Genomic DNA, 71,450 nt, shown 5'->3' with positions numbered 1-71,450 from the left:
TCCCTTGACAAACACACACACACACACGCATGCACGTACGCACGCAGTACAGTACGTTCGCTCGGGAAGTATCCAATAGCAGGGTTGACTTCGGCAGCGGCCTGGTGGATGGGCGTTCCCCTCTCTGGAGATTTAAAGTTCTCTTGTGATTTATAAATGAGGTACAGCTCTGGGGCAGTGGCAGCATGTAATAGCAATATCCAACACAGCCCACAGCGCTCCATCAGCAAAATGAGATCAGCCTCTTTTCTCAAGAAGAGCTGCTTGCTGCTCACAGCTGGAAAAACAATGGATGTAATTGTTTTGTAAGATCTGATACTGGACATGTTACTGTTACTGACAGGTCATTGGGATGATCAGAAATAATATATTTTGGTCATGATACAAGCTGATGTGACATGATGCTTTTGTACATATGCATGTGTGGATACACAGTGGCATTAAATAATAATAATACTTATAATAATAATATATATATTTTTAAATAATCCTTTAGTAATTATTGAGGTTAAGGATCAACACAACTGTTTCTTTTGGACTTCTTTTGGACAGTGTTGAATTACAGGCAAGCAAAAGGTTCGTGAGTTATTAAATTAGTGATGTATTTGTCATTCTCCTTTTAATGTAACTCACAGACTAATTCTAATTGACTGCAGAATAACATTTTGTGTTTGTTTTTTGTTAACAAAATGGAAATAAAGGAAAAACTATTTCTTGTTTCTGGACTTTATATAGTGTGTACTGGTAGGTTTATATTTACTCATACACTGAATTGAAATAACAAATATATTAGAGCTCACAGAGCATGCATATTTTGTGCTTGTGATGGGGTTTTTGTAGCATATTTTATCATCATACTCTTTCTTAATAATCTTCTCTGAAAGTCATTGCAGATGTAGGCTTATTTTCCATAGTGATTCTATTAATGTGTCCAATATATCATGCACACTGAAATTCATTCAAAGCCAGAGAGAATAGATAAACAAATCCCGGGCAGTCATGTGTGCCTGTGTAATGTTCCTGTCCTGTGTATCTATATTTCCTGTTTATTTACAAGAATGGACATGATAACTGTGTGTGTGGATGAGAATCACAGTTGTGTTTCAAGTGTATCACAGTTAGGTTTGGTTATATGCATGTTCAATTAAGCTTTGTAATGTGGATAACTGCATGTGGCTATAAAACCATGCAATGCTAAAACAATTCTTAAAGCTATTACAGTGGGTGAAGCACGCAGCTACTGTACCACATGCACAATATAGTGGACACACTGCCACCATCTGGCGTAGGCGACATGTTCAGGGGCCTAATCAAGAGGCAGGTTTGCTGAGTTATCTGGATTACCCTGCTGAGTAAAATATCTGTTATCCAAATAACTCAGTTAACCTGCTTCTTGGAACAGACCTTATGCCAGAAATGATTGACAGACTACAGTAAAAGAAGAATGTCCAATGACATTTCTTTAAAATTAAACAAACATATTTGTTAGGCTATAAATCTTCCCTCTGTCCTTCACTGACACTCACTGACACAGCATTTTCACTGCTAACAATGGCAGTCTCATTGCGAAAAAGGAGCCAGGAAATGTTTTTTTGGGATCAATTTTTTTTATTTTTTAGCACCATTTATCATACAGGCATACCGAATACATTCCACAATACGTGCCAGGTAATGTCAGGTGGTGCATAGAACAGATGAACACAAATTGAACAAGAACAAAAACCCTCTCCCACCCCCCACCCTCTGCGGTCTCGAGGAAAACAAAAGAAACAAACAAACAGTTCCAGTTTGTTGAGGTTGACAGAATGTACAATAGGGAGTGGGAATGGCTTTCGAGACGTATCTCTTCTGAGGAGTCCAGTATGTCCTATGGCATATGTTGAAGTGGATATACTGGTGATTTGGGTTCTTGGAACAGTGGAAATGTTGTCCCAAACTGTCTCCCAATTAATTGTGTTCCCTCAGGGCACATCTCTCGTTCTCATTTCTTTACTATTGGGAGTTCTCCTATGGATATTTGTATCAGTTTAGCATAAATCCTGGCCACTAATCCTCTCACAGGAAAATCAAACCATTTAATAACTGGGTGTGCCTCACAAAGGAGCATTTTGTTGGACATATTATGAAGCAGAGAGTCACTGTTACCATGATATATGACATCTGCTTTTATTTCAAAAGTTTAACAACACTTATACAAATATCTTGCTCTCCAGAAACTCTGTATCAGATCATAAATTCTGAAATAACAAAAGAATCTTACACATTGTCAATAACTTGGACTCTATTTATGAAGAAGGTCTGAGGACTGAAATATTGAATGTCCAACGTCATGTACAGTATATAATTCACAATGCCAAATACATGCATCTCAGGAATTATAAATCTCCAGACTGGTGAATGTTCACTGGAAGCATAACAAGAATAACCAAACAAGATATGTTTCTGCCTGGGATACACACAGTCACGGTCTTGCTGCGGTATAAACCTTCCCAAGTGGCTCCAAGGTACCATTTATCACTTTACCTTTAATCTCCAGAATCACTCCAACACAGTTACAAGAAATCTCAAAATATGATGTGACTAATGCTTTTTGGCATGGTATGTTAGACATTTGTAAAGAATCTGTCCTTCACTCTGAACAACCTTTTTGTGCTTTTGCTTTGATATTATTAAACACAGAGCTGGTTAATGTTTACCCCTGCCTCAGTACACCCATGCTAAGTGTGTATTTGAATTTGAGTTGATTGTTTGTGTAGGTTGCGGTAATTATGTTTTGGTAAATGTAATGGCATGATTTTATTTCTGAGTGCAGCTGATATTTGTGCATCCATATCTATGGGTAGTTATTATTGGCGGTTGGGGCTCTCTGGGGTTAGTGCAGCGTCCTTTGCTATTTTTGTATGCGAATGTGGAATCTATTTTCAAGGTTGCCATGGAAACCATTGTATTTTTGGTGGCAGTGATTGGTGCTGCCTGCCGAACAAGACTATTTTTGTCATGAATCAACACCTGATACACATACACACGCACACATGCACGCACGCACGCACACACACTGTTGCCAGACGTCTTACATCTTCCCCATGACAACAGTAGTAATCGCTGCCATTGCTCCCATTAAACTGGTATATATATAAGATGATTTTTTGACATTTTTGATGACTCAAACAATTGATTTTTAAAATAGTTGTACATTCATTCTTTGACACATCAACTAATCTTTGTGTTATAGCCTACATAGAGTGGTAAAATAAAATAAAAATAAAATACCTAGTTCGCAATACATAGTAACAAGTGCCTTTCTCCATTGTTCATCTGTAATTGTGTCTATGCACCTGATGCAGTAATCTCACTGATTTGTGGGCTGAAAGCAACAAGCTGTATAGTATTTCAACCAGAAGACCTGCGTTCTCACAGTGACTTAACCAATGCCATTATTATGAGGCTATTAGTAAACTATATCAATCAATCAATTAATGAGAGGTGCTGCAAATTGAAACATGCTTCTTAATGGTGAAAGAGATTAGAGAGTGATTTCCATGAAATGCAAATGTTATGTGTGTTATCATTAACCTTACAAATGCAAATGAAAAAACAAATAGGACTAAGCTGCTCCATGCTTGCTCCTTCAGAAGAGTAGCCTTTACCCATCATAGCCCAGATTTCATTGTCCTTCACTGACAATGAGATGGACTGTATATGAAAAAGATCACCGTGGCAACAAGAGCCCCAGTTAGAGAAGATGGGAAGGTGGAGACTGAGGCCTGGCCTAATCAATGCCTCCCTGTTTCAGCAAATCTTGTACTGGTGGGCGATTAAATCCATGAAATTACAACCAATCATCAACACACAACCATCAAATAATGAACCAGGAGAGGGTCAAAAATTAAGATAGACATGAGGGTGAGGTATCATGCTTTGTGCACATTCCTATTTATGAGTTAAGAGGTAACTTGGAAGACATCTCTCAAGCATTTACCCTCAAGGTAAAACAAAACTTAAAGTTACTGGCCATGCTAGCAGCCCTACTAGGCTGTAATGCACATTACACACCAGAAAATATTTTTTTGGATAGATGAAAAATTGAGAACTTTGCTATTTTTTAGATCCTTGATACTTGGGGGTAAAGAAAATCAAAATCCTCTGTAGAGTGACAGGCGTAGCTCTGTATTATTTGGCTCAGATTTAAGGTGTAGGTCTACTTACATGCAGTAGCTGTATTTTCGGCTGAGATGTCAAATTAGCAAGCTAACATGCCTGACTGTTACAGCTCTGTTAGGGTCTCATCAGCATGCTAACATGCTGATGTCAACATATGATTAGCGTGTTTGCATAACAATCACTGTATGCTTATTCTGTGTGATGATGTGAAGATTTAGTTTGTAACATGTGTAGGCCTACAGTTAGTCTCACATTGCCAGACTTTAGTTTTTGAGAGGTTTTAGACTAACTATTTTCTTTTCTCATACCACACTAAAAATCTGCTTACAATGTTAACAACTACAGCGACAACATTTCCCTACCATCATAATATTCAGTATATAATCTCAGAAGGTAATGTTTGACAATGCGGTGAGGACACTAGGACCCTGCGGAGACGGCAGCTCTGGTCCTGTTTCTTGCTGCCTCCTGCTCCATCTCTGCAGTCACTGTGTGTGAGTGGAGGGGGAAAGCAGAGAGTGAGCTGGTGTCTTTGCATGCATTTACATGAGCATCGTTTCAGAAAAACCTCTGCTGCCACAGCTCAAGTCATCCAGGGAGGAGGAGGCACAAGGCAGACCAAGGGATGGGAAGAGAAACCGGCTTGTATTGTGGGAAGTACCTCAACAGCATTTACAAGGTGCATGGATTGATGTCCACTGAGTACCTCAGCTGTGGGAGCTACACCAGGTTTTCATCCTCAGAGACCAAAAGCAGCAGACAGCTGCATCAGGAAAAACTCTGATTCTGGTACATGATGCTCTCTCTGTGTTTCTTCCCCTCACACTCCCTGATTATCACCACATTTTCTTGCTTGCTCTCACCCTCTTCTTCTAATCTGCTGATTACTGCTGAGTGCAACGATACATCTAATTTAATTGTGCTGTGATATATAAAAGGTAAGTCTTGCTTTATACAGTGGGTGTAATGCATTAATGATTAATATATAAATGAGTAGGCGGTAAGACATGACTAAACCAGGCAGGATGGTTAAACTGAATTGTGAGTACCCCAATGTGTGATTTAGAGACGTTGCTCACAGAGGGAAATCCTTCATAGGTAATGAGGGAGGTTAGAGCTCAATTTTTTCCTAATGTTGTCACTGCAGACAGGAGGCAGAACATCTTGTGCTTTTATTACATGTGTGGCAGAAAGCATTCAAGCAAATTCCTTGGATTTCCTTGATCTGACACATACTTATAGCAGCAGAAACCCATGTCTGTTGTCTGCAATAGCTGGGCATAGTCAATATGCAGGCAGCCTCTGCAACCTATGAATAGCCATTTGAACCATTAAATTCACTTATACTAAGTGGCCAGGGCTTCTTTAGTGGCAGACATGCTATTGTAATACATGTACACAAGCAAAAGCATTGAATCTTGGACCTACAAGGCCTTCCAGTAATCTGTGATTGTATTTTTTTTTTTGTATCCGTACACAATCAGTTTAGATCCTGGGTATACATATTTAACAAGAGCTCACACAGCTGGTGTAGATGTGACGGAAAAGGACTGTCACCTATTTATTAATAGGATCGGTTTTGGGGAATTAGCATGCATTCGAACATTGACAGGATGTGTGCTTGAAAAGTATTCATCACCTGCAGCTTCTCAGCAAAGGAGCAGATCTTTGACCTTTATATTAATGAAAGTGTAAAGAAGGTGGTCCAAAATCCTATTAGTATAATCATACACATGTTTTTGGGGCTTCATGATTTGGTTGCAGAATTATGAACTATAATCTGTTCAAGTGGTTCGACTATCTTGCATGATTTATGATTGTTCAAATCATTTCACTCCTTCAGTTTTCTCAGCATGTTGCTAAAAAGGTGCCAAGTGTCCCTGCCTCGAATAATGCACACTTAATTGAGTTAATTGGTTTGAGGGCTGGCTTTGGATTACCTTATCAGTAAAATTGCCTTAACGGAGATTTGAGAAGCTATGGAGGATTTATATAAAGCTTGATCCGAGTGTATTAATCTTAACGGTAGCTGGGGCAAAAGTGAAACTCAGCACGAGCAACAGATTGAAAGGATTAGATCATTTAACCCAGAAGTGCAAATAAGGGGTCACTCATTATAGGGATACGCATGCAAAATTAGGGAAACACATATTTTCATCTGTCTCTCTTGTTTTTAGGGTGGGTTGCGACTGATGGCAGACATGAAGACTGATGGACTACAAGGCAGCTTTTGACCTCATTTTCAAGCCGCTGTTTTCTGGCCGTACTTCCTGGCTTTGAAGGATGGGTGATGGGCCTGTGACTGCTCCTGCCTGCCTGCTTCATCCCAACCTTCAATGGAGCCGATGTGGAACTCCTCCCACCCACCTCCACAGCTCATGTCCAACATGTCTGCCTCCTATCTGCCTGAGGGCTGGGCTCTGTCCCAGTCGCTAGCCCTGCTGGCCATGCTGCTCATGGATCTGCTGGCTGTGGTGGGTAATGTGGCTGTCATGACGGTCATTGCTAAGGCCCCACAGCTCCACAAGTTTGCCTTTGTCTTCCACCTGTGCGTGGTGGACCTGCTGGCAGCCCTGGTGCTGATGCCCCTTGGCATGCTCTCAAGCCAAGCCTTCTTCGGGGAGGCCCTGTGCCGGAGCTACCTCTTTCTCAGCGTGTGCCTGGTGAGTGCTGCCATCCTCTCTATCTCCGTCATCAATGTGGAGCGTTATTACTACATCATACACCCAATGCGCTATGAAGTAAAGATGACTGTTGGCCTAGTAGCTTCAGTGCTGGTTGGGATATGGGTCAAAGCCCTGGCCATGTCTGCTCTGCCGCTGCTCGCTTGGTTCCTGCAAGGTGGAAGAACTCCTCTTCTGGAGAGTAGTGGGGTGGGGGGAGGAGGGGCAGTCCCATCTCCACCTGCTCAGGGTCACCGGCGCTGCTCACTACATTGGACAGGGGGAGGGTCAAACCGCTTGGCCTTCATGGCCCTGTTTACTCTAGTGTATTTCCTGTGTCCAGTATTGGTCATTCTTGTTGTGTATTGCAATATGTTCAAAGTTGCCCGGGTTGCAGCCATGCACCATGGGCCTCTGCCTACCTGGATGGACACGCCTCGTCGCCAGCGGTCAGAATCACTCAGCAGCCGTTCCACGATGGTTACCAGCTCTGGGACAGGGACTGGGACAGGCAGAGCCACTCCGCAGCGCCCCTTTGGGGGAGGAAAGGCTGCAGCAGTGTTGGCAGCAGTAGGTGGGCAATTCCTTTGTTGCTGGCTGCCATACTTTACTTTCCACCTGTATTCGGCACTGGCTGCCAGCCCTCCAGCCACACTCGCCTCTCTGGAGGAGGTGGTCACCTGGATTGGCTACTTCTGCTTCACGTCCAATCCCTTCTTTTATGGCTGTCTCAACAGACAGATCCGGGATGAGTTGGGCAAGCATCTGCCTTGTCTGTTTCGTCGAGCAGGGGTTGAGATGGAGGACAGACTGCCCAGCCGTGAAGGATCCATTGAGGAGAATTTCCTTCAGTTTCTTCAGGGCACCGGCTGCAACTTAGATCCTCAAAATTCTCACAGCACCTCCAGCCCTAAAGGGGAGGCCGGCTGCCCCTTGGCTCAGTCCCAACCACCGGAACCAGCACAGCCCATACCGATAGATTTCCGAATCCCTGGACAAATTGCAGAGGAGACTTCAGAGTTTATTGAGACTGAACAGGCTAAAAACAACCATATTTATACAGACAATTGAGTTTTAAGTTTGAAAATAAGACTAATTTTGATCATTCAGAGATAAACTTTTCAGGAGTTATTTCAGTGAAAAGACGTTCTCTATTTCTATTGAAAGCTGTCCAACAGGTAGCTCAGTTCATGATCTCCATGACTTAAATTGTATCTTTGAATCATTGCACTTTGCCTCATTAGATTTCATCCTTAAACAGTAGTTGTTTAAGATGCCTTTCTGTTGTTTATGAACAGGGATATTACTGCTAGATTTTAAAAATGGCAAAAATGGCCTTCTACACAACCGGTCAGTTCTGTACAGTAAATTACTTTAATGATTACTATTAGTGTAACTTGTTAAGCCTTTTTTAAAGATAAAAAAAATTATAATTATATGTTTGATTCTGTTAAGGTAACTAAATAGTCTTCAGAGTTAAATGTTTTTAAGAATATCCCTTTTGCTCTCAAATTAGGGAACACTTGCTGAAATACACTGGCTCATCATGGAGATGAAACGGTTCCACACACCAAGTGATACTGTATTTTTACTGTAACTGCCAAATCAATCATTTTTGAGACTCTGGAAAAGTTGATTATTTTTGAATAAGTAATGTCGAAGAAGACAGCAATAAAATACACACAATTATGAGTATTTAGGGGATCCATTGAGGGAAAAGCACTACTGTCACTTTTGATTGATGGCTGTGCTTTTATCAATGACAATGCCACTCCTAATTATGCCAATCTGATTATAATCAATTAGGAGGCGTACATATTGTGGCTTAACTCTCATGGAATTGCTACAAGTTGTTTACAAATAACCACCTGAAATTTAGTTCTCCTTTCTTTGGTGCTTGTCCAAAGACAGCTTTTTTTTGATTTCCAAAAAAGCAGATCTGTGGCGACTCAGTTTAGGATGCAGGTTGACTTTATAATTCATCCTAAGGGTCACCCAGCTTTCTGCCATGTGATGTATTTATCAGTGTATTTGGATATAGATCTTAAAAATCAGTATTCTCTTGATCCACTGCATTACGTTCAAATATGATTATATTTCATTCATTTGTTAAATGTGCTGAATTTTATGTTATGTTTAGTAAAACTGTAAGTTTGGGGTTGTGTTTAGCTCAGCATGCCCATTTTTATTTTAATTAGTGAGTGTAAGTATTTGTTATGAATTTCATTACAAGGAGGCTGATATTTTTTGACATGTATGTAGTAACTGCCTCGTTTGTTTTTCAGTTGTGGAGATTTTTATCCGGACGGAGAATACATTTAGATTTAGTTTGACCCTGTTCATCAGGGTTTTTACAGTACCTCACATGCAGGAAATAAACATTATTTTACAGTCCTGCGCAGTTCCATGTCAAGTATGACTCTTGCACACTACTCTAATGTTGCAAGGAGACTATAGCAGATGTGATTTGCTCATTTATTAGAAATGAGGGTGCATCTCAACTCTGCCTAGTTTTTGATGATGAGATGAAGTGGTATTTTATATAAAAAAAAACACTATTAGGGATATATATGATAAACTATATGTGTAAATGTTTGATTGAAAGGACTTTCTTACGTAGTGTGGATACAGGGTTTTTAAGATATTCTTTGAGTGATGATGCCAATCCAAATCAAAAGCTTGTTGAGCTTATCCTCTTTTCATCACATCTAAATATCCCAAACTGTGAATGATGTTGAACGTTTGTGTTTGTGCAGCATGTGATTCTCACATGTTCAGAGATTGTTTTTATGCTGTGATAAAAATAAAAGGATTAATTCCACTGTACTGCAATGATATGAATGTGTTTTAGAAAAAATACACACCTACAACTTGACTGAGAGATACTGTTGTAATAAAGAGTTTCTATGTTTGTAAAACATTTTGGTTTTCATCTCAGAATTTTACCAATGATGTGGGGCTGCTGAGTGATGCCAAATACATATTTTATTTTACTCAACATCTCAGTGTGTGTGGCTTAATCTCTCTGCTTTGCTTTGATATTCCATTGCAAAGAGGGAAGACACAGTTCAAACACTTTGACCTTAAAGTAACATTTAAACTTAAAAAGGCCAAAGCCATTGATATTACCTTCATAAGAAATATGATAGATAGATAGATAGACAGATAGACAGATAGATAGATAGATAGATAGATAGATAGATACATAGATAGATAGATTGATTGATTGATTGCTAGATAGATAGACAGATAGATAGATAGATAGATAGGCAGATATATATATATAGATAGATAGATAGATAGATAGATAAATAGATTGATAGATAGATAGATAGATAGATAGATTGATTGATTGATAGATATATAGATAGACAGATAGATAGATAGATAGATAGACAGATAGACAGATAGATAGCTAGATAGATAGATAGATAGATAGATAGATTGATTGATTGATACATAGATAGACAGACAGATAGATAGATAGATAGATAGATAGATAGATAGATAGATTGATAGATAGATAGATAGATAGACAGGCAGATATATATATATATATAGATAGATAGATAGATAGATAAATAGATTGATAGATAGATAGATAGATAGATAGATTGATTGATTGATAGATATATAGATAGACAGATATATAGATAGATAGACAGATAGACAGATAGATAGATAGATAGATAGATAGATATCGTCACCTTCCTAAAATAAGGGCCTACGTCATTTTTTCAGGTTTTTCAGAAAACACAAAAAACTGAACCATATATTTATTAATAATTTCACTCAAAAATGTAATGACAATAGATGACTATTGACATACTAATAACAATGTCTGTCAATTATGCAACATAAGAGGAATAAATTACTTTTTTGAACATGCCTTTGTGACTTAGGCAATTTTAAACCTTCAACTCTGTCAACAATCAGTGTGTTTACATGCACAGAAACTTCATCACTTACCAATTGGGGACGAGCCCTGAATCATGGAAATTACTTCAGTGATAGAGTGGTAGATTTTTGTTCTTCTTAAAGTGGCTGCCATTTTGAAAAGCTTGTAAAATTCATTAAAAAAAGTCATATTGTCTTTTGACTTAGGCAAAATAAAACTCTTGACATAGGCCATTATTCTAAAGGTGTAGAATCACATGACCTGTTCAACGGAAGATGTAGGCAATTTTACCAGAGGTGGCCAGCACCATGAGGAGATGATTTAGGCAAGACAATCATTTTTGTCAAAAAATGACATAGGCCATTATTTTAGGAAGGTGACGATATATAGATTGACAGATAGATTGACAGATAAATAAATGCATCCTGCCACTGTTTAATGCAGTGTTTCTGTTGGAAGATGCTGGTGCACGACAGGCCTCACACCTCAACGATGGACCTCAGTCAAACCACCCCCAGCTTCGCCAGGCTCTGCCATCCCCATGGCAATTATTACCTAGTGACATTTCTCAGTGCTGTAGTGGGCGGGAGGAGCCTGCTCTACCGGGACTCCAACAAGATTAAAACAGATACACAAGATAAATAACAGATAAATAAGAGGCACTAAAATCAGATTGACAAATTTACAGATGTCATAAATGTTAATAAATAGATGCTGCTTTTGATGTGAATAAAGTTTTTTGTAAAGTGCTGTAGCTGATAGCACCAGTTATTGACAATAAAATCAATCTAACCTGATAGTTTGGGATTAAACTATTATTGAAAATACAATTATGTTTGTGTAAAGAGTAAAGCTAACGGCAAACATGAAAAAAATAATAATACAAAAACAACACAAGCTGCAAACAAAATGTTTAATAATTTCAGGTTAGATTAGAAGGAGGAGGACAGGTATAACTGTATGTGGTGGCTAGATAATGCAAAGAAAAGGGTGTTAAGCATTAGGCAATATGTACTGACTGGAAGAGGACAAAGGGGATTTAGCCAGAGAAAGAAAATCATGAACCATGGCCCGGAAAGTGTGGGGATGCACAAGAGCCCTAAGAGGAAGTGAAAGAGGGAAGTGAGATGGGAATATCTATACGGTATATACATGTAATGCATCTGTTTATTAAGCTTAAAGCTGCAGTAATTATTTTCCTTGCCACTTGGGGAGAGTGGAACTACATGGAAATCAAAACACTGATATCATCATTTTATAATGTTGTTATGATAACTATCTCAGCAAACAGTTGTGAATTTGCATATGCAGAAAACATTGAAAACATTAGAAGGCTATTCTTTTGGAGTTGTGTCTTTGGCCACCACAAGGCTCTGTGCCATGTGAAGAGCACATCTGGTTATATGTAATGCTGTTAGTCATATTAGCAACAGTAGACAAGGCAAGATTTGGTTTGGAATACACATATTTGGGAAATTTAGAATGGCAGTCCTCCTCAATGTATTCAAATCAAATCAAATCAAATCAAATCAAGCTTTATTTGTCATTGCATGAATACAGTGTATTAACACAACGAAATTCAAGGTGCTACTCCAGATCAGTGCTTTAATAAAAATATATATATACCATTCACCATACCTAGAGATTGGCATGGTTTTATTTCAGTTAGCCTAATAGCTGGTTTGATTTGCAGTGAGAGATGATTTTATGGAAAGTACCCCATGCCAATCTCTAGGTATGGTGAAGGGTATGTGATGATGTGGGGCTATTTTAATTCCAAAGGCTAAGGGAACTTAATCAGGATGCATAGTATCCTGGATCCATGAAATAACTGGCTTTTAAAAATAAAAATCTGCCTGCCTCTATGGGAATTTAACATAGGGGTGTACTTACTTATGCCCCCTGTATTTTAAGGAAAAACATTTATTTATTTACGATACATTATTCATTCACAAAGAAAATTGGTGTCCTTAAATATTGGATTTTTCCTCATTTTTGTAATTAAGGCATTAAGATCAATTTCCAAAAGATGATTTTTTTATTCCTCTTTTTAGTCAACTTTAGCATGGATGTCCTAATTTTTTCACATGACTGTAGTCGGGGAGAGCAAGAAAGACTTCAATTTCAATGAACTTTCCAGGCACATTGTCAGCATTTCACAAAAGAGAGATACTGTTTGTAAGAGAGGAAGGGGCGGGTGTACAGTACCAGTGAATATATCAACATATTGTAACAGGATTTACAAAATTATTATACATCTATCTGTTGGTTTTAATAAGGGTCAATAGTTTTCATACATGTGAAAAGTTAGACTGCAGTCTTGGAAGTTCTGAGTCAGAACTAGAGGAGAGTGATTAGGCAAGGTGTGGTTTCTGTTTGTTTGTTTTGTTTTGTTTTCCTCGAGACGGCAGAGGGTGGGGGGTGGGAGAGGGTCTTTGGTCTTGTTCAATTTGTGTTTCTTTGTTCTGTGCGTCATCTGACATTACCTGTCAAACATTGTGGAATTTCTTTTGTATGTCTTTTTTTTTGGGATACATTTTTTATTATTTTTTAGCACTATTTATCACACAGACATACAGAATACATTCCACAATATGTGGCAGGTAATGTCAAGTGGTGCATAGAAAAGATGAACACAAATTGAACAAGAACAAAAACCCTCTCCCACCCCCCACCCTCTGCGGTCTCCAGGAAAAGAAAACAAACAAACAAATAGAAATCACACCGTGCCTAGTCGCTCTCCTCTAGTTCTTGTTGCGCTGAGGTCATTAGGTCTGATATTTGTGCTGTTGCGCTTTCCCATAGGCTGACAGTTGATGGTTTGGCTTTGTTAATCCTTGCTGTAGAGAGCTCAAGCATAACTATGTCTAGAAAATACGCTAACCACTGTTTTATACAAAGCAAGTTTTGTATGTCTGAAGGTGCTAATAAACAAAAAATTGATTGAGTCAGCCAATTCTGTATGCATTTTTACTTTACTGGCAGTCTTCCAGTTTGCTTTTGCAAATAGTCTGTCTGAGTGTTGCTTCAATGGAATACACAAACAATAGTCTATAGACCTTTTACAGCTAATCTCCTTCTTAAAAACTGGTGTATTGTGTTGAATTAACTAGTGGGATCTGGTTAGTGGTAACTTTTAGATACTTTTACTTTACCTGAGTAATTACATTTTTTGATACTTTCTTCCTCTGCTCGACTACAGCACATTACAGAGAAATCATTTTGACTCAACTACTTTTATTTGACACTACATTTATTACAGATTTTAAAAACCTTTATTAAGCATATTAAACATGATGTATTCATTTATAAACAGCTAAAATTAGCTCCACCTTGACCAACTACATTAAAATTGTGCTTACAAGTTAATGAATCAGTATAATGAACCCAATAATATATTATATGACAATACTATAATATTGACAGAGCCATTCTGTTTTCATAATAGGTAGGCCTACTTTTACTTTTGATAGTGATTAAACTTCTAGGCACTTGACACAAATTTGTATGGGACTTTTACTTGGAATAGTAGTTTTTACATTGTGGTAATGCTACTTAAATACATGTCTGAATATTTCCTCAACCACTAGCTAAGTCTGGTGACTGTCAAATAGACCAATAACTACAGTTACATTTCCCCCATTTTAAGAATGGATTGTGTTATTTAAAGTGACAGTACTTATTAAAAAAAAGGTTTTCACGGAGAAAAAACCTTTGAGAAGACATTGTGTGTGTGTGTGTGTGTGTGTGTGTGTGTGTGTGTGTGTGTGTGTGTGTGTGTGTGTGTGTGAGCGTTTAGGTTTAAGGCGACCTTTGACTCTGGAGACCTTTGACCCACTAAACACTTGAAAGCAGGCGGCTCCTTTAAAACGTTGTCCTTTTGAGGGAACTGCATTTACGTCAAAACAAAAATCCACCTAATCGAGCAAAGGTGAGAGTGCCTCTGGTAACTGTTAGTTATCTTAAATTGTTAGGCTTATATGTTATTCTGTTAATTCAGGTGTGACGAGAAGTAACGGTAACCGACGAAACAGTTAACACACGTCAGTATCTGTATCAAACGTTAAACGACCGTTAACTAGCTAGATAACTAGTTGGGTTCGTGTTGAACTGTTAACTTTAGTCAGTGAGCACGTTTCAAAATTAACTTTTTCGTCCACCAGCCAAATGGCTAGTCAATGTTAAAATTTTACCAACCACTCTATAGATTAAAGTTGTTTTTTTGGCTGGTGAGTGAAGCAAATCTACCAGCCATTTGCGTATTTTACCAGCATTTGGCTGGTGGATGGTGCTAATTGTGAACCGTGCCAGTAAGATAACGTTAGGTAGCGAAAAGCACATTTTAACCTTATCTATGTGAAGCTTGTGAAGCATCAGAACCGGTGTTGTTTCCCTACTGGTTTCCAAACTAACTGGTTTCCGTATATTGTGTTTACCTAACAGCAGCAGTGTTGCCTGCCTCTATCACCAGATTCTTCACACAATCACAAACATATTACTGGCGATTTTCAGGTCGCATCTCATATCTATTGCAGCGAATATGATGGTATGAGCACGACATCGCAGCCACATACAAAAAAAGACATTTAAGAAAATACAATAATTGCAAGTTTGTGTCGAGCTGGTTTCGAACTGTCCAGCTCTACGCTACGAGCTACTCGAACACTTTTGACTCTAATATATATTACTTAACTACGTCAGCATCCAGGTAACAGTTCGTTTTGGTTTTATCTGAAACAACTGGTTACTCCCATAGACTGTATAAAACCGTTACTCTTAGAAAATACACGATCATATTTATCATTATTCTCTTCGGCTATATTATCACTACATTACAGCCCCTACAACATTACACATATGACTATAAATACTTTTAAACAGTGACGATATATCTTGAACAATACTGTCAAAATACACAATTGCTAACAATGAGCCACATGAAAAGCTAAAACAACTTGTTACCCTGGGCTTAGGCAGTGTTTTATTTTGTCCACGAGGGGCGCACTTATTGAACCCAGAAAGAAACATATCGCCTGAGCTCAATGCTCCTTAAATCATTTAAATAACGTTATATGCTGTGTTGGAGTTTGATTAGAACCATATCATGTAAATATTAACAGACTATGATTAGAACATCGCTTACATCATGTACTTACATCGAGTACACATACTTCGTTACTGTACTCAAGTAGATTTTTCAGATAGTTTTACTTTACTATTTATTTTTGTGCCGACTTTTTACTTTTACTCCTTACATTTTTAACACGAATATCGGTACTTTATACTCCTTACATTTTACAAAATTGGCTCGTTACTTTAGTTTCAAATAATTTCAGTGCAGTTACCGTTATTATTTTTTCGATATTATACCAAATTCAATCTAATTGGATGGGAATATACGTTGCACTTGACGCACCACTACAAGACGACTCGACAGATTCGGCGGCATTCATTTGCGGCAAATCATTGCGGCTTGATGGCGGTAACGTTAGCACATAGTAGTATGGACGGTGACATGATTGAAAATGAAGAAAACTGAGATCCCAGAGATTCGGCAGACAAGCAGCAAGACATTCCCAATCATCCTTGGCCTTATCTGAGAGAGATGTTTGAATGTGCTGCGTAACTCTAAAAGTATGGGGAACTTCTAAATTAATATCTGTTTAGTAATTCACATTTTATCCTTTATTTTCTTTCCAGAAGCCATATTTGAGCACACACATACATGTAGATTCCTTTAAATGTTAAGGGGAAGCTTAAAAAGAGAAACTGGATCTGTGAATTCTCACAGAATCCCAATTGAATTCATATCTTGCTACTCAGTCAGAATCTTATTAACCTGCAGTCCCAGTCTCTGTCACAATAATCATACATGTGATGTTTTAGGCATATTGGCATGTAGGCAATGGCATATAAAGAGCCTTTTTTAACATTTGTGTGGTCGAGGTAGCTTTGCATAAAAAATGGTTGTCATTCGCAAGGCTACTTTTACTTTTATACTTTAAGTACATTTCCAAGCCTGTACTTTGTTACTTTTACTTGAGTAAAGAAGTTACATCAGTACTTCTACTTTTACCAGAGTATGTTTTAACACAAGTATCTGTACTTCTACTTGAGTACGGGAAGTGAGTACTTTTGCCATCTCTGATTGCAAGAACATTTTGCAAACACAGGTATGTTTTACTATTCAATATAGGCCTACACAAAATAAAGCTTTAGTGTAAATCATTACGCCCATGCCTTCAGAACTTGTGGGTATAATATTACCACTTGTATTCGACTTTTCCTGGCTCAGTGGCTCGCTTGACACTTGTGTAGCTACTGTAAGTTGACAGTTTTATCTGAGTTAGATCGTCACTATTTAAAATTTTAGTTTTTTACCATAGACCTGTATAGTGTCATAGGGGGCTGTAATGTAGGCTTGTGGTCAATATAGCCGTAGCCGCGAGGAAAGAAACGTGATAAATATGTTCGGGTATTTTCTAAACTAAACCCAGGTAACCAATTGTTTCAGATCAACTCAAGACAACATGTTACCTGGATGCCGACGTAGTTAATTAATAGATGACTGGAAAGCAGGATATCCATGAGCCTTGTAGCTCACAGCGTAGAGGTGCTGTTACAGGTGATACATGTTTTTATTACAGGTGATACATGTTTTTGCCCTTGTGAGATCGAAACCACCTCGACACAATCTTGCAATCATATGTTCTTAAATTTCTTTTTTGTATGTGGTTGTGATGTAGTGCTCACTTATACCATCATATTCGCTGCAGTAGATCTGGGAAGCAATCTCAAAATCGGCAGTAATGTTTGTGATTGTGTGACGAATCTGGCGAGAGAGGCAGGCAACGACTGCTGCTGTTAGGTCAACACAACATACGGAAACCAGTTAGTTTGAAAACCAGTAGGGACACAACACCGGGTCTTCCCAGGTCTCCGTGTAACCGATAGCTAATCAGCTAGCTAGCTAACTTCGTTTTATCTATTGTCACTGTGCTCTGTTGCTGTGTGTTTTCTGCAGGACAGTTCCTGTCTTATACTACTGTCTACGTCTTCTAACAGCTGGTCCTCAATGTCAGATGGTAAGTCAGCAAGCAGTGACACAGTGCAAACATCTGTCAATGCCTACTTAGTTATGGTTAAGCTTACATAAAACACACCTCAGTGTTATTTTTAAATACAGGACGTTTAACCTAAAAGGTCTAAAGGCAACTGTTAACCTCCAACAGCTTAAAACGGCTTACATATGCTTCATGTCAGTAAGTCAGAGATCTTTCTTGGGCACTCTATTGTCTTTAGTCGCCTTGCAACAACGAAAGTGGAAGTCATCTTCGTTCAGTCATCTTCGTTCAGTCAAAGTACTGAAGTCATCTTCAGTTATATAGCCCAAAATCACAAATTAACCCCAAAGGGCTTTACAATTTGTACAACATATGACACCCTCTATTCTTTTAGACCCTTCCATCGATCGCATAAGAACAAACGGATAATAACTTGGTAGAAATAGTACATGTAGTTAAAGTACTAATATTTTAAGATAAATATGTTGAAAAGTACATAAGTAACATGCAAAAGTAGTGCTTTTGGAGAATACCATGGGTTACATTTATGGTCATTATGTATGACCAAGGTGGCAACCTAATGGTAACCATCCCATGACTACACCCTATGTATCCAATTCAGTGATGTTTATCAAAGTGGTGACTGGTTTTTGTTTGTAAAATTTCACAACAACAAAGATTACAGACAGGGCAAACTGAACTGGAATAGCAATAGCAAGGCACTGCAGATCAAAACAGTTGAGTACAGAACGAGGCCTAATCAAAAATCTCTTTTATAGTGAGTTAAACAAAAACAAGCTTAAAAATAAACAAGAAATATAAAATAAAAAATAAAAAGTGCTTAGTTCAGTTAAGTTATTGCAATAGTTACTATAAGTCCTGGTGATTAGCAGAAGCATTGCTATTAATATGAATATGCCATTGCTCTGTTTTGTAAAATACTTAAACAATCCAGGGTTTCCTTTTCTCACGTACAGGTTTGGCAACCTCAACCTTTTAAAAGTCCAATATGTAATATATTTACTGTAATAAATCCAAAAATGACCCCAATGCATCATCAGATATTAAGAAAACTTTTCAAGTTGAAATACTATCTTTTCTGACAACAACGCTAATGCCAGTATTTTCTCCTTTTGAAATTTCCGTTCCGTGACGGAATGTCTGTGTTTTGGCCTGTGTGTTGTTATCAACTGCCCAGTTTGACAGCCAGGCCGGGCTGCCAGATATATTGTAAAAACGTAAACCCAGCACGCTACAGCTGTAATGTTAGTACAGCCATGAAAGTAGCACTCAAACGAACGGGATCAATGGAGATAGATTATACCCAACCTAAAAAAAAACGGCATGTTTCTAACAGTTGCGTGACCAGAGACGTAACAAACCCCGGGTAAATATTGGAGATGTATTTGAAAGATAGAGACAGCTTAGAGCCTAAAAGGATGCAGAGTTGGCTAATTTCCTCCTGAACAGGTAAGCTTTAGCTTCAGGCTAATTTATCACGGCTACAAGGGACGGGCATTTTATGTAATTTGTGTACTCACATTGAATTATATAGCTAGAGTACCCAAGTTGGTTACTCGCAAAAACAATTGAGACACAGCCAGTAAAGTGATCCCGACTGGTCCTGGCTAATGTCTCCATGCTAACCCTGCTAACTGCTAACATTACCGGAAGACCATGTCAGGCGGGCCACGGCTGTTTACAACATGTAGCCTGTTCAGCGGCCGTAGCCGACAACGGTGTTATTTTAAGCTAAGAGAGGTGGGCTGTAAATCGGGAAGAGAGGACCTTGAGTTTACAGTGTGTTTAGCGATTGTTGCTGTAATTCTAAGCCAATAAAGTGTGTTCAGTCGGGTGGAGAGGACCATAAGGTAGTCTTATTTTTAGCGGTTCATACCGTAATTCTAAAGCTGAGGAAGTGTGTCTGGCAGGTGGAGAGGACGGCGAGGTTGTTGCGTTTTTAGCGGTTCCTACCGTAATTCTAAGCCGAAAAAGTGTGTCTGTCAGTAGGGTACAGAACTCCACATGAGCACGGGCTTTTATGACTGTCAATATAGCCAGCATCTAACGTTAGCTACGTTAGCTGAAATTAAGTCTGGCTATGTGAGACGAGCGTCTAGCAACATTGTTGTGGATGCTGCGGTCTCAGCCTGGCAACCTCCGTTAACTTCGAGTCTGGGGAGGAGGGGACGGGGGAGACGACTCTCTCCAGTATTTTGAATTTGTACTGCAGTAACTATTTTAAACACTAGCTGTCAGTATTACATATTGCACCTTTAACTGCAAAGTTTTAAATGTGAAAACATTTCCTATGAAAGGCTGTACACGGAAAGAGAGAAAACTGTTTTTTGGTGTATGCTTCTGCGGACAAAATGTTGAATTCCATGAGCTTTGCTCTGAAGGAGTGGGGGAAACCTCAAGCAGCCAGTGATATGCACAGTGGTCTCATTTTTAGCAAAAGGGTGTGCAGACAGACAGCTTAACCAAACAGAAGAGGCGAAGAGAAAACCAAAGAAGGAATAACAAGAGCCATCAGGCTAACATAATTGACAGCTGTTCCAGGTAAGACTTTGAGAATGTTAGACATTTGGTTTTTAGCAACATGTGTGACATATTCATGGGGGTAGTTAAGATTTATGTTTCAGACAAAAGTAGGCCCTTGTTTTTTTCCCTTGCTGCTGCTGCTGCTGTACCAGATGGTGAGCGTCAGCTCTCTCAAAAACTGGGTCAAAAACAGAAAAAAGCTGGAGACATCCAGAAACAAGATTTTTAAGCAAAGATAAACCTTGACTTTTTCCACTTTTGTCAGTTACCCACCATAATGTATCTTTGAAAGATGTTTTTGCCAAGCTCATTTGATAGAAAGGTTACATTTTAGTTATTTGATTCTGTTCTGCACAAGTCTGTTTTCAATAGTCAGGGCATAGTTTGAACTGGTTTGTGATATTTGTTTTTAGACTTATTCCACACTGATTTGAACAAAAATAACTTGTAGATTGTGTTTCACTTTTAGAGATCAGTATGCTAGGTTTTGAGGTTTGGTCTCAGGCACAGTTGTATTGTGAAATATCTGATCCACATTTCACCAGTTTCTTAATGTTTTAATTTATTCTAAATAAAAATTAAGCATTTTATTCAGAGTTGATCAAGTTCAGTCTGGACTGTAATACCAGAGGCCAGTTTACTTGCAAAAATGTTGAACATAACCCTCTAGTTGCAACGTCAATTTAATTGTATTCTGAAGAGTTTAAGTGTAATTAGAGGACAATGGTCGAGGAAACAGCAACAGTACAGTATATTCTAAGCTGTCTCTATACCTATAAGTGCAATCCCTGAAAACTGCTCTATTCTGAGTTGAAAAAGGAGGTTATGCTTCAACAATGGAGATTCTTGGTGGAGTGCTAAACCCAAAATCCAATAGGCATGTTCCAAAAAATTGAAGAAAAGGTAGCACAGCTCAGGAAAAAATGCTACCATTGCACTTTTTAATTAGGCTCACATCACAATAAATCAAGGCTGACTCATTTCAGCACAAAGCCTTCTTCTGTGCGTTTCAAATAGTCCATAATTCCATTCAGTGTTATACATACAATGGCAGAGTCACTACAGCTGGGAGTTGGGGCCTCATTATTCAACAACCAATCAAATTATCCCGTCCCATTGTTCTAAAAATACAGTAAAGCACAGGCGATTCAAACACCATCACATAGAATCTAACACAGTTCTACAGCACAACATTTCTGGCCATTGAGACCATATGTTGGTTTACATTAAAAATACATATTTAAAAAAGACTCAGCCTATACTGTTGTATGCAGCAGGTAAAAATGATCATACTTACTAAATTATCATTATTCTGCATTCAAATAATGGCAAAGCCCCTTAAGCCCCATTTATTGTTTATGCAAGTAAAATGTTTGTGGTGTAGTGTCTATAAAATTTGATAAACTGAAGCTGCTTGAAGAGCAACTGTGTAATAAACTGCATAAACTACATAACATTTTCATACCACTAGATGGGGATCTTCACTCTTTTTTTGGAACTCTCTTTGCTCTGACTACTCTGTCAAGTAGTCTGTCTTACCAGATGCACATCCGCGCGTCGGTCCCTCCCACTCCCCTATTAGTACAACCATTTTGTGAGGAAAAAAGGGGTGAATCTCTCACAAATTGCAACATAAAATCCTCAAGCATTAAGTGTCAATAAAGCAAAGTTCTGGTAACAAAACAACAAACAGCTTTATTTGTTTTACTCTCTTAGGTTGGCTGCGTTGTGGAAGCTTGTGTGGTAACTACACTTTAAATAAAAGTGTGTAATAATAATTAATGTTTCCAAACTACAGGAACCATGTGAGAGAAAGTTGTGTGCATACCTTTTACAGTCTATGGTGCATACGGTACTTGTCACAGGTTGCATTACTACATGTAGCCTTGCTGTGCATTGGTTGTTGTCACTATTTTTATTACATCATGTCATCATTTGGCTGTCTGACTCCCCTCAGAATTTTCCAGCAGTGAAGATTGAGAGTTCACTAGTGAGCTCACACACTAAGCTGTGCTTATCCACTTAGACCAATCTGTATTTTTTTGTCACTTTCCATTCAACTGGATCTGGTTTTAATACACATTCTCATGATATCCAGTGTATCTAATTGCTATTTTTAGATAAATGGAAAAACTTTTGTCCTTCACTCACCTTGGTACTCAACTGGCAGGGTTTTTGTCGATCTCCGTGCTTGCTGGCTGTCATGCTAGCTACAAACTTTGATCTGCAATGCCCTCCTCTATGGCTGTTTTTCCCTGCATCGGCTGCAAGAAGCTCATTCCCTGGTTGCTAGGGCAACCAAGAAGGATGGCCCCCAGCAGGAGCTGGGGAAGCCTTGGGCTGCTTTTCAGCTTGTCGCTTTGCGGAACGCCTGCTGACCTGCTGCTGGCTAGAAGGAGGAGCCAACTCTGCAGAGGAGCTTCCTCCGGCCCAGTATGGGTCCTGCTGCCCTGCTGCCCCACCATGAGACAGAGCTCCAGCGTTGGTGCTAGTGCTCCTCTCTCCCTCTGCTGGCCACTGCACAGCTCTGACTCACTCAGCTCCAGTAGTAACAGGAGCACAGGCGGCAAGATGTCATCCTCTTCCTCCTCCTCCTCCTCCTCCAACAACGATGGACAAGGGAAGCCTAAACCTAAATCCCCCTTTCGCAAGAGGGGGAGCCTGCAGAGCACCACCAGCCCTGGTGAGTGTGGGTCTGACGGGTCCCATAGAATGAGTGAACTCTCTCAGCTCTTACGTTAATGTGGAGTCAGAAAATTACACAGATGCTTGTGCAGTGGCTTTTAAGAATGCATGTGGCTCAACAGTAGCAATAAGGAAGGAAAGGGAGTTTCCAGAGGTGGAAACTGTAGTCAGTGCTTAGTTTTGTTTTGTATCTCTTGTTGTTACATTGGTGTAATTTGTTTAAAGCTTTTTTTTATTTAGCATTCAGCATGCATACTGCTTTGGGTGGAACTGTGATGCAAAACTATTTTAGCCAAACTAGGGCTGCAACTGAGTTAATCTATTGGATCATTTATTTTTATTAATCATTAATCAAAATATGGACAAAAGCACATAGCATGTTCTCAGAGCTGCAAGCCCTGGTATTGGTGATGCATGGCTCAAGAAATGCTAGGCATTTCAATTACAATATGTTACATTCAAGCCATTGCAAATGAGTTGATACAAAGCTAATTAAGCTTAGCAGCTCCACAAAACTCTGTATTTCTCAGTATGCCTATGTTTACAAAATGGTGTAGTCCGGCGACATTCGTGTGTAGCAGCTCGAGTGATGCGTTTTACGTCACCGCTAAGAAAGAACAACCGCAGCGTTCAGCGTTGGAGACGAAGAGGAAATAAAAATAACAAGATAATTACCTCTTCTGAAGAGTTCATCTGTTTTTTTTAATCTTCCAAGTCCTTGATTTGACGGGATAAATGTTACTAGCAACTGCGTAGAGGAGGGGGGTGGGGGTGGTGTACGATCACCGAACACTTGCGTCATGTGGATGCGCCGAACAGTGTTGTTATTACTTAAAATTCCTAATGGGGGAGACAGAAATTACGCACTATAGCTTTAAATTGTTGTTGATTAGTTTTGTCAATCGACTCATCAATTGTTCAGCAAATCTTGTCAGCTCTAAACTAGACAATGGTTTTGACTGCTCTGTAATTGACACTCTAATGTTAGTACGTTAATAAATACCATGCAATAAATAATATTATAATACAGCTAAACCTAAAATATGGATCTGAGTCTGCTTTTACTGATTCAACTGTAATATTGTGCATGCCGAAGAAAGAACACACTATTGCGCTATAGTAACCGCCTTTTGAGTGTTTCCCATAGATAGCTGTCATGTGGGTTGCCCGCCCAAATAGATATGCACCCATTATTATGTTGATTATTTCTTCCCCAGTGTTGACCAACTAACTGAACAGTGTAAAACACTGTAACAAAGATATTATTTCTAAACATTAATTGTACTTGTTTGAATGTCGAATGTTGGAGATAAACCTTTTTAAAAGGTGGCAGTTTATGAAGGTTGAAGGTATATTTGGATAATTCTTGCACTGTAAAGGGATGCCCACCCCTTAATGGGCCCCTTTGCCCTCCCCTTGTAGCCACAACAGGTTATCATGGGTCTACTGGCTTCTCCTTATCTCATTAGCTTGGGTTAGACAGAGCAGTGGGATCGTTTTGTGTTGCAACTGCACCTCTCTCATCATCACAACAAAATATTACAAAATTTAGGAAATTAAGTTTCCTAATTCCTATTTGGGTGTCCTTTATTCAATGGTATTCTATCAATAATATATTAGTAGTATATGACATTTTAATAGGACTTTTTCACCACAGGCTTGTATCCCTGGTACATTGTGGTATTATAATTAACTGTAGTGTCAATTCACAAGGTATGCGTAGGAGTTTCATTAACTTTTTAGTGTGATGGGATACAGGCCACATGATCGTAGCTCAGTGATTACCTTTGAAGTTGATGCTAACTGGTCTCTTTGGGGAGAAACTAAAAGGTTAGATCAGCAATGTATCTATGAGGCAATTAAATGTTAAAATTGATTTAATTTGAAGCTACTTCCTCAGTGTGCCATAGCACAGAACAAATGTTGAGTGTTTGGAGGGATGCTGCAGCCGATCTCAAGCAGTAACTCACGTTGACACACACACACACACACACACACACACACATACACATACACATATACACATACACATACACATATACACACACACACACACACACACACACTCTACTGTATTTGCTGAGGAAGCCTGCCTTTGCTGCAGTAATAAATAACTTAGAGGTCTCTCCATCCATGCAGTTATTTAAGTCCTCTCAATTAGCCGCTTGGCTGAGCCCTCTGCACTCCCAGTCTGTCATAAGAGCCACATGTAGGCCACCCATTATAGCACTTCCATCTGACCACACCAGTCTGTTAGCATTCATGATGCCAAATTACTGCTGCAGAAAAAGCTGCTGCAGCTTGAGCAGTAGGTGTTCAATCCATGTCATAAACTGAAGCCTTCAGTGTTTCCTATGTTACTTCTTATAGCAACCTTTAGAAATAGCACCACTATACGGCATCTTTCCTTTTAAGAATCTTGGCAGTTAAGTTTAGTTTTTTTTAGGGCTGTCAATCGATTAAAATTTTTTTAAAAAGGGTACTAAACAACAGTTGGTGACATTAAAGAACAGCTTGTTTATTGCCAAGGCCATATGGTCAAAATTAAATGATTTAATAATAATGTATAACAATAACAATAACTTATTTCACTAGTAAATTGCTGTTGAACGACAAAAACAACAACCAGATAGGAAAAGGACATTTACAATAACTTCAAATGCACCACGAGGCTGTAGTTTACCAGTTTCATTGAACCGTCCGTGTTGTTTCTCCGACGGCAGCTGCAGATTGTTACATCCCGGTGTTGAAGCCTCTACAGTAAAACACAGTCACACTTTACACCGTTTAGCGTTAGCTGTCAGCATTTTAACCGTGTTTAATCCAGCTACTACCTAGCGGTAGGCTAACGTTAGCTGCTGTTGAGTATTGTGTCAACTAGCGTCACATGCAGCGGTGTTTGTGTTTCCTGTAACGTCTGTTTCAGAGCAGCAGAGAGAAGCGCAGACATATCAGTTCCACCAGATTTTCGTCTCTATGCAAACGTCAATATGGAATGGATTAATCTGCGTTAATTTTTTTTAACGCTTTATTTTTTCTCAGATTAATTAATCAAAATTAACGCGTTATTTTGACAGCCCTAGTTTTTTTAAGTACATTCTTATCTCCTGCACATTTAGAATGGTTATCTTATATAAGTGTTGCTGTTGATTTGCTGGTGGAAACATTGATTACTCTGTATTCTCAGTGCAGGAATCTGTCTCTGGCTGCAGGCTGCTCTCTCCCACTGGACCTTCATTGCATCACATGAAGCAGAATATGTAATGTCCTAGCTTTGTAGCCAAAGCTATATGACGTGATGTATAGAGGCTATTAGAGTATCTGGCAGAGAGGTGGAGGGAATTCCTCTCTCCAGCATGAGTCACTTCTGCGCTTTCTGTTGTCATCTGATCTCATTCAGAGGTTCTTACCTTGATCTTTACTAATTTACTGGCCTATAACTTGACACTACCCTCTGTACCTTCTATCTGTAGGCTGTCGTCTAGCTTGTCAGATTATGTTTAAATATATTTTCTTTGTTTCTTTTAAATTGTGTTGTCAACTCAACCACATTTGCAAAGTAGTCCTCCCTGCCTCATACCATAATTATTCTCTGTGGATTTCTGTGCTCTGTATGGTGCTGGATAATGTAAACAGAATGTAGAGGGTCTCTGGCATGTACATTTGGATACAAAGTCTATTAGAAAACAGCTCCACGATAGCCTGAATGCGTGCTACTTGCTATACATCTGCTCCATGCTGCAGATACTGGTTACTGTGCTCCCTCTACCACCCCAGCCTCCCCTGTTCTGGTTGATCATTTATCAGAAATACTGTTCCCCTCATGGCATGTCTCTGTGGGCTTATCTTGCATTCATGTGTGTTCTGTATCTCATGACTTGCCTAGTCATGTGGGCTCTGTTCCGTTACCCCTAGGGAGCTTTCCATACTAAATCATTATTACACTGCCTTGTTGAATACCAGGTTCTGATTGGTCAATCACGCCATTCACACAGACAACAGACAGTTGCCATGGACGGAGTTCTGATCATAGAAAATCAATAATAATAAATAATAATAATGATAATAATAATAATAAATCAATATTTGTGCGCCTATGGAGCTCATACCGCTGATCAGATCACAAAGGGAGAGAGAGGGCAGAGGAATCAGTCCAAAACAACAGTCTTGCATCACCCTGTCAGGATTCTAATTTACATATGTGGCAACAACGTGTAGATTGTTGCTCTATGGACCTTAACCTGCACAATCGGCCTGTCCACCTCACTCCACCGCCAACCCCTCTGGCCCCGCAGTAGACAGAAACTTCTGAGACCCTGCCCAGGGCCCCATAATATTTGTGTTTGTGGGTGTTAAGGAATATTGTGTTCCCTACTCCTGCTGAAGAGGTGTCTGATGTATTTCTTCACTACTGAGAGATAAAGCAGAACCTAAGTGCCACTGCACAATTTACATTTATTTATATTATTAAACTTTAAAATTTACATCAATGAGGGAACCAGTGAAGACACATTTGGGACTAAGAGCAACTGAAAGGTATGACAATTATTGACTTTTGTATCAGAAGTTAATACATTATGTGCAAACCCAGTTAGGCATATATTTTATATTGGGACTTTATTTTTGGTAAAATGTGTGAACATTTTCTGTGAACTGCTTAATAAGTACAGTTCTGCATTTTTTAATTTCACCACTAGAGGGAGTCTCTGGCACAAAAGTGCTTTGTAAAGTCAGTCCATCAGTTTTAAACAAGTGGCTGGTTGTCCGGTCTCAGGTCTTTGGCTGCTCTGCAGTGAGAGATGAGTGAGGACCACTTTGTTCTGTGTTTGCGTGGAACATTCCAGGGTTTTCTTCTGATATAAATAGCCCATTTGCTTCCCATGTAACAGAGGAAGTGTGTCAGTTCTGGAAAAGGGATTTTGGAGGACCAGGAACCAAGGCCTCAAAAATTGTAATACCAACAGGTGGGCCTATTGTTGCTTGGGGCGAGTAGATAACCAGCAGAGCCACAATATCTGTCTTTTAGTGTCACCACAACACAAACACACACAACTCAACATGCCATTGGACACACCATGTCTCACTGGGGTGATTTGCAGGCTGACAGACGATGCTTGTGTACACAAGGTTATGATGGGTTGTATTTCATTGCTGAGGTACAGTTAAGCATGCTGCTTTGGTCTGTCTCTGCCCTCAGCATGGCTTCTGATGAAGATCCGTTTTCATTTAATCCACCTCATTGATCACAGATGATCCAGTGTCAGCTGATGTTTGGTCCCTGACTGGCTTTTTATTGTCCTGTGACCTCAAAGAGTCATCGCTCGCCCACCACTTCCCTGGTCACTTAATGATCTCCACTAATGCATTGTGAAAAGATGCAAACACCCACACAGTTTCTCAACACACTGATCACAGTTCACTGATCATCAGTGAGCTCTAAGAGTAAATCACTCATTCTAGGACAGTGGGGTGAGATGTGGGCTATGAATCAATAGATAATATAAATTGTCACTTGTCAGCTTCTCAAATATGTATATCAATGTAAATGTAATATCTTTAGGTCTTAAACTGTTGGTCAGACAAAACAAGACATTTTAAGATGTCACCTTGGGCTCTGAGAAAACAATTAATCAATTACTTAACAGACTCTGTAGACTATCTAGCATCTATAGAATTCTGTGATCACAGTTTTACCAAACAAGACTGTATATCAAAGCAAGAATGATGAGTGTGATAGTCTACATCAGGGGTGTCAAACTCAACTTTACCAAAGGCCACACTGGAAAATGAGAATCGCATCAAGGGCCAGACATGTATAGTTTATTGACATGATTTTATTAAATCTAAACAGTCAAATATCTTTGACTGTATTATTGCATGTCTCATATAGCTTTCTCACTTACAGTTTGGTCGACATGAAGCCCTAAAAAAGTCATAGAATTTAGCAAAACAATGATTCCATTTTTTTTTTTTTTTTTTTTAACAACAACCTGTTTCACAGGCCTGAATATACAAACTGACCGGTTGTTTGGAAATTTCTTAAAGTCTCAATATCAGAAATCTGCCAAATTTGGCTTTGAGTGTAGCGTAATTATAGTTTGAAAACAGTTTCCCGTCTTTTTGGTTTGGCGCACAACTATGTGGGCAAAAATGTGTTGTGAACCTAAATTGATATGCGGGCTGGATCAAAATTTGCGAGGGGCTGGATTTGGCCCACGGGCCTTGAGTTGACAAGTTCTTAGAAACAGGTCGTGTAATCAGAAGCTATCTCTGTGAAGCAACACCCTTATTATTGGCTTCGGCTTTGATCCCTGACACACCTTTGGTCTCAGGAATGGGATATTAACCTCTCAATGTCCGAGCAGTACCAAGTACAGTGTGCTACATGTTGACAGTGTCAAGTGACACAGTGCTTCTCTCTTCTATATTCAGATATGGTGAGAGCTGCACTGAGAGGTGGCAAGAGGTTTGGTGACCGGACAGGGCTCTGGATAATCACAGAATTAAAGGGGTGGGAATGTGCGTGTCTGTTTATTTTGAAGTGTGTGACTGTCCGTGTGTATATGCAGCGTATGTGTGTTTGCATGTGTATACGGGAGTATACAGGCAGTGTCTTTGTGTATTTGCACATGATGGGCTGCAGGGAGGCTTTATTGTTTTGAGAAGTTTTCTGATGGACTCGGGAAAAGAGATACACAGCATCAGTCTGAATGCTGGAAAGCCATGAGTATTTTGTGGAATATTTGTCCTGTTTTATTCATGGGAATTTCTTTGCAGGGTTAGTATTAGGTTTGCTTGACAAGGGTAAAAAAAAAAAAAAAGGAGTCAGAAAAACACGCCAATCTCAGGCTGCTTTCCAGAAATATTTAAAGAAAGAAAGTGGACATGTATATTGTCTGGATTTTTGCAGCAAATCTCTCAGCTTGATCTGATTTTATTGTTGTAAGCAAGTAATGTCATCAATGGCAAAACATTTACTCCTCATCATCATTTACCCTAAACAAGGGATGCCATTTCAGTTTTCAAGCTCAGAACAGAAAGTCAAAGAAAAACAATTGCCTCAAGCTAGCACAAGTTCACAGACCTTCACGTGGAAAAATTCTTAATGATCTTTGCTCTGAGTGTTGCTTTGAAAATTCACTAAACATCCATCCATCCATCTTCATCCGCTTATCCGGGGTCGGGTCGCGGGGGTAGCAGCTCCAGCAGGGGACCCCAAACTTCCCTTTCCCGGGCCACATTAACCAGCTCCGACTGGGGGATCCCGAGGCGTTCCCAGGCCAGGTTGGAGATATAATCCCTCCACCTAGTCCTGGGTCTCCCCCGAGGCCTCCTCCCAGCTGGACGTGCCTGGAACACCTCCCTAGCTTTGAAAATTCACTAAACAGGGAATTTGAAAAAGAAGCGTTTGCAGATTTCTTGTACATGAAATGAAATACAGCAGACAGGCCTTCCCTTGTGCTGCACAGGAGTCATGTGAGAGAGAGGAAGGAAACATCCTCCTGGCATTATGTGGTCTATGCAGGGAAGCAACATGGCATGCTGCATGTAAATGAGCTCACTTGCATGTACACACAATCATATACTCATACTTGTGCTCAGTCATACGAATATCAACCTCACAAACGCAAGTAATCGTACTTCAGACATTGAATTTAAACATCTGACGATCACATAAAAATGATTAACATCATAAAAAAATGTAGTTAAGTCTATTTTGCTGCACGTTGCATGGATGCATCAACCCAGAATCATCAACAGCAAGCAGAAAAAAAACGATCCGCACATAATAACATTAAAATATTAAAGGTGCAATATGTAATACTGACAGCTAGTGTTACTAGTGTAAAATAGTTACTGCAGTACAAATTCAAAATACTGGAGAGAGTCGTCTTCCCCCGCCAACTCAGCGTCCTTTTAGGCTCTAAGCTGTCTCCATCTTTCAAATACATCTCCAATATTTACCAGGGGTTTGTAACGTCTCTGGTCATGCAACTGTTAGAAACATGCCAGGGTTTTTTAGGTCGGGTAGAATCTATCTCCGTTGATCCTGTTTGTTCATTTGTTTGCTGCTTTCATGGCCGTACTAACGTTACAGCTGTAGCGCACTGAGTTTACATTTTTACAATATATCTGGCAACCCGGCCTGGCTGTCAAACTGGGCAGTTGATAACAACACACAGGCCAAAACACAAACAGACATTCCGTCACGGAACGGAAATTTCAAAAGGAGAAAATACTGGCATTGGCATGTTTCCTTAATATCTGATGACACATTGGGGTCATTTTTGGATTTATTACAGTAAATATATTACATATTGGACCTTTTAAGTCACAGCAATAAGCCATTTAAAACCAACGACTATATTACAGTGCTGAAGTATTGGTAACTACAGGAGGCAAATTAATTAAGTGATTATATGACACATACTAAGGAATGTTGTTGCTGCACATGTGTTCATGTGCAACAGAACATGCCTTTAATGGACATGTAATAATTGTTTTATATAAATACTGGTATTCATAACATGATTTAAAGGTTTGCAGTCATGAGGTGATGGAAGTGGTGCATCATGAATAAGAGGTGGGAGGTAGAGAAGAAATGGGAGTGGCCAGAGATGCAGGGCCTCCTTCATTTTACAGCACAATAGAGGCTGAAGTGGTTCACCCCGGTCCCTCCTCTTTTCTGCCATGTGGTATGTTCTAAATCAGTATTTAAATCCGGGATCTTGGAGGCTGTTCATGCACTGAAAACCGGTGTAATCCAGGAAGCAGCTGAGAGACGGAGGCAGAGAGAGAGAATCAGAGCAAGGAAAAAAAACTTGCTTCACCAACACACTGGAGGTGGCGACAGTTAAGCTACAACAGGAGAAGTAAAGAAAAGAGAAAAGGAGGGGATTGTGTGATCCTGGTGTTAGAGCAGCTTGTGTTTAGGAAAGAGCGTATCCTGTCTCTCCCTTCTCTCTCTTTGCTGTCATTCTCTCCTCCACTGTGCCAGCGGGGGGAGGGTGCATCGGCCGTCCCAGGCCTAGTTACATGTCCCAGCATCCCAAGAGCTCAGACAAGGCCACTGCAACCGTAACGGAGACTGTGAGAACAGGACAAGACAGGGAGATAGAGGTACTGTAACCTTTGCTGCTTAATGATAAACATTATCATATACTGTAGAGCCTGTTAATGTGAATGTGAATACTGTGTTACTAGAAGTTACAGCAGTTCTGTGTGAGGCATGGTACTTATCACTCCTGAAATACTGCACAAGCAAGCTCATAATGACAGATGAGGTGTCAGTAAACACAGTTGCTGTGTACTGGAATAAGCTGAAGTAGAAAACAGTGGGAGGAAATATAGAAGTGAGGGGAGGATTTTCTTAAGGTGGAAGAGAAAAATACGTCATGCATCTGTTAGCTCGGTCTGTTGCTATTGTGCAGATATTTGGAAAGCTTGATGTGTGCCATAGTTTATTGCATAGTCTGGTTCTTGCAGATAGTGAACATTTGGGACATCTAGTCCCTGCTGCTGTTGCTGTAATAATGCCCAGTGGATTGATCACTAAGGTCCTTGTGAGTGTGCCAACATGAACAAAACATACAGCATAAGGTACACGGTCTACAAGAAAGGCAGTCGCAGCAGACATACAGTTGCTGACAAGGTGCCAGCGAAGCTGGAACAAAATAAATATCTTATTTAGAACTGCATCTTCATCAACACTGTATTCTACAGGCAGTTTGTATGAGCAGACAGATACTGTAAACTGCTGGGGTCTCAGTTTTAAAAGCATCTATTTTGTGTGTTGGTGTATGTGATGGCAATGACAAGTGACTTATCCATCTCCTCTTAAAGGCTGTTTATGTTATAGAAAGCTGCGGAGTAGCAGGTAAAGGCAGGGTTGGTTACTATTTACAATATACAGTATACTTTTTTATATATTTTTTTGAAATGGTCTTTACTCCCTGACAGCAATAAATAACGTATGGGCTCTGAAAAGATCTGTCATCTGTGGCTACTGTAATCCTGTGAAAACACCTACCGATCACTGCCTCGCGGTCCGCTTTGAAAGAACCAATGAAATGCGAGCCTGAGCTCAATGCGCGTCATTGTTGAATTGCTAACCGTAGTCATGTTTGTTCGAAACATTCAGTATGATAATATTGGGTGTTTGCTTACCGGTGAATGAGACGTGAAGTGAAATTGCGATCCTTTTTCCGCTCTGCTCTGAAGCAGCGGTGCTCATGCAGCTCTGTGGGTCGGAGCAGGGGGAGGGGTTAGACGGAGCACTAAGTAGATGCTACTTTCAAATCTTGCTAGCTTTTTAACATTACCAACCCTGCCTTTTAAGGTAAATTTCTCCTTCCACTGTACTGACAATTATCTTGGTTTTTCTGCATGCATTGAAATGTATTTTTGTCTTGTGTTTTTCTTTAAAAGAAAACACAAACTGTTTACACAGTGAATTTGTATAAGCCATGTTTGTTACCAGGGAACTTGATCCCTAGTATTGATAATATATTTTCGAGACGAAGACCTGAAGGAGTTTATCATCTGTAGTTGCTAAGGAACAAGTGTGTGTCATCACTCTTCCTCCCAGGAAATAAAGTAAAATATCTTTCTAAACATTAAAGCCACAATCGCAATAGACCAAAAAGTAAATTAAAACAATTACTTTGGGACACTGGCATATTTTTATGCCATCAACCGTTTCTCTCATTCTAAGATGCCCATCATGCATTGCTGCAACGTGACATCCCTGACTTTTAGTGCTGTACACATAGACTGTATAATAATAATAATGGACAAACTGCCCGGGCCTGAAAAGTGAAGCCAATCAGATGTCCTGCATTCTATCTAATTTCCAGCAGGGGGCGACTCCCTCGGTTGCAAAAAGAGAGACCCATGGGAGAATGACCCAGTTCTTTTTTTTTTGGGGGGGGGGGCATTTTCAGCCTTTATTTTGATATGACAGCAGAAGACATGAAAGGGAAGAGAGAGGGGGGAATGACATGCAGCAAAGGGCCGCAGGTCGGAGTCTAACCCGGGCCTGCTGCGTCAAGGAGCAAACACCCACACATGGGCGCCCGCTCCACCAACTGAGCTATCCGGGCGCCCGAATGACCCAGTTGTGACATGATTTATTATCTCAATAAACATTTTCATAATGAGTTCATGGCCCCAATCGCTACTTTCAAGCCTTCTCAAATACAGCATGATGATAATCAGTCAGGGGGGGCCCAGGGGATTTTATCAGAATACAGCATAGAAAATCTGTTTAGGAATATAGGAAATATTGGATAGGATAGAACAACACAATGTAATTTTGCTAAATTAAACACATCACATTCATTATTAATTTCACTTGTTTTTATTTTCAACAAATAAAGCATCAGGGGGGGGACGCAATCATATTTCAGGGGGCTGGGTGCCAAGTAAGGCTGGGCAATATTTAAATATTAAAGGGGTGGTTCAGAATTTTGGACATAGGACCTCATTTCAAAGTTAGCCAGTGTGTTATTTATCAGTGGAAACCGTTTTCAACACGTTTCATCCAGTCCTTCCAGTTGCAGAGTTTGCTGGTGCTAGGCTAGCACAAGTCAACAGTAACTGCTAGCCTTCCATTAAAAACAGTCTTACCCACTCCACAGTACACCCGAGGCAAATACATTATAACGCCAGACTATCGATGTAAATGTCTGTGTTGATAGAATAATGTTAGAAATAAAACTACCCTTGCATCGCAATAGTTATACTTTGTTCCCTGTAGTTGGTGGTAGGCTACAGCAGCGGCGGACTGATATTACCTAGGCTACAGAGGAAGCCGGCTTCCATGAAGAAAGAAAGCTAGAGTAGCGCAAGAAGCCGCAGTTGGTTCCTTTCTGGATCTCGCAATGGATGTGGAAACTTTGTGGTGCCCATCTGTAGCGTTTATTTTTACAATTTGTAAATGCACACTGAATCACCATGTTGCCTAGTCCTTAGTTTCCAGTCCAATGCTTCAATACCAATGTTCTAGGCTACTACTAGGTGTCCCAACTGGAGTGCGCTTCTCTGTTTACTTTTCAGCACAGTACTACTAACTGGAGCAAAGTAAAATTCCGCCGCTGCTGAGAAACTAGTCCCTCAAAATGTAATGCGATCATTGAGATTCAAGGGTAGTTTTATTTCTAACATTATTCTGTCAACACAGACATTTACATCGATAGTCTGGCGTTATAATGTATTTGCCTCGGGTGTACTGTGGAGTGGGTAAGAGCACCAGCGAACTCTGCAACTGGAAGGACTGGATGAAACGTGTTGAAAACGGTCTCCACTGATAAATAACACACTGGCTAACTTGGAAATGAGGTCCTATGTCCAAAATTCTGAACCACCCCTTTAATTGTGTATTGATTTATATCAGAATCATCACCATTAGTACCTTTATTGTTCTACAACTTTCTACTGTATTGTCAAAGCTAATCTTGTAGAGGAAACTATAATCAATAAGTATTAAAATTAGGTTTTGAAGTTGAGCTTTTGACACACATATGAAGTCTGGTGTCATGCGATGTGTAAAAGTGGAACCCAATTTGAACTGGATTTTATTGTATGTAATTTTGAATGCATTTGCCATATTGTGATATATTGTTTTTAATTGTGATAATGATATCAGCTATGTTGCCATACTTGTCGCCATATTCCGTTTTTCTTCATTTAATCCAATTTTTTTAGACCATCTTGGCTCTGGCCCAGCCTGGACCACTGGAGGCAGAGCTCCCACACCTACATTTTACTGTTGGACAGAGGGTCATGTGGGCACTTGGCTGCCTGTTGCTGCAGGAAAAAACACATATTTGCTATTAATCCACAGCATTTAATTAAAGGGCATGATACTGGTATGGATGCAGTCAAATTTCAATTTCAAGAGACTGGCACCAGTTGTGCAAAAAATCAAGTAAGAACAAAGTAAGATATTGCGGCCAGTTTGCTGTTATTAGACAGACAGTGCTAGACACGCCACTGAATTCATGGAGGTAAACAAGAAAGGAGAGGAAAACTGTCATTGTTTGTTCAGGACAATAGTTAATTTCTTCCTAGAGCTATAGTTACCTTCACTTTTGTAAAAAAAAGCACATCTGCTAAACAGTTGATGCACAATAAAATGACAATTTTCTATGAGAGTTGACTCCTTGTCACTTAATGAAGCCAACAGAGGACCAGCCCCCTAACATGTTGATATCTGAGTGAATAGGAGACCCATCAATTATCTATGTTGTCTTGCATTCTTTTTTTTGGGGGGGCATTTTTAGGCCTTTCTGACAGGACAGCTGAAGAAATGAAAGGGGAGAGAGAGGGGGAATGACATACAGCAAAGGGCCGCAGGTCAGAGTCGAACCCGGGCCCACTGCGTCGAGGAGTAAACCTGAGCTATCCGGGCGCCCGTTGTCTTGCATTCTGAACTAAATCGAGCATTGCCAGACCACAATGAAAAAAGGGAATTGTAGGCTGGCATTGTGAGGTTGCATGTAAGAAGTAGATTTAAAATAAAAGAATACTTTTCTCATTATTTCTTTGAGACATGAACTGGTTAAATTGTCCAACATGTAATTGGCTCTAGTAACATTTCGGGGCAAAGAATAGAGCAAGGAGTGCCACAACATGTTCACTGTTCCTTTGGTATTTGTATCCAGCACAGTGTGCCTAATGAGTTGAAATCTAGCCAAATGTATTCACCGAAAGGGCAGGAACCTTGGGTCTTGTTATTTTACTCAAGACGGCCTCTTTTGACATTTGAGAATAATGTAGTTGTCTAACAACCGGGTCAGATTCCAGCGCAATGTGACACAGTTTATAATTTGGTGATTTAATCAGTAAGCATACACATACAGTATATAATTACTTATACTCCTTCTCTGTAATTGATATGCTCATCAATTACAGAGTATAGAATACATGTAGAACAATGTGGGGCTTATGGAACATAGTTTGTTGCATACAAAGTAGTTTTTTATTGTCAAAATACACTTAACTTCATATACCAAATAGAAGTTGTCAAATTGATATAGATTAATCTGGTTATGGAATATTTTCAAGAACATTACTGTACAATGTTTTGTTTGACTACTTTACTATATGATGCTGACTGACTAGTCTGCTGCTACTTTTGGCCTGAGGGACTGGAAGGACTATTAATCCTTATAAAGCAGAGGCAGCTCCACATATTTCTAGATGACTGTCTTTCTGGTAGGGTTCAAAAGAACAGGTGGGTAGTAAAGAAAGCTGAGATGGAGAGCTTTATCAGTATTACTCACTGGTCTAAGACATTTACTCACAATGGCTACTTAAAGATAGAAGGATTGAAGCATTTAATTCTAACATAGATAAGACACCCTCACACAGTAAACTGTGTGTTTGAAGTGAGGCTAGGGCCTGGGTTTATTGGCCAGCCTGTGTGGCAAAACACAATTGCATGCAATTCTGTACAGTGGTTTGAAACACACAATGCAAAAGTGTGTATGTCAAGGCTTTACAAAAATACTGCCAAAAAAGGGAAATTAGTGTGTTTTGTCCAATGTTGATCCACACACTCTTTTCCAAATGAGTCACACATATTGTCAACACAGGCATCTACACAGTCTACATCTAAAGTGTTTCTTATGGTTGGACTCCATCATGGCCCAGAGATCAAAGACATTTATCTTTATTGACTGTGTTAAATTAAGTTTTAGACACACTAACACTTTGAAGACAAAATAACAGGACCCTCATTTACATGTCTAGTTGCTATTTGGACTTTTTAAATGATCCATTAACTGACTGAATCATACAGGCCTTTATGGTTTATTAATCTTTCTTGAAGTCTCCCATCATAAACTTGCTAGTGCTTCTCTTGTTTTGATCCCCTAGTGTGGTTGTGTTTACTTGTAAAGATGTGTGTAGAGGGTTTGTGCTCCCTCCAGGCAAGTCAGTTTTATTTATATAGCCCAATATCACAAATTGCATCCAATCACGATCATTTACCTCAAGGGGCTTTACAATCTGTACAACATACAACACGCTCAATCCTTAGACCCTAGACCTTTACTGCCATGATGTCACTGGTATAAATAGAGTTGGGGTGCTGGATTAAGAGTCATCTGTGGTGGACAGGCCAAGGGATTACATGGATACTATATTGGGGATGACTCTGTTTGTGTGCCTGTATATTTGAAGTCATCTGTTTGTCATGTGAAAATGGGCATGTCTTAATATGCATTCCACACATGTGTACACTCTGCATATAATCTGATAAATTGGCCAGGGTTATGTTAGTTTATCGCAGACCTATTTGCATAGATGTATATGTAGACCATGTTGATAGCAAGAAATGTCAGTACCTATATGACAAATGCATGTTAGAGGTAATTTAGAAAGTTATGTTGTGTTTATGTAATAATTTTGTAAAAACTCATTGATATCTACCTCAAAAATTCTGTATTTGTTGGGTTATGCTGTACACATGTATGTTCAAACACTCTTGTATGTCCTTAAGCAATGAGCATATGATTGTCAGCAGATCGTGGCAAGGCTGAAACTCACATCCTTTAAAACCTCTTTGTGCAATATGGACATGTTTTACATTGTCATGCTACTATTAGTATACTGGGGAGAGTTAGCTTCTGTCCATTCCAAACTCCACAGCCTTGGAGGCAGACAGCAGACTGCAAAGACTAATTGGGACAGGCCAGACACAGTACAACCAATGGCAACCAATTACAGAGGAGAGTGAACACACCACTCCCAAAGCCATAGACTTATTATGAGTGAGTGAATTACTGTGTGTGCACATAACTATGGTAATCTTCAAAGTATGGTTCTCTTTAAGTGAATGGCTTGGCTATATTTAGAACGTACACAAGAATCAGTGAATTTGCTGTTCCTCTGTGTCCCTCAGTCTTTGGAGACAAAGGTTTTTTTGTCTTTTGGTAGTTTTCCCCTCTTGACTTTGGTTTAGTCTGGAGTGGAGCAGGCGTCATCTGTTTTCAGCAGGTCTAGAGTGGGAAAGGCCCCTCTGTGTCATTCTCAGATGTGTGTATGCTTGTGTCAGTGTGTACAGGTGGGTTAGGGTAGTTCTTTTTCAAGTGTGTGTGCATACCCGTGTGGGATTGAAGTGACACAGTATATATTGGTACAGCTGTCTTTCCTTAAACTGGCTTCTGTTCTTGAACATAATACAAGGATTTTCATGCTGTCACTGTCACCGGAGCTTCATAGGTAAACATGGTTATGCCCTATTTGCATTTGTTTAACTTCTGGCTGACTGTTTGCAACTGATGTTTTTTCTTTCTTTAGTGTGTATATAAAAGAAAAAACTGGCTAATGTGTCCATGTAGCCGAAGGAAGGAAACAAAGGAAGTTCTTGGCCAAAGATTTCTCAATCTTGAAACCACTTGATAACCTATCTTTGGTTGTGTCCTGTGAGATCAGTTAATGTGTTACAGCAACTTCTGTAATAACTGGTGTATATTGACTGATTTTCTAGTTTTAGCAGTTGTTTGTATTAGCTGTTTGTCCAAAGTCTAGGTAAATCCTTTTCTGTCAGAGCTGTTTCAGTAGTAAACATGTACATCGTAAACTACAGCCCTTATCAATCCAACAATCAATCTTCAGCACACACAACAGTATTTTGTTAGCCTGTACTAACCTGGTAACATTCATATGGCTCTTTTCCCTAGACAATATGCTTCGTAGTGGAAATATTGCATTAGTCAACTGGAGGTACTGTTACTTTACTCATATTTTACATAAGCAAATATATCTGGGTGATTACCTTAATAAAAGAAACATAGCTTAGTAAAAGTTGCTGTGTTACTTTACAGAAAAGAGACAACATTGTTGCATGTGATCTTTCAGAGTTCAAGATGGATTTTTTAAATTCATTGTGTGGCTCCAGATGCAGAAAACTAAACCATGTAACTATCTCTGGTCAAAGGAAACCTCCTCAAATTATACACTATTCAGTAGACACTGTAAAAGTGTTTTTACTTTGCTGAAATTTTACATAGCTAAGAAAATATGCATAGATTACAGAAAAATGTACTTAGATAACTGCTCAAGTTACTTTATTTTACAAATGACAGCAGTGTTACATTACTTATTTTTCTAAATAAATAAAATTAGTTCAAATGCCTGAGGCAGACCCCTTCCTTCCGTTTTTTTCAGCCTTTTGCCTGTTTATGGCTGTTTTATGATCGAATGATGGCACACGTGTAGACGTTACTGTGCTTGTGTTCAAAAGGCTCAGTTTTTGCACTTTGTTTTTCCATGTGTTTCTATCACATACTGTAACTCTGTCTCTGTCTGCCTACAGACCTGTGTAGTGCATCTGGTCCTAAGCCCCAGAGATCGGTTTCTCTCTCACACTACACAATTGACCTGCGAACATCCATGGAAGAAAAGTACAAAGAGATTGCTGAGGTAAGAATTCAAAGCCACACCGATTACATTAGTTCTTTTAGGTACAGCTTATCTGAATATTCAGATAATTTAATCAGCTATTACTGGCATTTGTTAGAATATGGAATTTGCCAGTTATTTGAATATAGGATGGACAGTTTGAAAATCTTCTAAACCTTAATAGTGAACCAATTAATAACTGTATAGTGTCTCGCTGGCCTTTGCCTGGGTAATAAATTCAGCTTTAGCTTTTGATGATTTACTGAATGAACCCACAAGTAATAAACTGCCTGCCTGTAAAATCAAGAATATTGCCTTACAATTGTGCAATAACATTAGAAACTATGTCACATGTTCATCAAAGCTTTCTTATTTTGATCCACACTAGTTCAATATCTTCCTTGGCATTTCATGGCTTTATTTGAAGGTAAATGAAGCAGGTGATTTTGTGTGAGCCTCAGAGTCCATAAGTGCATGGATGTTGAACGTGTTTTCCTGTTTTATGACACCATAAATGGTATAAATTATGTTTGCACAAGGAGCTGTTCACACGCAGCATGGCAGAGAGCGAGATGCGAAGCGCTCCTTATGAGTTCCCAGAGGACAGCCCCATCGAACAGCTGGAAGAGCGGCGGCACCGCCTAGAGAGGCAAATCAGCCAGGACATTAAGTGAGGAAATGCACAAACAAACACAAACAAACATCGCACACACAAAGCCAGTTAAATAAACTATTAACAGTATCTCAGACAGACAGAGCTCTCCCCTCCCCCACCTTTTACACACACTCTTGCTTTTACCCATGTATGTCATGCTTATCAGCTTCCACTATGCCAGTTTGTGGGCTAACTAACCCCCAGCAATCAGCTGACTGGGCTAGCCAGCACCGTGTTCAATCTTTTATAAGGAGATGGTTTCTGTCTTGGTTGCCAGGGTTCACCCTATCTGTACCACTAAGCCGATCGTTTGGGTAGTTATCTGACACGCCACCCTGCAAGCCCCTGTTTAACAATTAGGGTGTACCACTTTTAACGGATGATTTTTTTTCTGTTTGTGCAAATCTCCTTGATCATTTATTACCTAATATGCTTTGTATGCGTGTATATATATATATTTATATATGTGTGTGTGTGTGAGAGAGATGGTGCTTGTTTGAGTGTGTGTTCATGTGTGTGTTTGTGCATATGTCTGGTCTCTCTCCCTTTGTGTGCATAATTTCTTCTCACTACCTCTGGTGCCCATCTGCCCTCTGCCTTGCCCAAACTATTCTGCACCACTGCATATCACCCCAAGGCTTGAGCCAGAGATCTTGCTCCGTGCCAAACAAGACTTCATGAAAATCGACAGTGCTGCAGACCTAGAGTGAGTGAGATCTGCTATAGTTTTTGTGTTTTGTTTAGTGATTTTCTCTTTGGTTGTTTATTTTCTTTAAGTTTATCTATTTTTTACTTGTTTTCTTAGAATGGCATGGCAACTATGTACCTGAATGTTTTATTATTTATCATTACTATACAGTCCTTCCAGATAAATGCAGAGTTTTTTTTGTGATTGTTGCGGGCAAAAATCCTTGATTATGCGGCACATTTTCTTAAAAAATGTGATGGAATATGCGGGATATTTATGCAATTTTATGCGATGAAATTGCGGGAACTTGCAAAAACTGCAGTTTCATCATGGCTTCATCGCGGGGTTTGCAGCTTTTCGATGATGTTCACGTCGCGTAATTACGTCACTTCATATTGTTCCCATGGCAACAGGGGAAAATGGCTGCTCTTGCGTGAAGTAAACGCAACATTTTTCAACTTTCTGCTAAGATATATGTGACTTATGTGGATTATGAAATCATGCAAGCCCTGCATATTTTGCGCGGAAATCGGCAATTTATGTGGCAATTTATGCGGCAAAAGTGCGGCAAAAATGCGGCCCCCGCATAAATATGTGGACTTTGGCTGATTATGCATTGAATTATGCGAGCGTATAATCGTGTTTTTCTGGAGGGACTGACTATATACATATTAATGTCTAGTACTAGTCTAGACCTCTGGACTTTACTTTATCTTCAGAACCACTGACAGATTATCAGCATAATGAGATGGACCACATCTTTCCCCTGCTGGTGACTTGATAGATGTACAAATGGGTACCTTGTTCTTCTGCTGTCTACTCTCTATAAAGACAAAACTCACTTTAGTTTAAAGGTCTAAAGTCTGTATTAGCATTTTCTGTTGATTTTGATTTGACTTCCTCTGTTTTCTTGGTAATGAACTCTCCTGTGAATCCCTAGAAATTCTTACAGTCCTGGTTATTGGGCAGATCTGTAGGTTGTATTCTAAACTATTGTTTATAATATAGATACATTGACATCTCACTAGCTGTTACCCTATGTGTGACGTGGGTTTGATATCGTGCTGCAAGAAGTTTGTCTCACCAAGACCCCAAGAACTGAACCACTGAAATCCTGTGGACAGAATTAAAGAATGATGTTCAATCTTCTGCATTCAATCTCCAGTGCCTGAAATAATCTGCTGGACAGAACTGTCAACCTTAATGTGTGCAAAGCTGACCAATCAATCAGTCACAGCTTATAATATTTCTACAAATGACTGAATATGGGTCTGAATGTCTATTTAAATGAGAAAATTGGATTTGTTTTGTTTAGAAAAACAAATAAAAACAATCCCCTTGTTGGTTATGGAGTGTTGCATGTTGATTAAAGTAAAAGGGATCTGAATACTTTCCAAACCAATTGTTTCAAACCATTAACTGAAATAATGGTGGTTGCTGCCATTACAACTTTATAAAACCAATAGTATCTGGATTATCTTCTCCTTCATTTACTTTTCTGCTCTTGCTTATATCCACGTGTTTCCATCTCTGTGTGTATTTATCTGTTCTGCCTCTGTCTAGCTTTCTCTTGTTTTAAACTCTCCTTTTCTCTGTCTGCATCAATTAAGGTTTTTGAACGAGATGAGTGTGGACTCTGTTGATGATGGCTTTAGGGAGAGGAAAATGCCAATGGAGAAAGAGTACCAGCGGGTCTCAATATCTGGAGAGGAAAAGTGCGGGGTGAGGAGCTTTTTTTTTCCATATGATTTTTATGTTTTCATCAGCAATTAAACTTAAACTCCAGTAAGGTAAATTCCCGTTTTTATTACTGTGTATTGATATCTTCCCAGGTGCCCTTCACTGACCTGGTAGATGCTGCAAAGTGTGTGGTGAAGGCATTATTTATCCGGGAGAAGTACATAAAGCGATCCATGCAGTCCTTTTGTAAGACCACAGCTAACACCCTAGAGGACCTCGGGATGAAGCCTCTGGATCTGGCAGACTATGACGATATAGCAGAGACCCCTGTAGATGCTGGTATATCATGCACACACCAAACATATTCTTATATATTAGACTCCACAGAGATGACTTGTATCCATAGACTGTAAACATGAGCTTGTATCTCGCAAGGAGGCAGTAATGGCCGAGCTATACACTTTGAAACTGTAGACAAGATGAGGTGACAGAGAGCATTTTTGGTTACTCCAAAATACAGCCTTTAGTTAGACTGCCTCCTCCTTTGGCTTTCCATATTTTTTCTGGGAATACTGTCAACAGAGAGGCTACAGGCGTTTCATGAATACCTGGGGAAGCTTATTTTTTTCCATGGTATATCTCAGAATATCAGGAAAGAAGCCATCAGCTGGCGAAAAAAAAAAAAAAGAAATTCCAAAAAGTATTTTCAGCTGCTTTTCAGCTTTCCAAATTCTAATCTAGATCTAATTATTAAATTAAAACACAATAGTCACCTCACCTGGGACCACTACGTAATAACAAAAAACTCCTACAGTGTGTCCCTCTTATCTGAGCAGTTACCACATCATTACTTATCATTTTAAGAGTTTCTTTGGAACATAGATGATATAACCTATTTAATATCAATTTCCTCTTTCCCAGATGCCCCCGTCCATCCACCTGTCTCAAAGACACACCCCTATGACAAGGACCCCAAGAATATGCCAGCCGACACAGGATATGGTTGCAAGATGGTTGATGGAGTAGTCCATGTCTACACTAAGAAAACCAACATGGACAAGTACGTGTTTGTACCAGTGCTGTCAAACGATTAAAATATTCAATCACGATTAATCACATTAATGTCATAGTTAACTCGCAATTAATCGCACATTTTTATCTATTCTTAATGTCCCTTGATTTTTTTTGTCCCATTATTTTTTTTTTCTCATTTTAATGCCCTTATCAACATGATACGATACTTTTAAAACAGTGCCTGAACCGAAAGTGTGTGTGTGTGTGTGTGTGTGTGTGTATGTGTATATATATATATATATATATATTTTAAAAGGCTTTTTAGAACAAAAAAGCCACTTGAAAAATCTAACACCCAGCAGTGTGTATTTTCTTAGCCTCCCCTTTCGAATGCAACATTCAAATTACTAGACAAAAAATTATATCCTGAGAAAAGTGGATTTTGAGGGGTATAGCTCCATAGAGTCCCATTCATTCTGCACTGGCCTGTGAGCACCCCCCTATACGGAACTCTGGTGGAACTGCAACCAGTTCAGAAGCCGGAAGTAACGAGAGAGTGGAACTTCTTCCCTTATTAGAAATTCTTTGGTACTACTCTTTGGCCGGCTCGCAAGCCCAAACAAGCGTGTGCAGCGTGCCTGTTGTTTTGTTTCCGGTCTAGCTAGATCCGGTGTGGTGTACGTGGTACGTTACTAGTTGTTGCAACAGCATGTGAAAAAAAAAACTACAAAGTTTGCTAGGCCAAAAAGAACGTTAATCTCACGATAAAAAAATTGACGCAGTTAAAATGGGTTTGCGTTAACGCCGTTAATAACGTTTAACTGACAGCACTAGTTTGTACCTGTATGATGACGTGTTAATAACAACGTTTGTATAACTTATATACTGTTCTCCTTTTTTAGAAGCACAGAACTGGACCTGCCCTATCCTGACCTGACGGAGTATATTGGAGACATGAATGTTATGATGGCCCTCATTATCAATGGCCCAGTGTGAGTGTTTCTTTGATACCATCATTCTACAAATGTCAGTGTTTTGTAGCTCAGTGTTTAATGTTAAATGAAATATGTTTGTGTTTCCTCTGTATGGTGTTTACAGGAAGTCTTTCTGCTACCGCCGCCTGCAGTACCTGAGCTCTAAATTCCAGATGCACATCTTACTGAATGAGATGAAGGAGCTGGCAGCTCAGAAGAAAGTCCCACACAGAGACTTCTACAACATACGAAAGGCAAGAGCCAACAAAATGGCAGTCAAAGTCAATCTATCACAACTATTTTGGTAACATCCATTGACTGGTATTACTTGCCAACATTCTCACAACTACGAAAATGCCATACATACCTGCCTCTCACATATTCTGCTCTGTCCTAACTCCAGGTGGACACACACATACATGCATCATCCTGCATGAACCAGAAGCACCTGCTGCGATTCATTAAGAGAGCCATGAAGAAATACCCAGAGGAGATTGTTCACATTGAGCACGGCGTTGGTCAGACCCTCAAGCAGGTTTTTGAGAGTATGAACCTGACGGCTTTTGACCTGAGTGTTGACACTCTCGACATGCATGCGGTGAGAAACGGGAGCAGCGGTTAACAGTATCTAACTAAAGTTGTGCTTAATATTTGTAGATACTGTGTACACATACATATTGTGTAACACATTTGGGATAGATGCAAATTAGGTTTGACTGGTTTCCCTTCACTTATCAGGACCGCAACACGTTCCATCGGTTTGACAAGTTCAATGCCAAATACAACCCCATTGGAGAATCCATCCTCAGGGAGATCTTCATCAAGACTGACAACCACATTGAAGGAAAATACTTTGCACACATAGTCAAGGTGTGAAATAATTCATATGTAAAGTATTTTATATCCCTCATCCAAACAATTTATCAACACATACACAACCTGATGCATTGATACCTCCTGTCACTATTTGTCCAGGAGGTGATGTTTGACTTGGAGGAGAGTAAGTACCAGAACTCTGAGCTACGCCTGTCCATCTACGGTCGCTGCCGGGACGAATGGGATAAGTTGGCTCAGTGGGCCCTCAGACATCGAGTGTACTCTGATAATGTGCGCTGGCTTATCCAGGTGCCCCGTCTTTTGTAAGTACTACCTCCAGCTTGCTTTACCTTGAAGCCGTACTATTGTGACTGGTGGTCAATTACTTGGCTGTAATGACAGCACAAATTAAAAGGAATTAATTTGTCTGATTTACATCCCTGTATGAGAGAATATATGTATATCATAAGACAACCTATCTTTCCATCCTGGTTCCAGCTTACTGAAGGAACTTAACTCCTTAACTAGTGTTGACATGAATGATATCTTCTAGCCTCTACAATGAAGCCTGTATTTGAAATAAATAATTGTTGTTTTTACAAAAACAAACTAATCATCTCTATGATAACAACAAATGTCACTGTTCAATCACTACCTCTCCAGTGACGTGTACCACACAAAGAAGCAGCTGGCTAATTTCCAGGAGATGTTGGAGAATATCTTCATGCCTCTGTTTGAAGTCACGATCAACCCGCGCAGTCATCCTGAGCTGCATCTCTTCCTGGAGCACGTGGGTATCATTTCACCAGAAATCCAAAGTTTCCTGATGATTCACCCTCAAAAAGACTAAGTGTTTGTTGCTTTGTGCATGTGTGTCCACAGGTGGTTGGCTTCGACAGCGTGGACGATGAGTCTAAACCTGAGCACCACATTTTTAATCTTGACAGTCCGCTGCCAGCCAACTGGACAGAAGAAGACAACCCACCCTACTCCTACTACCTCTACTACACCTATGCCAACATGACTGTGCTCAACCACCTGCGAAGGTATGGGCTAGCTGGATACATTCACAACACACAAGAATCCTTTGTTAGACCTCACATCTATTCATTTAAACGCATAATCATTCATATGGTGTTTTAACGTTGTTTCTGTAAATACATTTGACTGACAGACGGAGAGGCTTTCACACATTTGTGCTGCGACCTCACTGTGGGGAGGCGGGGCCGATGCACCACCTGGTGTCAGGTTTCATGTTATCAGAAAACATCTCCCACGGACTGCTGCTCAGAAAGGTCAGGACAGCTCATACTGGTTGTCTCTCAAAGACTGGTATGGGAATGTTTACTTTGTTGAAATAGCATTGTTCAAATGCTGGCTGTGTTCTAAAAGTAATTTGGAAAGCTTGCTAAAGATTTCATATTTGTTGAATTTCCCTTTTTCCAGACCTGACGGTGTCGGAGAGCTTGATTCAAGTCCACGGCAATTTTGTAGCAACAATTGGAATGGATTGGACTGCATTATATTTTAGGAAGCATTAAGAGAGATACAAACTATTGGCTCATGCTTGGCCTTCACTGATGGAATTACACATAGGCTCAATTAAGATTATAAGATTGAATTTGTCTGTCATGCTCTCTCTCTATTTGATATCCATCAGGCCCCAGTGCTGCAGTATCTTTACTACCTGGCTCAAATTGGCATCGCCATGTCACCACTGAGTAACAACAGCCTGTTCCTTAGTTACCATCGCAACCCACTGCCGGAGTACCTGTCCAGAGGCCTTATTGTCTCTCTGTCCACTGATGATCCTCTTCAGTTCCACTTCACCAAGGTCAGTATAAAGGTTTGTCTGAATCCACACATGACAATATGGCACATATTGTAAAAAGTGATGAGATAAAAAAAATTATTTTAAAAATAAGACATTTTTCTCTGTTTGTTTGTCTGGGTCCAGGAGCCTCTGATGGAGGAGTACAGCATCGCTGCTCAGGTGTGGAAACTGAGTTCCTGTGACATGTGTGAGCTGGCCAGAAACAGTGTCCTCATGAGTGGGTTTTCACACAAGGTAAACTAGTTTATACCTCTTCTCATTTTGTGTATTCAAACAAGTCACTTTATTATAGCAGAACAGCTGGGGTCGGTTTCAGAAAGCAGGTTTAGTGAAAACTCTGAGTTTGTTAACCCTGAGATGAGAGGAACTCTGGGTTTTCCGTTTCAGAAAGAGAGGTAACTTAACCTCAGAGTCCGAGTTGATTGAACCAACTCAAATCAGCTGTTCTGGAACCGAAAACTCTTTGAGTTTCCCAACTCAGACATCAGGGTTAGACTCAGAGTTTGTTAAACATCCTTCCTGAAACGGACCCCTGTATTAGATTGTACAGTTGTACCTAATCAAGTGGCCACTGATTGTAGTTTATCTTTAGTATGTGACACAGCCTACATTATTCTCCGTAGACCCTTAAGTAGTAGGGGGACATTTTGAATCTAAATGTATGACTAAAAGAGTTATCAGTCATAGTGTGTTTCCTTCTGTGTTTTACACGTATCTGAGCTTCCCACTCATGTATCTTCTCTTAATTCCAGGCCAAAAGCTACTGGTTGGGCCCCAGTTATTTTAAGGAAGGTCCTGAGAGCAACGACATTCGTCGTACCAACGTCCCTGATATCCGTGTGGCGTACCGCAGCGAGACACTCGCCGAGGAGCTTCAGCTCATCATTCAGGCTGTGCGCACTGAAGAGCTCGACACTATCAATGAGGAAGAGTCCCTGTCCATGGGCCCTCTCCCGGGACAACGCTGAAGTCACAATAACCAGGACTTGTCCTGTAAACCCCCAACCCTGTGGTCCACCCAGCATGATACTGAAGAGACGTGGCGTGAGGGTAATTGTGTTGCGTCCTACATAAAGTAAAAACAACTAACCATCACTATAGCCGCACACACCGCTACACAGCTACTAAAAAGCCATGGATACAGTGCTGCCAGAGCACTTCAGCGTCAATGTTCCTTGTGTTCAAGTTATTTCTAGGTTGCAGGAAAAGATTTTAACCCCATACTGTTAATGTTCCAAATTCATAGTCCGTGTTTTCTTCAGCTCGTTTTTATAACCTCTGTTTCTGTTGTTCTTTGTGGTGGCATGTACAGTCTCAGTCTGACCAACACCACCAGTGTTCCTGGTGAAGGAAAAGCAGAGAAACACTCGTCAGAGACGCTTTAGGGCAATATTTATTAGTCCATGCTTTTGACTCTTCATCCTGTCCTGTCAAAGCCATCAGATGATCCTTGTGATTTATTCCGTTAGTTTGCGATGTTATAATTCACCAGACACATTACATAGCATGTAGTATCTCTCTAGTATGTGTACTACAGAAACATTGACAACCAGCACATTTATACTTTCTCTAGAGCAGACCTCTGAATGTTGCTTCTCTTCCACTATACAGTCATGCTGCTTAACTGAACCTAGTGCATCTATCATCTTTATTATACAAACTTATAATGAAGGATTACAGATGTAGCTTTATTGAAATAATACAGGTAAAGTTTGGACATACCTACACAAAAAGCTTTCATGTTTGAAGCTACTTCAGGTCAGCTTAAAGCTTGGAGATGTACAGTAACTGAATCAGAGAGAAGAGAGCGTAGCTTCTGTCTGAATGCTGTAGCGCCGGAGATCACCCATGAATGGTACTTGGTGTGGTTTCAGATCATTTATTTGCCAAAATGCACACAAAGAATCGTTCTTCCGTGATTTTAATGAGCTCAGAAAGTGACATAAAAGAGAAATTCCTCAGCCCTCAAGTGTGGAGAGAAGCAGACTTCCTGGTGGTTGACTGCAAACATTCCACAAAACTAACGCTCTTCTTTAGCTGCAAATCAAATCCGGTAAATGTTAAGTCATCTTGGCTTGAACCACAGCACAAATAAGTGTGGATGGATTTAGCATTGTCAGAGAACGTCCTTACCACTACCACACTGTTCACTCATTCCTTCCCTATGGACAAGGCAGGAAGTTGTGGAGTTTTCTTCCCCTTTGCATGCAGTGCACTGTACATAATGCACCAAGCCAAGACTTCACAGTGCCTTTTCATTTTTAGCTTTGGGCAAAAAATGCCCAGTCTTTGCCTTCATCACCTGAATTGCATATTCTTTCCTCAGTCATGTACAGTAGGCCTCTATGCTGTTGTAATATCCACACCGATGGAACTGAAACCACCTAGCTGCATGCTCGGTGTAAAATAGCTTTTCCTCTTGGCCTTCAGTTGACGAGGAAATTTGATTTCTAGTCCTCTGCTTATAAGTGCTTTTTTTGCATGTGTGCATGAGTAAAGGACTGCAGGAGAGAATTAGTTGTTTACAGCCAGCTGTAATGTAAAGCATCTTAACTAATTCAGGGCTGCCAACCAGCTTTTGAGTCAGAAATATGTTTGTAGTAAACAGATTTAAATTTAGCATTGTTCACCATGTAGAAACGAGCAAACCATGCTGGGACATGGTTGAGACTGTTGCATGGTTCTTGTAGCACTTTTTTAAAACTTGCCCCAAATCTGCTCAAAGCTGGGATCACATTTTGTATTGTTCACTCATGTTATCACACCACTCTCCCTGCTGCTGGACACGGTCCAACTTCCCATCCAACTGTGAGCATTCTTCTTAAAGCTAGATGCGTGGAGTAATTTTTGAATCAGAAAATGTCAGCCTTTATTTGATTAATCAACCATAATGTATCAGTATATATACATGTTTTGCTTTATAGATGATCTGGATGAAAGGTGATAACCTGTATTTGTTCAGCAAGAAACACACAGTGTTCTAGGGATGCATTGGAGTTGTGTGCTGAACATGGTGTTTGTTGGATTTCACTATAAAATGTATTTTTAGAGATAAGAAATTTTATATTCACAATATATTGAAGGTTTAAAACTTAGTTTTGTTGCTGTAGATCATTGTGAATTAGCATTATGTCCTGAAAATTTGAGTGTGTGTCCTGCCTATTTAATATTATAGATGTTCTTTCTCACACTTTGTTATGTTATAGCACACCTATTTCACCCCTAGATATGCTGCTGCTGTGGCTACAGCTAACACACACACACACACACACACACACACACACACACACACACACACATGAAAAACATCAATAGAGTTGACTTTTTCTGTTGTATTTTTTGTTGTTGCAAAGACACATTTTAACCATTGATCTTGACTGACTTGTCCAATAGCATCAGTCCATAGACTGAAGCACATATTATAATTATGTCCAAGTATTGCAGCCTCATTTTGTTATCGGTCTTTCCTAGTTTTTAATGTTTAACAACCATCGTGTTGACTACTTTGCAACATTTTGTAAGGTAATTATGGGAATAAGTGCTTGATGACAACATACCCTCCTGTGGTGCAGTGTCACTGAAAGAATCTGGACTGACCTGAACCTTTTCCATCCATTCAGCTTTGCAACCTGTTGTTTACTGTACTTACTTCCCCTTCATGGTTTCATGTTGTCTCTTTACAGTCACCACAGAGCCACTTGTCTGTGCAACATAATGCATCATACCTCATAAATACTAATCCATGATAGTTGTTGTCCTCAACAATAGCAAACCACAACTAATGATTTGATTTGATTTGATTTTTATTTATCTCGAACAATCAACGGTATGTTGAAAAAAAGAAAAAACATGGTTATTTTCACTATTAATTAATCCATTGATCTTTTTCTGGATTAATCGATCAATGGTTTGATCTATAAAATTGTGAAAATGCCCATCATAATTGATTTTATATATATATATATTGATGTATTCAAATTGTTTTTCCATAACTCAAAACTATTTGCCTCACTATCATTAACACCAAAGAAAAAGCTACACATGTAGTTCACATTTAAGAAGCTTAAACCAGTACATTGGTCATTTTTACTTTATCGATCATCACAATTGTTGCTGATTATTTTTTGGACAATTGACTAATCAGTTAATCCCAGTAAATAATGGCACATGAGTAGTGATCCACAAGCGATAGAACAGCTGAGTCCATTTAAAGATACTGGATTGGATGTCCCCATTGTGATATTGGGATGCCAACACAAAAACACACCTGTTATTCAAATATATGCTACGATTTATAGTTCACATTGATTTCACTGTGCATTAATTACAGGTATTCTGATGCTCACACTCGACATGTTTGTGTTCAGCTAATATTTTATCTTTTTTACACAATTGATCTGTATTATTGCCTGAAATGGATTGCCAGTGTTTAACAAATGCTTCTGATGCTGTCTGAACAATGAAATAAAGCATGTTTATTCACTCAATACTTTGTATTGTGTCAGTTAACTTTTATTTACAGGTTACATAGCGACCACATAGATTAGGCTTTTGCTCACCTCATTTTGTGTTACATAATTAAGACCCAACACTTTGTTTAAATGTCAACTGATTTTATAAAATTTTTGATACCAGACAACTCTACTAATACACATTTCAAATTGACATTATTTGATACAAGGTTTCAGAGGATAATATGCTTAAGAAGCTGTAAAGCTAATCTCACTTATTATTACTTTATATTATCTAATAGCTTATAGTATTCGGTCCATGATGATTTTGTATTCTCGCTCCTCTTTGATGTTCTCTTGTTGGTCTCATTTAAATGGCGACCTACAGCGTTGAAACACAAAACAGTCAGACAGTTGTCTGTGTTTACACCAGCATTCATAGGTGGAGAGAAATGAAGCTGCACTGTGGTAAGTCACTTACAGCCATGGCAGACTTGACCGCTTGTAACTGGAAGAAGACTCGTCCCCCTTCCTCTGGACACATTGTCTTCAGTTCGTCTCTGGCCATCCCCAGCAGCATAGAGCCACTCAGCACGCCCAGGCAGCGTACAGTGCTGCGAGAGATAAGTGATGTTGATCTGTCGTTACTCAATTCTAGGGTTCATTCTAACAGAACAAGTGTCCCCTAACCAAACTGTAATGTGTGTCTGCTGAGTACACGTGTTTCAAGTTACCACGGAAGTTTATTTGAAAAAATAGTATTTAGTATTGCACTACAAAATTGTGTAATCAAATGAAAAACTCAGCAGATGAGTCCTGACTTTTAGTTCCTAATAAAGGTAAAGCTCTAAAAACACTAGATCCTACATTTCCCATAATGCAACTCAACTCGTCTTCCATTGTAGCCATTTAAAGTGCAAATATGCCACAACACTTGGAGTTATTCAGATTTTCACACGAATAAATAAATAATGAAAGAGCTTTTTAAAATTTGCAAGAAAGTATTACATTTGTTACAATCTTGTTTTGTCCTCTGAATGCCTTTTCATCCAAAGCAGTGAGGAGAAACAAAACATATTGTTGAAACAGCTGATTGATCATTTTAATTTGTCAATTGAGCTGTAAATTCTCATCAGCATTTAATGATGCATGTACTGTACATAAATCTTTAACTATTCACAATCTAGAATATACTTGTGGTAAGAGACAACGTGTCAGATTTGAGTAGGTTTTATCAAGTTAAATCAATTAATCAAATCTAGCTTTATTGTCTATGTGAATTAAATACTAAATGTAATGACTGTATGTACTTACATCTTACTAAAGCCATTGTCTTCGAGCCAGGCTTTCACTTCTGCAGGCTTGGACTTCTTAGTGAGGACAGGAGAACTTCCAGTCTGCTGAGAAAATGTAGTAATAATAAAGCACCGTGATTTCACATTTTGTAATCATTCTTTCAGTCTTATTTACAAACCCATTGACTCAGGTAAATGTCAGCCAAAAGGTCAAAATCACTAAGAATTGATGCATAATTACACATCAGTCAATTGTTGAGGCTTCCAATAATGCAGAGTTTAAGGTGACCTGTGGTGTGTTAGTGGTACCCACTTCGATAGGTTGCTGGTCGACATGAGTCTCCAGAACGTTGTTGGGTATGAAGCCCTCCTCCCCTCTGCTGTTCCTCACTTTCCACCACTGCTTCGACATGTCCAGCAGCTGTGGATGGACAAAGCAAAGACTAGCCAGGGCCTTGGAGAATTGTGGGCATGTGATTTTCTCTTTGTTCAACTTTTCTGTAACCAATGCCACTCAAATAGAACATAAAGAGTAGTTGGTTCAGGTTACTCATACTTACCTCAACTATTTCTCCTTTTCTGACGGTGAGCTCTCTGTGGTTTCTTGAGATGAAGTCATTCGTAACCTGTATGTGACGTGGTTTTGGCTCACCTGAGCTGAAAAACACAAAGGGCATCAAAAATGTAACTCTGTGAACATTCACATGACATTAAATCCTACTTTATGTGCTTGTGCCTACCGTGTTTTTTGTGGGGGGTGAGGTGGTGGTGTCCACTTGGCTGAAGCCTACACAGAAAAAGTACATGGTCTTGTTATGTTTTTTTACTTCTTTCTCTCTCTTCTCTCCAAACTACCTGTCTACCTGTGCTGGTGTCATACTGAATGTTTGATGGGAAGGTTTACCTGGCTGGGTGCAGGTTGTTGAGGTGCCTGTCTTCTTATAGGTTCACTGGGTTCAGGTGCTGCAGTCACCTCAGGGGGCTGCCAGCCGTCAAGGAACTCCAGAGTGTATGTTGGGATGTCCTCATCATCTTCTGGCCATTTGGTACTAGTAATATTGTCAAAATCATAACTGATTATTATCCTGACACTTATCAGACAGACACACAGCAGTCTGACATATTTTACTGAACCAAACTGAAACCTGATACACGTAGTCCTCTGGTTGAGGAAGTAAAAGTACCAATGCAACAATGTTACAATAATTACAAGTAAAAGTCTTGCATTTAAAATCCTAGTTAGGTAAATGTGCATAAGTACTATCAGCGAAATAATAATAGTATCTAAAGCGAAAGTAGTCATTCTGCAGATAATTGGCATGAGCATGTTATAGCAGGTGAAGCCATTTTGAACTACCTTATATGCAGTTAGGTAGTTTAGTCCAGTGGTTGTCCTCCAAAGAGTCAGCATAAAATGGAAATACTAAATTAAAGTACAAGTACTTTAAACTCTACTTAAGTACATTACTTGAGTAACTGTACTAACATTTTTCCTCACTGCAGAGTTGGAGTGAGATGATGCTTAGATTTTGGTCTCATGCAGATAAAAAAAAAAGCAACAGCTTCGTAGGTCCAACACTGTCCAGTGTCTCACCTGGGGATGTTCCAGGCGTCTCCCAGAGACTGCCACAGCTGGTCCTGTTCTGCGGAGGCCTCTTCACTCAGGAGGCGGATACACTGAGGTGTCAGCAGCGGCGCCACAATGGTCTGTGGCAGATCCTCAGGGCAGTGAGCTACCACCTGGTGAGGAAAAGCATAACACTGTGTCAGTGTCTGCACACTGGATTACGGCTCCCACAAGGAGTTGATGAGACAATAAAATTAACATATAACATATTAACATAACATATTAATTGGATAAAATGATCCAACACGTTTACATCAGTGGCTCATTTTACAAACAAAGATATCATATAAAATGCATTAAATATAAAGAGAAATTTCATGAACAAAAATTTAAAATATATAAATTAAGTAACACTTTTTCAACCCGAAGGCTGAGCTATAACAAAACATGGTAATACTTTCTTTTAAAGAAGAAGACAGAAGAAGACCAGTCATTATAAATTCTAAAAATCATATATGATATGTGTTCAAGTTACTCACTATTACAACTATGAAGGATTACTCAAATTGAAGTGACACTTACGAATGCTAATGTGGAGAATAAGGACTGAACAAATTCAGGAGCGCTGGGATTGTTAATCATTCCATTGAGCTCCGCCTGTCAGAGGAAAGAAATTTCTGTTACACATACTGTACACTACAAACAGGAAGAACACCACCCAAGATGATGATATGTAAATGTGATTAAGGACATACCACAAGGTTGAAACCACATTTGATTTTATGAAGACACACTTCAAACTCTGCTGCAGGGGGCATACCGTCCATGACTAAATATCAACATAAACACATGATGAAGACTCACATCTGATGATATTTTTATGAAATCACATTTTTATACAGAATATTCCAGTATAAACTATGTACTGTAATTTAGATACATACATATTCTATGTATATCTGCCTTCATTTTCTGCATGAAATTACCTTTTCCTTTTTTCTTTTTCTTCTTTTTCTTCGCATTTTTAGCTACTACTGCAGCTACTTTTCCCATGAAGATTTCTATGTCACTTACAATATGATTCAAGATATCCTGTAAAGAAAGAAAGAAAGAAAGAAAGAAGGAAAAAAGTCATTTACACATTCAGCAATAATGTTACTAAATGTTTACTATATGTCGCAGGTTATAATATAACCATCACCAATAAATGGTAAATATGGTAAATATTTAATTAAATGTAAGTTAATAGTTATTCTACTGTTAACAAACAATGAAATGATAAGTAATCATGTTTACTTATTGTTAGTAATGCTATAATTGATTTTATTTTAACAGTTCATTGTTGCACACATCAAAACATTGTATGTATTAGATGAAGTATTTGTTAATAATAAAACTTTAAGAAATTGTAAAATGCCAATAAACATTATTTGGATGGCTATTATAAATATGCAACTGATGATTATTATACGTTGTTAATGGTTAATACATACTTTGTTAAGCATCTATAAACATATAGATAGCTATTGACTAAATGCACACATAATCAAATTATTATCTCTAGATCATCTCATAAATCACCAAAAAAGATTTAATGAGGCCAAATTACTGTTTGATGCTTTATCAATCACTTATTAATCGTTAGCTTATCTTTTATAAGCATTAATTACAACTGTATAATAACCATTGACAAAGTGTTAACTATCTATCAAATTATATTACACTAATGATAAAATAACATAAATAAATAAAAACTGATTATTAATAATGTTATACATTATTATTATTAGTAAACATTATAAATCATAATTTTATTGTTAACTAATGCATCAATTGACAATTTATCAATGATGGTTATTATAAAGGGCTGACTGTTCAGTGTATCAAATATACACTCACTACGTTCCTGTCCAGGTCTGTGTACAGGCGTGGAATAGACACAGGTTCTTCTTCGGTGGTGGAGGGCTGCGGTGATGGTACCTCCTCTCTGGGAGGTGAGGCCTCCTCCTCCTTGTCCTCGTCCTCCTCGTCCTCCTCCTCCTCCTCCTCCTCCTGAGGTACAACTAGTTCCTCCTCTATGTGCACAAAGGAGACAGAAGGTTTGTATTGATTTGGACTTTATTATTAATAATCCATGTAGCAGTTGTACATCTCCTGTCACAGACTCACCATAGTCAGGAGCCATCCATTTGGGCACTGGGTCAACTGCAGGCTCCTGCTCTTTAGGTTCAGAAGATTTTGCATCACAAAGGTTTTTCATTCCCTGATGACCCGCTATCAGTCCTGCATTGCTGCTTCAAAAAGGATGAGAGGCGGTTTTAGGAATAAAATCTAATTTCAGGTATTTGTTTTCACTGACTTTAGGTTCTTACCTGATGCTTAAATCATTACTCCTGCGGGACATTGCTCCTGAGAGATCCCTTTGAACATAGTCAGCCTGTGAACAACAAAAAACATGTAATCACTGTTATGACTATAACTTCTGTTCCCTGAAGGAGAAGAACAAGGTGAGACCCATACAGTATGGGGCGTGATATACCATACTATATGTTTTCAACCGAGTGAATCGACTGAAAGGACACAGCCATTTCCATTGGTTTGTCCTCACCCTGACATCCTCACAATGAAACATGAAGACAGTGGTGGTGTGTTTTTCCCTGGACTGGACCGACATTGTGAGCAGGGATTTAAACACTCCAGTGTCCAGCACAGCCTTTAGCTCCAGGATGTCACTGAAAGCCATGGACTCCAGCTCCTCCTGAGAAAACACAAGTTTTTGTACACATAAACCATATTATAGATCTTTGCACATACGTTTAAATTAAAGGAAAACTCTAAAGAAAGTATCTTCAAGTTCAAGTTTATTATCATCTGTGTGGGAACCACAGAAATATATATACAATATTACAATTAATTTCTTGTACCAAGGCACTCTCAATTTAGAAATATTATAACCAACAGAGGAAACTTAAAATATAAAACACAGTATGCGATGAAAAATACAAATAATACAGTAAAAAGATCTATTACTGTTCAGGATCAACAACATTCTACCAAAAGATATTCCATAATTTAATAAAAATAATTATGTAACAACTTTTTTACTGACTACTTTATTAAACCCATCTAGAACTATGTCGGATAACCCATTCCACATTTCTAACCATTCTAAAAGAAGATTGCGATTGACTGCATCAAACATAGTGCTTTCATGATTGTGGCGATCAATTGAGTTGAGATCCGGTGACGGTGACAGCTATAACATATGATTCACATCCATTTCCATGCTCATCTAATCATTCAGTGACCCTTTATACCCTGCGCGGGGTCATTGTCATCTTGGAAGAGAAAGATTTCTATTTCAATATGTCACCTGTCTGTAGGTCTCACATGCTGCTTACCTTGGTTTCAATGTCTGTGAGCAGCAGCTTGGTACCGCGCACCTCCAGCAACATGTTCTGACCCCACACACGACCCATCCCGTCCAGCAGCTTAAGCCGCTCCACACAGTCCGCTACGCTTCTCAACTCCTTCCCGTTCAGGTCACAGGTGAACAAGTGCTGCAGCAGAGGAACATTAACACACAAGATCAAACATTGCATGATGCAGAAAGGGTCACATTTGTGTGGATAAAGTTAAGTATCATACCTCCACTCTGTACTGAAATTTGTCCATCATCTTGTTTATTGATACGGCATACTCCATCCTTTGCACTGTTGATCATGAACCAGAGCTCTGTATTATTCATGAAATTGAACTGAACAGGTGTAACCACTGATTATGTCAAGTAGAGCAGTGTTAACTTACAGTAAATTGACTTTGCACTGGGCCTCGACAGATTTGACACCTGTGATGACACCTCATCCATAGTGGAGTAACCACTGTCCCAACAAATACAAGGAATTTACAGCATTGATCAACTGCTGATGAATAAATTAATGAATGAAACAATCAATCAAGTGATCAATCAACTACATAAAATGTTGTTAAATCCATACTTTGACTGGATCGATCCTGTGTAGCTGCTGGTGTCGTTGCCAAAGGGACTGTTTCTCCTGAGCATCTTCAGCATTGAACCTAACACACCAGTCATATAATGTATGATATGAATTACACACACCATACATTTGTAATAGCAGTGGTAAAGCTGTGTCAGCAACCTGCATCTGAAATAAATCTATAAATAATTTCTTTTAAGATGTTTGCCGTGCCGTCAGTGTTCATTCAAAGCTGACTGAAGCTTAAAATGTCATGTTTTGTTGAGAAAAATAAAATACGACTTTTATAAATGTCATATTAGCATAAATTAATAAATGGGTGTTGACAATAATCAACTTGTTATAGTCACGTAGCAACACAGCACTGTAATCAACAATTACATCTTCATGGTGCCGTTGGAATATTCAAGGAGTCACATATTTTAAAGACAGATTTGCTGACTATCTTGTAACACAAAAGTAGATAAGAACAGTCTAAAGGTAAATTATCTGGTTGAATACAATAAAATAAGCACAACATATTTCAAACACCAAACAGTATGAATGGTTAAGTTAATTTTACAGTTAGTCAGAAAAGTCTTCTATCTGTTCTATTTAGATCTGTTCCTTTTTTTCAATATGAATAAAAGGAAGATTTTGGTGATGTAGATTTAGTTTGAACCGTCTTAAATAAAATGCAAACACACAGCAACCATTCACTACAGATCATTCACACAAATAACAAAGACCCATCCAGTTTATTGTGATTCATAATCAAAAGCTCTTACCTGTATGTCTGGTAGATGGATGCTGTTGTATTATTTACCCTTTAGGACAAATACAACTCATATTTTAATCCTGTATCCTGTCTGTCAACGGCATACACCCAAGACTTCCTCATAAAGGAGAAGGACAAAGTCTACTGTCAGTAGCAAAACAAACTGTGGGCTACTCTGAGTCGACTCAGTTGAGGGTGAGTGTGGCATCCTATCTGAGCAAAGGTTACCAGATATGAAGGAAACCACCCTGGAAAGCTTAAGGGTAAATACACTTATGTGCCCTATCAGCATTTTGTCATTTTTTTTCATCTTGCAATGCAATGTTGTGGAATTGCTAATATTAAGAAAAGATAATCCTTTGTCAGTCGCACAGCGGGAAATTTGCAGTGTTACAGCAGCAAAGGGGGTAGTGCAAAAACATCATTAAAAAAGCAAGATATAATAATAAATGTATAAACAGTAAAAAAAAAATTAAAAAAAATAGACAGTAAAAAGCAGTAAATGGGGTAGGACATGTTCTCCATCAGTGTTGATTGCTTGGCCATCTTTCTCCTTTCTCCCACCACGACCACATCCCGGGACAGAGCTGGCCCGCTTACTGTAACCATAGTCTATTTAAACAGACTAATTCTCTTCCTGTCAGCAGTTGAGTTAGCAGCAGCAGACTACTCCAGAGAAGATGGCTGATGCCACCAAAAAAGGTCATATATCTTTGTAACACTACCATTTTATTGTAATTTAATTGTATGAATTTAAGCTACCAAAGTCAGGTTCATCTCTATATTCAACGTCCAGTTTTAAATGCTAGTGTCTCTTTCCTAATGCCCCCTAAAGAAATAGCAGTTAGGATTAATGTTATCGGTGTTGTCAAGTTGTAGCACTTCTCTGTCAGTACTGTGTCAGTCCACTTGGCAGACTGGCTCCACAATAAAACCACAAGCCCTTGGTTTTTATGTCACACTGCCAAACATTAACCAAAACACATTCCTTAGTTATGTAATGAACACAGGGTAAACACCATGATCATATTTAGCCCAAAGGATCTCATAATGTGTGAACATTATACAAAATAGAGAACTAACACGGGTAACCTATTCATTGTCCTATTTAAATGTGATTAGATTTTGGTATTTAATTTGAGTCACTGGGTCACATTACATAGAAGCTATTAAAAAACTTTCATTATTTTCTAGTAATCTATTCATGCAAAAAAATGAAATACACATTAGTAATTTAAAGTGTGCAACATGAGACCAATTTAGTATAATTTTGTAATCATAAATATCACATATATTTATTATTTTGTCTTCTATACTCCACATGGACTGCACAAACTGTCTTGTTTGTTTTAAAAATAAATAAAAATTGGATCACAAAACAAAATGATGCATAATTCATCCCAAAAATGTGGTCTGATCTTCATCAAAGTCTCTATATTAGACAAATAAACCAATAACACTCAAATAATTGTTATTAAATAATATTAATATTAAACTCCTTCACAAATAAACTATAAAAAAAGCTACTAAAACTCAGTTTCCCATCGATAAGTTGAAATTGTAGATAGTGATTAGTTGTGCCTTCTTTTGTACAAAACACATGAAAAATACTGACTACTGACACTCATCTCTTCACAAGATGACGTGAACCATCTCTCATTCACATGTGCTTTCAGAGTACTTCAGATTAAGCAATATTGCAAATCTAAATATCTCAAAGTTACAGAAATCGCCATTGATGTCTAAGCATTAAGAAAAAAAATTTGAGGGCTACAATGGTGCTTTAAGAAGGGCACCATGGGTAAAGCACGGTTCTCCCTTAAAATAAATTGATGCCATTGTACATCTCAAATTGGCAACCCAAATGTTCGTTATTGTATTTAGCTGCAGAAACAACTTACACTTTGGAGTAATAAAGCAAACTAATCGTCTTAACATCATCCTTGACGTGAAGCATGAAGTAGGAATCACCATGATCTGTAGTCATTTTGCTGCCCTGGATCTGAACGACCATTACTATTACTATTACAATGCACTTACGCATTTGAAAATATATGTTTTCATATGTTTTAAGTTTAAGGGTAGCTGTCAGTCATCTGATGGTTGCGCTGCTGTAAAATATGGTTTCATTAGTTACTAAAACCAAGGCTTCACTTTCTTTTTCTAACGTAACTTTAAATGTTCCAGCAAATAATTGTATAAATACACCAAAACATGCAAATGTTTTTGTAATACTACTTCAGGCAGATGTAGCTTGTCCATTATTGTAACTTTGAAGAATATCAGACCACATTTTATGACTATATACTATTACTATTTCTTGGCACTGTATTTAAACAATAACACATTGACAGTCCCTAAATCAGCGCCCAGCTGTTTTAACATGAGGGTGGGAGGGGCAATACATATTGTACTCATCCCAGACCTGCTGCTGTTAAACTAAACCACTGGAGGTCAGCAATGAGCACATTCAGGAGGTGCAGCGCTGCAGTTAACTCACAAATCTGTCAACCTGCTGCTTAAAGAGATACTTCACCGATTTAGCATTTAGCTTTGTATTTGTAGAAACCTGGTAGTATTTTTGAATGACCATGCTTCTCTCCCTCATTTCCCCCTGTGAGGGGAGATCTCTGTATTGTGGGTCTGGAAAAAAGCCTCTTATGACGCAAAAATCGTCATTTTGCGTCATAAGAGGCTTTTTTGCCCAGAGGCTATGGACTACAGTCCAACTTCCGCATATTTCAAACCCGTCCATAGGGGGTTGAACTACGGCATTCTCCGAATACCATGAAACAAAACGAGTGTCAGCTATCTTGAATCCTCGCATAGCTTTAGTGGCTTCTCAGCATCAAAACTTTAGATAGATAGATTTATTCATCCCGAAGGAAATTTTAGAACAACAATTATGTGCATTCAAACTACCGCACACGTGTACCAACGGGATACATTGGTACAGATCGGAGATATGCAGGACACTTTATTACAGACGGAATACTCGACACATCTTCGCCCGCCTGCTATGGAGACCAGCGGTGCTGATCGAAGCCTCTGGCCTCTGGTAAAGGGACATTATCAGCGGCGGACGTTGAGCGAGTTTGCGGGTGGAAAACTAACGTTAGCCGGCCATCTGTTCCATCAATCCTGCTTGCAAGTGTCTGCTCATTAGACAACAAACTGGACTACATCCAACTTCAACGAAACTCCCAACGCGAATTCAGAGACTGCTGTGTTTTTGTTGTTGTGGAAACAATTGCTATGGACTATGCAGCTACCGCTCTGTCGCCGGGTAAGACTAGTGGAGGTGAACTGTGTTAACACGGACTGCCTGCCGCAGAAATGGGGGTGCTTGTACCCAACTAACTGCTGGTGTAGTTTGTGACTGTTAAATGCCGACCATTCTACATTACACACAAATTTGTACCAAGCGCTAATGCTAGTAGCTAGCTGTGCGTTAGCGGAACCTTACGGAGCATATTATGTGTACTAAATGTAGCCTGTTTCGTATGTCGTTTTTATATAATGTTTTCATATATTTTAATTGTGTAACAAATTGAGCCACGGTGAAACGTTTCGTGTATATGGTTGAAACGACAATCAAACAGACTAAAGTTGACTGTCTCACCGTCTGTAACAGTAGGCGTGGCTTGGGGGTAGACGCTAAAGCAGCTAAGCAAGTGCATTCTGGGATTTGGTGTCTTTTATCCACATGAGCCAAAAACACATTTTCTGGCTTTTCTCGGCCTAGAAGCAACCAATTTCTAAAAAAAATAAAAATAATAATAATTCACATTTCTACTATATAAGTGACCCAATTTAAAGATATATTCATCTTTCCAATGGTGAAATATCCCTTTAACTTGCAATCATCTGGAGCAGAAAAATAAACAATGTTGGTTCAACAATGCATTGTACAAAGCCAAAATATTTTACATTTTCTGCCAAGAAAAGTTTACTATATTTGTCACCAGTAAAGAAATTAAACTCGTTGACATTTTTTTTTATTGATAAAATAAACATACAATCACAGAATGAATTCAGCTAGACGTGAAAACATTATTCAGCAGTCCAAAGTGCAGTGGCATCTATAATAAAACAGATCAATATAGCTGAATGTTGTTTAGTTAAATGGCTGCCTGGATTTAATAAATGGCTTAAAATCAAAGTTATGAATACAAAAATATCTGCCAATATAGATGTAAAAATAAAACTGAAGACAAAACTGCAGACCAGGTAACCAGAAAACTGATACTTCTGTCAAATGGAAAGACGTTTTGTCAAACATTTGTTATAAACAATTGAAACACCTAATTACATGTACTGGCAGAATAAACGGATCCCAAACAGCAGAGTACAGATGGACTGTTTAGTCATAAATGAATGGAAGAAAACCATCCATACTTAAAATGTTATTTGCCTAAAGTTTATCCAACATCAAAACATTTGATATGGAGGTCAAAAGGTAAAAGGTATTCTCCACTCTGCATTCTGTTTCTTGAATCCAGCAAAGTTTGGTAATCACTGACCCGTTTTGGATAAATAAAGCACAGGAGGATTTCTGTAACTCATTAACTACGCGAAATGTTCCCTGTCAGCAAGCAGGACTTTGGCTCATGCAGCCACCACATCCGTCTATGGTTACGGCCAGTTAATGCAGAGTGATCAAGGCTTGAAAGCACTACTTCTATATACAGAATCAGCATTGTCACAGCACATTGCTAGAGAAAAGAATAAGAATCCTACAGTATGGTGTGCACACTTCTAAATATGATTACACATAAGTACTTCTTTGCTAACAGTAGGTAACTCAATAGCAGTGTAAAAACATACAGTGATATATGTTCAGTTTAGAGTACGGGCTGCTTCACTGTGCCTGCAGAGCCTGGACGATGTTCAGGCCTGAGCTGGGAGGCAACGCCCAGCCGTCCTGGCCCTGGTGGGTATGCAGCAGGCAGTACAGCTGCTTTAGGTGGGTCACTATGTTGTCTTTGATATCTGGGATTGAGATCTGCAGGCGAACACTGCCGCTGTCGAAGGATCGCGTGTTGTCTCCAGAAAACATCTCGCTTATCATACGGGCCACCACTGGAACAATCTGCAGGACAGAGGACCGGTATGAGTCACACAATCGGAGAATCCTAAAAGTACAGCCTTTCGACAGCTCCTGCAGTTCACATGCAACAAGGATGAATAGTGGTTCCTCAGTATGAGAGGTGAAATATGAGAGTTGTGTAAAAACGGTGTAAAGCGCTGCAGCTTTTTAAATTGTTGTTGTTAAATTTGCAGGTTTTATTTCCTTTAAATAATACGTTTAAGCATCACAAGTTAGATGTTTAAATAAGAGTTCCCGCTTGTGTCTTTTATAAAAAAAAATAAAGAATTGTCATGCAAAAGAATTTCAAACAGTGAAATATTCTGCAGATTAATATTCCTATTGAGTAAACTATTCTTTCAACTGCTGTAAACAGAGATAAAGTTTGTTCATGTACAGGTGTGAAGGGAAGAGTCTGACCTGGCCTGTATTGTCCCGTGATGAGAACAAAGATAAATTTCTTCTTGTTACAAACAACATTTCTCACCTGAACCATGATAAGTTTCCTCTCTTTGGGCCTCCCATCGGGCCACTCCTCTCCAAAACACAAGTTGATTTCAAAGTGAGGAGGGGTTGATGTCTGGCTGCGCTGGTGGGTTATCACTCCTGCACACCATACAAACAGATTTATTAGTATTAGAATTCTTATTTATTAAGTATTTAAGAGCTGCAAAGACCATACATTTAATAAAATCTACTTATAACTCAAGTTGTTAAACTAACTGTCCCAATAAAAGTGAGAAATCTACTTACCACTGAGAAAAGACTCCAAGCAAAAGAGTTTGACCTTCCTCTGGCGCTCTATAAGATTTGGAGCATTTGGATTTGGAGCACAAGGACCGGACCAGTACACCTTGCACTGGCAGAGACGCACTGCATAGATATCGTGACCACTGACCTCCAGGATTAGGCCTCTGTCCATCACATCCAGCAGGCGGTTAGTGAAAACCCTTTGCTTGTCGTTGGTAATGTGCTCTGTGGTCGGAAAGCGCAGCTGTTCCAGGTTCACCGGCCCGAACAGCTCCTCCTGGTTGACCATGGGGCCGAGGTCTCCGTAGAACAGCCTGCAGCCCTGCGGGTTACTGACATTTGCGGTGGGACACATCTCCTTCCCTCTGTACAGGAATTGTACCTCCAGGTCCGTCACTGGGTCAGAGACAAATGTAGGCACATGTTAAAACCATTATTTTATGAAGTTATGATCAATTTAAAGAAGGACAAATCACCCAAAAAACATGAACTTCTCCCCCTGTACCTGAAGTGCTCTCAAGATTTGGAAATATTAACTGTATGTCAACTTTCATTAAAGATATGCCTGCAATTTTCTTACTGACAACAAATGAATTGATCCTTCTGACAAGTACTGGCTGTGTGGCCTATTTCTCTGTCATAGACCTCCACCGTTGTCCAGAAACCATTACAAACACATCAATTAGCCACATTGTTTCACTGGCTGACGTATTCCTTTTTTACGACGAACACGGGCGCTTGTAGTTTATTTGGAGTCAATCCCACATACACCGTCCTGCTGCTGTAAATACTCACCAAATCACAGCTAAAAATAGTCCTCAACAAAAGGGACTATTTACTCGTTTCTTGGGTATCATTAAAAACTACAATACCCAGCTGTATTAGGACTGGGTTGAGCTATAGTAGATATCCCCAAAGCTACAGCAGGTGTCCCCACACCTCATCAGCCTGTTCCCCTAATCTATCTGAATCGACTGACAGCAGCCTGGGAAACAGGGAAAAAAATGTGTTGGTGCTTTTCGGTGAACTGTCTCCTTAATGATGTGCTGAGATCACTGGATTTCAACAATAAAAGATGCGTCTACTTACTCGGGAGGGAACTGATCCACATTTCTGGAGAGGCAAACATGGTGTCGGGTAGAGGAGGGGGCTGCATTGAGTGATCAGGCAGAGGAGCAGAAGGCATGTCAATCAGGGGTGTGGGGTGCATCTCCACATCCACAGGCTCCTCTTTAGGCCAGATTTTAACAGGCTCCTCTTTGGGCCAGACCCCATTAGAAGGGGGACAACTGGAAGGCTGCATGGAGGACTCTGAGCTCATGGGAGACCACATGATGAGAGGAGAGGGACTGGTGCCTAAATGAGGAAATAGAAGAATCAATTCGCCGTTAACAGCAATAAACCGGAATTGCTTTGCTTTTTGATGTACTATCAGGAAATAAAGAATACATGCGTAATGTATGAGAAGTAATTTACCATTGGATGGGTATGGAGGGAGAGACTCTGGTGTATCTGGAACATCTTCCTCTCCACCATCTTCCTCATGCGGAGTCCATGAACCAGCGTCTGAGGAGCCTGTGGGTTAAGTATTGCGAAATTAAGTGAAATTGGGGAAAAATTGCAATCAATTATGAAAAAAGTCTCATATTCAACCAGCTCTTATTTACCTTGGTTGCTGAGAGGCTGTGGGATTTCGCAGACATCATATATCTTCAAAGGATTCATGGGGACCTCTTTGGTGCCATCATAGACCAGGTTAAATTCTCGACTTTTGTTCAGGGCACATCTAAGCTGAGCTTTCCACTTCGCAGGATCAGGTTCATCAGCTCCCTCTTGGAACTTCCCGGTCTCCACAGCCCACGCCTGCAGGAACATTTAAACAAAGCGGAGGTCTATCACAGCCCTGTTTTTTTGCAAGGTGTCATAACATCACATCACTGTCTTCTACCTTTTATTGCAGCAACACAAATACAGGCCCAAAGTCAGTACCTACTTTCTCTAAATGCCCTATGCCCACATGGCTTTCCTTATGCTGGAAGCCAGGGAGAGCAGAGAGGCCTTATGTAACTGGGTTGCAAAAGCAGATGTTGCGCCAGCGATATGCAAAAATCTTGAGTTTATTAAAAATCATCAACTGGTCTGAACCAGTATAAACCTCACTTAAATATAGAATGCAAACATATGGACTCAACAAATGCGAGCACCCCATTCGCTGCATGTGTAGCACTGCCCAAACAAGTTCTGACTGTCGGCCTTTGGGTAAACAAACACTTTACAAACAAATGGCATACATTCCCTCAACGGCTGAACTTTTTGTTACCATTACATGAAGTGTAGGTTAAGAGTGTTAACCTTAAATATGGTGTCCTCGTCCTCGTGCTGGGGTGTGTGTCGTGTAGCGTGTTTCCATGGGATCCTGAAGCGCATGGCCTCACGATCAATCCACACCAGACCCGGGTATCGGCCGCTGTCCACCTGAGCGACCAGCCAGGGCTTCAGACGGACACGTCGAGGGGTGACCGACATCCTGACTGACAAGACAGCACAAACCGGTCAGTCCACTGTATATGCCTAATGGTTCCCCAACAGCCAGAGAGCTTTGGTATTTATTTCTCATTGACAAACAACAATGCCGTGTTCACAGAAATCCTGCACCTACCTTATTTACTTTTTTTTGTCACATTACTGTAGCTGATTGAAGGTTAGATAGGACGCCATATCTTTCAATGTGACACATAGGCTACAGTATACTCAAATTCAACTAAACAAAGCGACCAAACACGATACTAAAGAACGACACGCATAGCATACCTGTGGCGAACCAGGAAGTCGGAGAGGTCTGCCCTCGACTGCCTGCTAACCAGCAGCTGGAGATAAAGACGTGTTTCCCCTGCAAATGGCCAAACTCCTACAGATTCCCTCTACGAAAAAGTTCACCGCGAATCACTTGGACGAAGAGGGGTGAGAATAACAACAATTTATCTCGGCGTGTTGTTCACCGCGGGTTGGCCCTTCCTCTCTCCTCACCGAAACTCAGGTACAGGCGTGACGTCATGCCGAACACACCTTTTCTGAGCAGCTGAGGGGATAGCTCTTCATGGAGCACGTGGACAAGACACTTTATTTTTATTTTCCATCTGAGCATTTCACTCACTGTAAGCCAACCTCAACTTCTGACACAGAGATATCAAGAATAATTAGTCACAATGATCCCAATCTCATAAATAGACAAATTGCTTAAATGCTTTTGTAAGGCGAAATCTGAAACACGTTTATTTCACACAAGACCGTTATGGCAATATTCATATTTTATTAATATCGACAGCATTTACCACATTTAAATGCTACATGGTTGTTTTCCATCGAAATTCTAACAGGCGTGTAGCCTGGCTAACGCACAGAGACATTTTGGGAGAACTATTTTTTTCTCCAGGGAAATAGATTACGTTAGAATTACTGAATCATCCCAATCACCCGACCCTCTTTTGTATTATTTTCTTCCACTGATGTTTATACAATTGATTACTATTTTTACCTAACCTATTTAGGCTATATGTTTCTACAATTTTATTTGCTTTGAAGAGTGTCAAAGAAAAACAAATACTCTAATGTTTGTCTTAAGGGTGTAATATAAGTGGTCTAGACATAGGCTATTCATAAATTGGCCTACATTCTAGAAGACAATATTTAGGCCCATGACTCATCCGGCAACCAAAAGTGGGGATTTCCATAGAAAAGAACAGCACATGAAGTGGCACAAGGACGGTTGATGATGATCCTGTCACTAGGCTAATTGTAGCCAAACAGCCCGACAATAACAAGCCACTCCCTGAAACTACTCATAACTTTGAGAGCGTGTGTCCGACATCCAGCCGTGCAAATTTGCCTTTGGGTTTCCTGGTTTCGGCATAGTATCCATAATGAGCCTGTTGCCATGTGTGTGTGATGCAAATTTTTTGCATTCTGGGATGATGGTTTGGGTGTGTTGGGTTGTTTTGGGTCCAAGTTGTAGTAGTACCAGCTGTAGCATCACAAAGAATGAAGGACCCTAGGGTCAGAATCCGTCTAAGGGGTCCCAACAGAAATGTAACATAAAGGGGACTACAAAGGGGTCACCAGATGATTAATTAAAGGGATAAAAAAAAAAAAATACCTCTGTTAAACCTGTTAATATTGATTACATTAATGCTGGATATGCTTTTTGCCAAATATAAACTATCCAGCTAACAAACTTGACGGAGTCATAGTCTAATGTGGAATTTTAATTTATGAAAACCTCAGACTACAGACTGTCTAATGCTGGGGAATCTACAACTGAAGAACAACAGTAATTGTCAGAGTTGTTAAAAAATGCAACAGTTGTTAGCTTTTTCTAGCTAGTCGTTATTTTGTTTTCAGTGGTCAATTTGAAGGGCAACTTAAGGGAAATAATTGCAAATGCACAACCCTGAAATAATCATTCAAATGGTGAAGGATTCAGACTAGCGGCTGATTAAAGAACAAGGGGAACATTATATTGATTAAGGTACTTTAAGGTAGTACATCTAATTCATTAAAATTGTCAAACAGCTTTGCTATGAAGGCTTTATAAAAATACCTCTCTGTAATGGCTCAGACGAAGTGAAACCTCAGGTGGGTTTATGTACAGTATATAAAACACTACAAGTAAGGAAGTTAATGTACATTGGACAAAACTCATACTGTGTGTCATTTCAGCTGGAGTCCAACAGAGGATGCAGCTGCACACAGATTTATAAAGTACAAAGTATGTATCCTTTCATTGAATGCAACTTTAAAGCAAAATGTCTAATCTAATATTTGAAGTAGATGGAAAGTCTTTGCTGGCTCATTAATATGTGAGGAAAAACAGAACAACCGTGCTATACTTTGACAATGACCCAGAGATTAGTCCACATCCATTTGTCTGAATAAACTTTTATTAGAAACTCTGTATGGATAGATATTCATTTCCATTTAGTGAGCATACACCTGCTCCTATTTCACATGTATGTAAAAAGATGTTGGTAGGTCAGTTAGGTAAGCAGCGTTGGTGGGATAAGCCCCCTCTCTAAGAGACTTAGTTTGTCTTAATTAGATTTCTATTAGCAGAAATAATCTAATAAAGACACTGAACGAAAAAACACATTTTTTGCTCATACAAGTTGTCATAGCGTATTAATAGACGTGACATAGATGTAATTGGTGGAATTAAAGTATATACAAACATACAAACAAATAAGCATACATGTTTTTGTCAAGGGCGCTGGAATTAGGGGGTAGAAAGTAGGGAAGCCCCCCCCCCTCTTTTTGTTACCTGCATGTTTTGTATATATGTGTACATGCTGGGATAGTAGTATTATACTAAGGAATGTGATTATATTTGGTTCTGTTCTGTTTCATAAACAAGACTACAGCCATGCTAGCGGCACTGTGAGACTGTACTTGGTGCTCACATCAG

At 39.4% G+C, this 71,450-nt stretch overlaps 4 protein-coding genes across 17 annotated transcripts; 2 read left to right on the top strand and 2 right to left on the bottom strand.

Moving 5' to 3' along the window:
* The first annotated feature begins 6,497 nt into the window (after nucleotides 1-6,497).
* LOC144516236 (G-protein coupled receptor 61-like) lies at nucleotides 6,498-7,895 on the top strand. Its single transcript, XM_078247441.1, has one exon. The coding sequence runs from the start codon at nucleotides 6,498-6,500 to the stop codon at nucleotides 7,893-7,895; it is 1,398 nt and encodes a 465-aa protein (XP_078103567.1).
* A 6,626-nt stretch (nucleotides 7,896-14,521) lies between these two features.
* Nucleotides 14,522-52,572, top strand: ampd2a (adenosine monophosphate deaminase 2a). Of its 10 annotated transcripts, XM_078248499.1 has the most exons (21): nucleotides 14,524-14,653; nucleotides 17,747-17,807; nucleotides 32,014-32,135; nucleotides 40,339-40,445; nucleotides 40,813-40,851; nucleotides 40,964-41,094; nucleotides 41,717-41,785; nucleotides 43,378-43,489; nucleotides 43,600-43,786; nucleotides 44,369-44,507; nucleotides 45,364-45,453; nucleotides 45,560-45,689; nucleotides 45,839-46,033; nucleotides 46,174-46,305; nucleotides 46,411-46,574; nucleotides 46,915-47,041; nucleotides 47,134-47,297; nucleotides 47,426-47,546; nucleotides 47,912-48,085; nucleotides 48,209-48,319; nucleotides 48,838-52,572. In XM_078248499.1, the coding sequence occupies exons 4-21, from the start codon at nucleotides 40,416-40,418 to the stop codon at nucleotides 49,051-49,053; spliced, it is 2,331 nt and encodes a 776-aa protein (XP_078104625.1). In that variant the 5' UTR covers nucleotides 14,524-14,653; nucleotides 17,747-17,807; nucleotides 32,014-32,135; nucleotides 40,339-40,415; the 3' UTR covers nucleotides 49,054-52,572. The 10 variants fall into 10 exon arrangements, with proteins under 10 accessions (XP_078104623.1, XP_078104625.1, XP_078104618.1 ...); XM_078248497.1 differs by lacking the exon at nucleotides 32,014-32,135 and having other exon boundaries at nucleotides 14,522-14,653; XM_078248502.1 differs by lacking the exons at nucleotides 14,524-14,653; nucleotides 17,747-17,807 and adding an exon at nucleotides 22,999-23,013.
* eps8l3a (EPS8 signaling adaptor L3a) lies at nucleotides 50,944-60,292 on the bottom strand. Of its 3 annotated transcripts, none has more exons than XM_078248503.1 (20): nucleotides 60,164-60,292; nucleotides 59,397-59,475; nucleotides 59,206-59,279; nucleotides 59,047-59,111; nucleotides 58,800-58,958; nucleotides 58,007-58,156; nucleotides 57,771-57,835; nucleotides 57,568-57,692; nucleotides 57,298-57,473; nucleotides 56,385-56,490; nucleotides 56,154-56,227; nucleotides 55,981-56,055; nucleotides 55,426-55,571; nucleotides 54,736-54,880; nucleotides 54,572-54,618; nucleotides 54,392-54,488; nucleotides 54,145-54,252; nucleotides 53,851-53,936; nucleotides 53,018-53,150; nucleotides 50,944-52,918 (listed from the first exon to the last, which is right to left on the bottom strand). In XM_078248503.1, exons 2-20 carry the CDS (start codon nucleotides 59,468-59,470, stop codon nucleotides 52,907-52,909), a joined length of 1,917 nt encoding a protein of 638 aa, XP_078104629.1. In that variant the 5' UTR covers nucleotides 59,471-59,475; nucleotides 60,164-60,292; the 3' UTR covers nucleotides 50,944-52,906. The 3 variants fall into 3 exon arrangements, with proteins under 3 accessions (XP_078104629.1, XP_078104631.1, XP_078104630.1); XM_078248505.1 differs by having other exon boundaries at nucleotides 53,851-53,933; XM_078248504.1 differs by having other exon boundaries at nucleotides 57,568-57,689.
* Nucleotides 60,293-64,140: 3,848 nt separating this feature from the next.
* irf6 (interferon regulatory factor 6) lies at nucleotides 64,141-69,047 on the bottom strand. Of its 3 annotated transcripts, none has more exons than XM_078248488.1 (8): nucleotides 68,804-69,047; nucleotides 68,345-68,523; nucleotides 67,660-67,855; nucleotides 67,469-67,567; nucleotides 67,082-67,348; nucleotides 65,996-66,388; nucleotides 65,730-65,848; nucleotides 64,141-65,245 (listed from the first exon to the last, which is right to left on the bottom strand). In XM_078248488.1, exons 2-8 carry the CDS (start codon nucleotides 68,516-68,518, stop codon nucleotides 65,015-65,017), a joined length of 1,479 nt encoding a protein of 492 aa, XP_078104614.1. In that variant the 5' UTR covers nucleotides 68,519-68,523; nucleotides 68,804-69,047; the 3' UTR covers nucleotides 64,141-65,014. The 3 variants fall into 3 exon arrangements, with proteins under 3 accessions (XP_078104614.1, XP_078104615.1, XP_078104616.1); XM_078248489.1 differs by having other exon boundaries at nucleotides 68,345-68,519; XM_078248490.1 differs by lacking the exon at nucleotides 68,804-69,047 and adding an exon at nucleotides 68,652-68,783.
* Between the last annotated feature and the right edge of the window lie 2,403 nt (nucleotides 69,048-71,450).

The sequence above is a fragment of the Sander vitreus genome, chromosome 4, assembly GCF_031162955.1.
Source record: "Sander vitreus isolate 19-12246 chromosome 4, sanVit1, whole genome shotgun sequence".
NCBI classification, from domain to species: Eukaryota; Metazoa; Chordata; class Actinopteri; order Perciformes; family Percidae; genus Sander; species Sander vitreus.
Note: the sequence above shows the minus strand (reverse complement) of the source record. Positions and strands in the feature narration are given on the sequence as shown.

What these genes read in the sequence shown, in the direction of transcription:
- ampd2a (XM_078248491.1), top strand. Translation starts at nt 22,560, where the DNA reads ATGCCCTCCTCTATGGCTGTTTTTCCCTGCATCGGCTGCAAGAAGCTC. An exon ending in ATCCAGGTGCCCCGTCTTTT is followed by an intron (nt 46,575 to 46,914) that starts GTAAGTACTACC and finishes CTACCTCTCCAG; the next exon opens with TGACGTGTACCACACAAAGA. An exon ending in TGCATCTCTTCCTGGAGCAC is followed by an intron (nt 47,042 to 47,133) that starts GTGGGTATCATT and finishes GTGTGTCCACAG; the next exon opens with GTGGTTGGCTTCGACAGCGT.
- eps8l3a (XM_078248503.1), bottom strand. Translation starts at nt 59,470, where the DNA reads ATGCTGAAGATGCTCAGGAGAAACAGTCCCTTTGGCAACGACACCAGC. An exon ending in TCGACCAGCAACCTATCGAA is followed by an intron (nt 53,937 to 54,144) that starts GTGGGTACCACT and finishes ACATTTTCTCAG; the next exon opens with CAGACTGGAAGTTCTCCTGT. An exon ending in GACAATGGCTTTAGTAAGAT is followed by an intron (nt 53,151 to 53,850) that starts GTAAGTACATAC and finishes TATCTCTCGCAG; the next exon opens with CACTGTACGCTGCCTGGGCG.
- LOC144516236 (XM_078247441.1), top strand. Translation starts at nt 6,498, where the DNA reads ATGGAGCCGATGTGGAACTCCTCCCACCCACCTCCACAGCTCATGTCC.
- irf6 (XM_078248488.1), bottom strand. Translation starts at nt 68,518, where the DNA reads ATGTCGGTCACCCCTCGACGTGTCCGTCTGAAGCCCTGGCTGGTCGCT. An exon ending in CCCTCCATACCCATCCAATG is followed by an intron (nt 67,349 to 67,468) that starts GTAAATTACTTC and finishes TTCCTCATTTAG; the next exon opens with GCACCAGTCCCTCTCCTCTC. An exon ending in GTGGATCAGTTCCCTCCCGA is followed by an intron (nt 66,389 to 67,081) that starts GTAAGTAGACGC and finishes TCTCTGACCCAG; the next exon opens with TGACGGACCTGGAGGTACAA.